The sequence below is a fragment of the Canis lupus genome, chromosome 32, assembly GCF_048164855.1.
Source record: "Canis lupus baileyi chromosome 32, mCanLup2.hap1, whole genome shotgun sequence".
NCBI classification, from domain to species: domain Eukaryota; kingdom Metazoa; phylum Chordata; class Mammalia; order Carnivora; family Canidae; genus Canis; species Canis lupus.
The window spans coordinates 31112109-31183891 of record NC_132869.1 but is presented as its reverse complement, the minus strand read 5'-3'; the positions used below and the strand labels follow the sequence as shown (position 1 = coordinate 31183891).

The window sequence follows — 71783 nt, the reverse complement described above, 5'->3', positions numbered from 1 at the left end:
TAGTTTTTGATTCAAAGGTAAAACTCCAGCAAGTATTTTCTAAATGGAACAAATTCATGATCTTCCCTCAGTCAGAGCTAGTCTATAAACCTTGCGTTTTACAAGTCACCATGGAAGAAATCACCGTCAACCCAAGATTCCCAGAGCCAACTGATTTCTTTATCATCAACAAGCTCTAGGGATGCCTAGGTGGCTCAATGGTTGAGCATCTGCCTTCGGCTCAGGGTGTGATCCCAGAGTCCTGGGATCAAGGCCCACATCAGGCTCCCTGCATGGAGCCTGCTTCTCCCTCTGCCCGTGACTCTGCCTCCCTCTCTCTGTGTCTCTCATGAATAAATAAATAAAAATATTAAAAAAAAAACAAGCTCTAGGAATTATAGATAGCATTTTTTTAAAAGATTCCACTTATTTATTCATGAGACATACAAACACACACACACACAGAGGCAGAGGGAAAAGCAGGCTCCATGCAGGAAGCCCGAGGTGGGACTTGATCCCGGGACTCCAGGATCATGCATGCCCTGGGCGGAAGGCAGGCGCTAAACCATTGAGCCACCCAGGGATTCCCCTATAGATGGCATTTACTGAGCAAATGCAGTATACTAAGCACTTTACAATCATTACCTCATTATATATTCATATAACCTTATGAAATATACATATTCTTTTCTCTTTTTTTAAGATTTTATTTATTTATTCATGAGAGACAGAGAGAGAGAGAGAGAGAGAGAAGCAGAGACATAGGCAGAGGGAAAAGCAGGCTCCATGCAGGAAACCTGACGCGGGACTCGATCCCGGATCTCCAGGATGGGGCCCTGGGCTGAAGGCAACGCTAAACCGCTGAGCCACATGGGCTGCCCTTCTTCTTCTTCTTCTTCTTCTTCTTCTTCTTCTTCTTCTTCTTTTTTTTAAGACTTTATTTATTTACTCATGAGAGACACAGAGAGGGAGGCAGAGACATTGGCAGAGAGAGAAAAGCAGGTTCCATGCAGGGAGCCCAATGTGGGAATCGATCCAGGGACTCCGGGATCACACCCTGGGCCAAAGGCAGGTGCTCAACCCCTGAGCCACCCAGGCGTCCCCACATACATATTATTATCATTTTACAGTTGGGGAAAACAGCTTAAAAAGGTTAAGTGGCTCTTAGACTTAAAAAGTTTCTGCACCCCAGGTAACAGGGTTTGCATTTCTTACCACTTTGAATCTAGCAGACATTCTACAAATAGTTGAATAAGTTTTTAAATGTGGATAGAGTACCATTCTTCTTAATACTCTGAGCCTGCTGACCCATTAGCCTTTTAATCAGCTTTTAGCTAATGGGAAGACAGAATGATTTTCATTTATTTTGCTTGAACATATTTTCCAAGGAGAAGAGCTTGCTAGAACATCTCATTAACGCTGTAATGACTTAGACTTATTTTTCCAGTTTTAGAAGCAAGTTAACTTGGGCTTAGTCAGAATTCTGCGGTCCTTCAGTCTACACCAAGTTGAGGCAGAGGGAAGACCAAAGGCATGCATCAAGAAGGGCCTACAGGGACGCCTGGGTGGCTCAGTGGTTGAGTGTCTGCCTTTGGCCCAGGGCGTGATCCTGGGGTCCCCGGATCTAGTCCCACATCGGGCTCCCTGCATGGAGCCTGCTTCTCCCTCTGTCTATGTCTCTGCCTCTCTCTCTCTCTCTCTCTCTCTCTCTCTTTCTCTCTCTTAGGAATAAATAAATGAAATCTTTAAAAACAAAACAGAAACAAACCCCAGTTGGTTTTCTTTAAAGAAGGACCTATAAAGTTCTGACAGGAAAAGCAGGGTTCTGGATAAACCAGAGGCAAAATAGTTCTCAAAGAAAGACCATCATGCCGGTTACATTGAGTATGGCACACAGTGGACATACTCCCACGCCTACTATGCTACTTAGGCAAGTGGGGAATGAGAGCACATGTGGATTTTAAGAAGCCTATGGACTTTTAGGGAAGAGAACACATAGACACATGGACATAAGGAACATGAAATTGCAGTACAAGAGCATGAAAAGAAAAAAAACCACCTGAGATAGCAGTGATTATTGACAAAGGATTAATGTAGGCGATAAGTGCTGCAAAAAAGGGAGAAATAACATTTGCATACATTTTTGCTGACCCCAGCATCTTAGTAAAATGTCTTTTCTATGACCTATGGAGAGACACTGAAATTAGAGAGAGCACCTGGCTTCTCAGTAGCTCACTTTCCTCCCTGGAGACTCAGGCTATCAGAGGGTTTGCAGGAAGCAACAGCTGGAGAGACCAGGAGACCTGCCACCTGGATCATCAAGGCAGACAGCTCAGTGCTAGGAGGTCTCACCTGGCTACCCAGTCTGGATGAACTGAAAATGAATGATTTTCTTCCCCTCTGTATTTTTCCCTCTTCCTACCTTTCAGCAGGAGTAGCCTGAGTTCTCCTGGGCTTTGCTTTTGAAAATTTTGAGCCATTCAAAGGAACTGAAAGTAGTAGTTCTCAGCCGTGGCTCCTCATGGAATCCCCTGGGGAGTTTTAGAAAATACTGAGGCCTGTGTGTGCCTGGGTGGGTGCCTGGGTGACTCAGTCAGTTAAGCATCCAACACTTGATTTCAGCTCAGGTCATGATCTCAGGGTCTTGAGTTCAAGCCCCCCATTGGGTTCCATGGAACCTGCTTAATTAAGATTTTCTTTCTCTCTCTCCCTCTGTCCCTCCCCCCATAAGCAAATACTGCCACCTGGGTACTACCCCTAAATGCTCTAAAATTGACCTAGAACGCTCCTCTGGTGATCCTAACATGCAACCTAGTTTGAGTATCATTGACTTAAAGGTTTCTTTGACATAGCAAGAAAGAGTAAGATTTGCTGAAATGGACAAAACATCTTGGAAAAGGAAGGGAAGGGGGGTACTTCCAATCTAGCAAAATATCCTTGATTTGTTACCTGGAGGGGTGGGAATCTGGGTTCTGGCTTCCTTTTGGTCCCACGGGAAGGTAGGAAGACACCAGAGAGAATGCCACGATGGTAAACCTAGGGCAATGTTTCTTATACTGGGATGTGAATGCAAATTGCCAGGGGATCTTGTTAAAATGCAGATTCTGACTCAGGAGGTCTGGGGTTAGGGCTTGAGTCTGCATTTCCAAAAAATTCCTAGGTGGTCGCAATGCTGCCCATGTGGCAAAGATCTTCATGGCTAGGACTCTAGGCTGTGTCCCTTCAGATTCCCATTTCCATCTCAAGTCACAACATGTTAAATGTGAAGGGCTCTACTGTCAGGGACAATGGACATCCTGGTGGTGACCCGATTGGATTGATGGTTGAAGGCCAGATGGACCCCATCTACAAATCTACAAAGCCTTGCAGGCTAAAGAGGCACACATCCTGGCAGGAGATCCCCACGTTAGGGTGCCAGCAGATCATAAATGGCCCACTCAAAAGAGATGGCTGATGATAACTTCATGTAGGTGTTATTTTCCAGGCAGAGACAGGGTTAAAAGAAATCAACAAAAGATAATGAGATATCACCCCTCAGGCAGAAGAACCAAAAGGGGAGGAAGTAGTGACTGGTATCCCGTTAGAGCTGTAGGAAAGGGACACCTGAAACAACTGCTGGCTTTAAAGAAATACAGCCACATGGAAGAAAATGGCCCATCAAGGATAGATGCAGAGGAGTAAATACCCCAATATTTCTCTTCACCCAGTTTGTGATTTCCAACTGATCCATCCCATTGGCCCAACTCAACTAGAAACCAGAGGGCAAGAAAACTCAGCAGATGGAGCCCATCAAAGCCAGCCTCCTAGACACAGAGAAGGGCGAAGGACAGTGAACAGATCAGGTCAGGGACACATGGAGAAAGCCCAGCACCATCTCCAAGGGTGAGGTGCAATGTCCTGCCAGGCCAGCCTGCTTAGTCTGTTCAGGCTGCTATAGTAAAATAGGATAGACTGGGTGGTTATTTTTTTTAAGATTTTATTTATTTATTCATGAGAGACACAGAGAGAGAGAGAGAGACAGAGACACAGGCAAAGGGAAAAGCAGGCTCCATGCAGGGAGCCCGACGTGCGTCTCCAGGATCACGCCCTGAGCCAAAGGCAGACGCTCAACCACTGAGCCACCCAGGCGTCCCAGACTGGGTGGTTTAAATGCACACCTTTACTTCTTACAATTCTGGAGGCTGGCAAGTACAAGATCAATGGTGTGGGCCCGTCTGGAGCCCACTTCGTAGCTCATAGGTGACAGTCTTCTCATGGTGTCCTACATGGTAGAAGGAGTGAGGGTGCTCTCTGGGGCCTCTTTTATAAAAAAATTAATTCTATTCATGAGGGCTCCATCCTGATGACCTAACCATCTCTCAAAGGCCTCACCTCTCAATATCATCACACTGGGGGTTAGGATTCAACAAATGGATTTCAGGGGGACACAAGCATTCAGCCTATAGTACCAGCCCAATAGGGGCTTAGCTTCAGTCAGAAATTAGGGTGGCATGAAAAAGAAAGAACATGGCAACAGAGTTTGCACTGGAGACTCTCACCCCTTATAGATGGGAGCTTACCTGAGAGTGTCAGACATCCTCATGAATGACAGAGGGATTTCCACCCCCCACAGTGAAGCTTTTGGGTCAGTGGTTGTGACTCTGTTGGAGAACTGGCAGAGAAGCAGAGAAGAGGCGGGCTTTCAGCAGTTGCTGGTGGTTTCAGGAATGTTGAGAATAAGCCACACATGCTTTGATTCCTGACAACAGGTGGACCACAGAGGAAGAGAAAAAAAATGCAGCCTCAGTAGAGTTTGCTGATGACACAGATTTCTCTGTTTCTCAGAAAAAAATACTCAGAAAGGCAGGAGTGTGAAAAGTTATCTTTAGGGGCCCACCTCACACCCTGAATTTCTTAAAACAAAGCACAATTAAATTTCCAACCACCTTTCTGGGAAAAGAAGGGCACAAGCCAGAAAGGCATGTCAACCTAGGGGCAAATAGGGATCTGACCTATTTAGAACGGGTCTTGGCTAGCCTGGAATTTAGCACCAGTTAAGTTCCTGGCTTAGCTGAACACCTGTGAGTTTTCCCAGTGTCTGAAGTTGACAAAGGGGGAAGGGAGTGGAGATGGCTGCACACTTTGGAGGTGAAGGAGACTGGTGCTGAACTGGAGATAACAAAGTACTTTCTCAGATGTGGCCAGATGGAAGTTGGGGAGTTCTCAACACTACACAGAACTCCGACTGGCACTTGATGATTCTTTGGGAAGCTGGGTGGGAGCTCCTTCTGCAAGATCGCTGAGAGCAGGCTGCCAAGGCAAAGTGCCTCTGGGTCCTTTATCTGCCAGCAGTGCAAGGACCCAAAGACATTTTGGGAGACACTGAGCTTTGGAGGAGGTGGTGGAGTTACAGAGTCCAGGTCTTCCTGACCTTGAGTATTATTTCCCCTGCCATTACAGTGTCTCCAAAATTGAGGGTTTTGACATCGTCCTGGGCATTAGTAAGAAACTGAAGCAATAACTAGGAGCAATCGTTAGAAAGTGTTCTGAGACTTACTACACATCAAGTGCCAAAATAAATTCCAGGTAAATTAAAAAGTTAAAGAATAAATATCCTAAGAGGAATGCCTGGGTGGCTCAGCTTTTGGGCTTCTGCCTTTGGCCCAGGGTGTGATCCTGGGGTCCTGGGATCGAGTCCCATATCGGGCTCCCTGCGGGGAGCCTGCTCCTCCCTCTGCCTCTCTCTCTCTGTGTCTCTGATGAATAAATAAATAAAATACCTTTAAAAAAAAAGAATAAATATCATAACAAAAGAATGAGAAGAAAGTTAAGCTGATCCTAAGGTGGCAAAGGCCTTTCAAAACATAGGAGTAAAAAAACCTCAGGTTTGAAATATATGTATACAAAATTTTAAAATTGTTTAGTTTTTAAATCACCAAAAAAAATTAATAGGATACAGTTAATAGGAAATCAGTTGGAAAAAATATTTGCAGTGTATGATTACTGGTTAATGTCCTTAATATAAAAGAATACATTAGAGAGGAAGCCTGACTGGCTTTTTCAATAAAGCATGTGACTCCTGATCTCAGGGTCGTGAGTTCAAGCCCCACATTCAGCATGGAGCCTTCTTTAAAAAAAAGATACATAAGGAAGAAATGGATGATCATCTCAACAGAAATATGCTAGTTGCCAATAAGCATATGAAAAATATTAATTAAAATAACAGTGAAATATGGTAATATACTATACAGTTCTTCAGAATTGACTGGCATAGGCAAAAACATAATATCCAGTATTGTCAAGGGTACAAAGAAAGGGTCATTCTCAGACATTTACAATTGAAATGTAAAATGGTTTGACTTTTCTGGAGGGCAATTTGGCAGTTTATATTATAAGCCCTAAAATATGCATAACTTTGGTCTCAGGAATTTCTCCTCTAGGAAGTTATCCTTTTTTTTTAAAGATTATTTATTTATTTGAGAGAGAGTGCACAGGAGGGGGGGGGGGAGCAGGGGAAGTGTGGCAGAGGGAGAGGTAGAAGCAGGAAGCCTGATGGGCTTGATCCCAGCACTCTGGGATCATGACCTGAGCCAAAGGCAGATGCTTAAAAGACTGAGACATCCAGGCGCCCCCTCTAGGAGTTTATCTTAAGGAAATAATGAAGGATGTGCACAAAGACTTATCCACAAAAATATCTACTATAGTGTTATTTTTAAAATGACAAATCCTGGGGAGAGGGTATTAAATGGTTAGATTTGACAGAGTTGGGAGTGACTAAATGGGTCTTCATCACTGTATTCATTTCCTACTGTACCAAATTACCATAAAGGTAGTGGCTTGAAACATCATAAATTTCTTATCTCACAGTTCTATAGCTCAAAGACAGACCCGGGTCTCAATGGGTTACAACTGAGGGGCTGGCAAGACCGTGTTCCTCCAGGAGACTCCAGGTCAGAGTCCATTTCTAGCTTCTAGAGGCTGCGCACACACCTTGGCTCTGGTCCCCTTCTTCCATCTCCACATCCAGCAACATAGCCTCTTTCAGACCTTTCTTTGGTCACTGCATCTCTCTCTTTTTCTGTCCTCCTCTTCCACTTTTAAGGACACTTTGATCACTTTGGGCCTACCCAGTTAATACTCTTAGCTAATTAGCAACCTTAATTCCAATTGCCATGTAACTACAGGTCCTGGGGATTAGGGCACTTAAGTCTTGGGGGGATGTCATTATACTGCCTACACTACTGTGTTAGTCCATGTGCTTCTCTTTATTAAATATTTTGTAGGGTAGCCCAGGTGGCTCAGCGGTTTAGCACCGCCTTTGGCCCTTTGGCCCAGGGCATGATCCTGGAGACCCGAGAATTGAGTCCCCCACGGGCTCCCTGCGTGGAGCCTGCTTCTCCCTCTGCCTGTCTCTGCCTCTCTGTGTGTGTGTGTCTCTCATGAACAAATAAATTAAATCTTTAAAAAAAAACTTTTTGTAATCTTTAAAATATTAAATATTTAAAAACCCAAAACAAATGTCCACTTTAGTGTACGGGATGAAAGGAGGGTACGTCTTCATAGGATGAATGCTATGTGCACATTAAAAGTCTTAATGTAGGGAAATACGTCTTAACGTGGACCGATGTTCATTATACGGTCAGTGAGGGGAAATAAGTCTACAAAAGAATATGCACCAGATGGCACCAATTATGTGAAACCCAAGCCCCCAACAAACCTCTATGCCAGGAAGTGAAAAAAAAAAAGTTTGGAAGGTCATAGGTCAAATTGTCAATATTTCTCTCTGGATAGTAATTTTAGCTTTCTTCAGTTTTCCTGCAGTTCTCCAAATATGCGACATAAAAGGTGATCGGGCATGTCATCTAGGACATTTTTCTGGACAAGCGTTTCCCTGGTTTCCTAGTTTTGGGTTTTTTTTGTTTGCTTTTGTTTTGTTTTGTTTTTTTTTGTTGTTGTTGTTGTTTCCTAGCTTTCGATCACACTCGCGCACACTCGTCCCTCAAATTCATTTTCACCAAAAAATACGTCCAGTCCGGCTCTCGGCGATGCTGGTTCCCCGGCCCGGGCCGTCTGCGCTGGGGAAGAATCCCGAGGCGGGAAGGACCGGGCGGTGGGCTACGCCTCGGCAGCCAATCGGTGCTGCTGCTGCTTCTTTTTTAAAAGATTTTTAAATTTATTTATCCATGAGAGACACAGAGAGACACAGAGGGGCAGGGGCGCGGGCAGAGGGAGACGCGGGCCGGCGCAGGAGCCCGGCCGGGCCTCGATCCCGGGTCTCGGGGGTCACGCCCCGGGCGAAGCCGCCGCTGAGCCTCCGCGCCCCCGGGCTGCCCCGATCGGTGCTGCTGAAAAACTTTTTCGGGGCGAAGCAAACGCAAGGCACGGCGCTCCCCCCAGGAACTTAGCCGGGACCTCGGAAGCTGGATCACAAATACGCGAAACTTGCCCAATTCCGCTGACCCGGGCTAACAGCGGTGATCAGTGCTACCGTGTCCACGCGCGCGGGCGGCGGCAGGGCTGGGGCCCGGGGACCCGGGGACTTCCAGGCGGCTTCCCGGCCGGGCCACACAGGGCAGGAGCCCCCGGCCCGCGCGCAGCGGCCCCGCAAGCTCGCGCCCGCCCGGCCTCCGCCCCCCGCCCCCCGCCCCGCGGGAGCCGCCGAGGACGCCGCCGAGGCCGAGCGCACCACCGAGACGAGCGCCTAGAGCGGCCGCCCGCCCGCCGCTCCGCCCGGCCGCCTCTATCCCGGAAGTTGATGCGGCTCGCCCGCTCGCGTGCGGCTGGCTGGGGTGTCGCCGTCGGGATCGGGACTGGCTGCGATTGCGAAAGGGTCGACATGCCTGTGAGTTGTTTACTTGCTGGCTTCCCGTTCGTTTCGGGCTTGTCTGTCGTGGGGGCCCGGGGCGCCGGCTAGCCCGACCCCGTCGGCGGGCCCCTCCGCGCGTGGCGGACTTGTCGGGACTTGCCCGGGCCCTGTGGGCGTGGGGCGGGGCCGGGGCCGGGGCCTGCGCTCGGGGCCGGAGTCCGCGGCCGGGAGGGCGCAGCTCCTGGGGCCCCCGGGTGGGCGGACCCCCGCCGTCCCGGGTTTGGGAGGGCTCGGGCGAGACTCGTCTTTGGGGTCCTGTCGCCCTTCTTGGGCTGCCTGGCTCGAGCCCCCCTCCCGGGGAGCCATTTCCGCTGGTCTCTTTTTAAAAACTGTCTTGCAGTTGCCCGGGCGTGTTTACTCTCTCGGGGGCCGTGACGCCGCGGCCGCTCCCGGCTCCTGTCGGGTCGGGCGCTGGACGCCCCGGGCACGGCGCCAGGGCTCAGCCGGGCCTCGCCGCCCTCGGCCCTCCGCCCTCCGCCCTCCGCCCCGCCTCCGCGGCTTGTGCCCGGAGCGGCTGCGGGGCCGGGCACGGCCTTCCCCAGCCCCACGGAGACTCGCGCTCAGTTGAGTGAAGAAGAGCGGGATCCCCGGTACCCTGATCGCGGGCTTCCCGATCGCCCAGAGTTCCTTTACCCGCCGGGGCTCGGAGAACACAGGCATTATAAAAAGTATTGATTAAAGTTACTTCGCGACCTAATAAATAACATCTGACGTGTTGCCTCTGCTGAGTAGGATTTGTTCTTCCTTGTTTGGTGTGTATATGTCACATGTGGTTAAATGTGGATTCCTTCTAGCAATAATAATAATAATAATAATAATAATAATAATGCTTTGTTATTCAGCTGGCTAGAGATTTGCTACATCCGTCCTTGGAAGAGGAAAAGAAAAAGCATAAAAAGAAACGGCTAGTTCAAAGCCCAAATTCCTATTTTATGGATGTAAAATGTCCAGGTAAAAATGTCTAATCTTAATTCCTTTCCCAAGGAAAATTTCTTTTTCTTTTCTTTTCTATTTTTTTTTTTAAGATTTTATTTATTTATTTATGAGAGAGACAAAGAGAGAGGCAGAGACATAGGCAGAGACAGAGAAGCAGGCTCTGTGCAGGGAGCCCGATGTCGGACTCGATCCTGGGTCTCCAGGATCACACCCTGGGCCGAAGGCAGGCGCCAAACCGCTGAGCCACCCGGGCGTCCCAAGGAATATTTCTTTTGTTTTTCTTTTTTCTTTCTTTCTTTTTTTTTTTTTTTTTTTTTTTAAGATTTTCATTTGTTAGAGACAGAGAGAGAGGCAGAGACACAGGCAGAGGGACTCATCCCGGTCTCCAGGATCACGCCCTGGGCTGAAGGCGGTGCTAAACCGCTGAGCCACCTGGGCTGCCCCCAAGGAAAATTTCTAAAGCGATCGCTAGTGTGGTGTGTACATTTAGATAACGGTAGGACCTTTTGTTGAGTAGAAGTAGAATCACAGAATTGGAAACGTCAAAAGGGACATTTTCCTAATAAACTATTCAAACCATTGGAGAAACACTCGGGGGAGGGGTGGTGAAGATGACACTCCAAAGGGGATACCCCATTTGACTTACTCTTGAAGTGGTCAGGCGGTTCAGATGATGAGGTTTCTTTCTCATGATGCAGTGAGAAGCATGTCGATTCTTTAGTGTTCAGCAGTGCTGCCGGGTGTTTGGTGGCCGTTAGTCATAACTAGCTGGCTGCTGAGCACTTGAAATGTGGCCAAAGTGGAAAATACTCTTTATGTGGAAAATATACACTGGAATTTTAAGATACAGCGCACAGACATTAAAAACCATACCAATTACCTGTTGAAATGGTAATAATATTTTGGAAATGCTAAGTTCAAGAAAATACATTATTTATTCCACCTGTTGGCTTTTGTAAACTTTTTTAATGTGACTCCTAGAAAAGTTTAAGTTAAATGTGTGACTTACTGTTGCACAGCACCTAAGTTCTTAATCTTTTACAAGGTCTTTACTAGAAATATGGTGAAAAATATTCTTTGTTTTCTTCCACTTTTCACTTTTAATGGTGCCCTTTTTCTAGGTTGCTACAAGATCACCACGGTTTTCAGCCATGCCCAGACGGTGGTTCTTTGTGTAGGCTGTTCAACCGTGTTGTGCCAGCCGACGGGAGGAAAGGCCAGACTCACAGAGGGTATGTCTTTTGGCCTTTTCTCACCCAGTCATGAGGTTTTATGGTTATAAATGTCTAACTTTACTAAAAACTAGTTTAAAAGAAATCTTAAATTATTACCAAAATATTTTTTATCCTCATTGCTTACTCTTTCAGTAACGAGTGCCCTGCTCAAATAGAGAAGTTTATACTTTTGGCTTTGCCAGGAACTCATTTAAGTAATTATTGTTTTTCTTAGTGTGGAACACCTAATTCTGTTGTAGTCAGTCATATAGTTTGCTTAACTTGGAATATTAAACTTAGGTCAGGATGGAGCAAAAGAATATATACAATAGGACATAATGGATTTTTAAAACCATGGAATTTAAAAAATTATCTTCTAAATGTTTTGTTTCACATGTATTTGACACATTTGACTGAAGATAGTTTTTATCATTACTAGCTAAGCAACAGATAACCAAGGTATAAATTAAAATGCCAGATGTTTGATTTCTCTGAGCACCTACTTAATGGTTACGTAAAAATCTCATTTTATTATAATTATTTTTTTAAAGATTTTAAGTAATTTCTACACCCAACATGAGCTCAGACTTAAAACCCTCGAGATCAAGAATTGCAGGCTCTACCAACTGAGCCAGCCAGGTGCCCCTAAAAATCCCATTTCAATTCCTCTTTCACTTTTGTCCAGTAAGAAAAAAAATAGTAATTACATATATTGTTTTCCATAGTAGTACTTACAGATTTATAATCATAATGATATTTGAAATTTGGTTGTGATATTTTGGGGAGTTGTGAATTCCATATTCTCCCCAGAAGAGTTATAAGTAGATTGGCAATGAATCCAAGATCTATTTTGTGTGACCTGGTGAGATCTAAGTATGAAGTTGGCATATAATATTTAAGTACAGTATTGCTCTCAAAAGTATACTTGTAAGATTTTTTAAACCTTTATATCATGTCATGATCTTGGAGTTTTGTGCCAACGGATGATTAATAGGGTATTAGAGTTTTCCTGGCAGACTTGAAGAGAATTCTAATCAAAATTAGTTTCTTAGGAAAGTAATTCAGAATAATTCCTAAAAATTAAGATTGCATTTTCTGACAGCTTGCATTAAAGTTGTAACTATTGAAATTAGGCTCATAGTCTTATATAGACCAATATAGCATTTGGGAAACAAGAATAACAGTTATAGTCACATCAGAATAAATTCAAGTATACAAGATTTATTATAGTAAATTTCTGGCATAAAAGAATAAATAACCTATATTGTGAATATTAATCTAATATCCCTAAAACTTAGTATTTTTACTTAAAAAGTACTTTTTGTCATTAAAACTATAGCAGAGGGTAGAGTACATGTGTGTTTAACATGTTCCTGTGGTTCCTTTGCAGGCTGTTCATTTAGAAGAAAGCAACACTAATGATCTGCACAACCTCTCGAATTTGTGTTACATCGCAGAAAGCCTTATCAGTTCAGTAATTCCAGTTAATCTACCAAGATAATGTAATTATGTTTAATTTTGTAAGGTTTACAACAGTGATCTCCTATTTTGGTGTCAGTTTTTCAATAAAGTTTTGATTATGGGCAAATCCCCCTTTTCCTTTTTTTTTTTAAGTGTGTGAATATGCTATATGTGTATATATGCTGTGTGTGAATTTGGTATAAACATTTTTAAAAAGTGTATTCTGATTAGTTCGTCTCATTTCAAGAGTAGAAACTGTAAATATTTGATTATCAGTCCTTTTCCAATTTGCGATGAGTGGGCTAAATAATTAAAACATGGAAAGAAGTCCATTATGTGTTAATTCTAAATGTAGTCTTGCCATTGTAACTATGGAAACACATGTGTAGAAGTACATATTTAATGCAATAACAATCAGTATAATTACACAGTAATTACAATTAATGCCTTGGATTTATGTGGCCCTAATGTACTGCATAATTTAGCAGAGTAACTGCAGCTGGGGTCTGAGTTATAGGAAGCACCTTTTGAGATAGGAATTTTTAGAGGAGGCATCAGGAGTAGCGTGATTTACCCCAGGATGTCCTGATGAGAATGATAGATGACATGGAATTCTCTGGTCCAGACATGAGCACTCCTGAATACAGACGTGTGTTGAGTGGCTCTGGTGTCTCATTTTTGTAATTTATGAAGTGACCCTGGGGAGCTAGGAGGTGGAATGTATCTCCTTCTAGGCATATTGGACTGGGAAGGTAACTGCTTGTATTTAACTTGTTACCTTTAAAGCAGACACTTAAGTATTTCCTATCGAGGTGTTTCTATATTCACCCCCAATCTCGGAAGCTGATCCTATGAGAGGAATGTTGCACAAGAACTGAAGAACTGGAAAGTTTGGAGTGTAATATATAGAGAAATAACCCAAAGTTTCCCAAACTTTCTTGGTTTATGGTGGCTGGAGTCTTTTTTCAGAGTCCTTTTGCTAGGAGAAATACCTAACAGTTAACATTGATTAAGTAGTTAGGTTCTAATACATGTAAATGAAAAAAGGGACACCGGGGTGGCTTGGCTTGGTCAATTAAGCGTCCAACTCGATTTCAGTTCAGGGCATAATCTTAGGTGGTGAAATCAAGCCCCATGTTGGAGGTTGGAGACGGTACAGAGCCTGCTTAAGATTCTCTCACCCGCCCCTTCTGCTCCTCCCCAACCCCATCCTTCTCTCTAAAAAAAAAAAAAAAATTTATTGCATTCTTAGATGACCACAGAGTTACTAATGGAATGGGTGTCGCTTTTGGGCACTGCAGTTTCTCAACATTGGGATCAGATTGGACACTGCCATCCTCATTTCTTCCACATTCATTTTTGCATAGTACTTGCTCTTTATCACAGCAATGGCCCAAAACCCAACTTCACAAAGATATGACATCATCAAGAGGAATCTGCCATATAATATAACTGAACTAACTGGAACTAGAAGTAGGCATGGTATCCAAAAGATAACCAAGTATCAATGTTTTTCCTATAGTGCCCCAACTCCCCTCAGCTTGCCCTCCCCAAGGAGAGCCAGTGGGGATTGACAGGCTGTTGATATTGATGGAAGGGAGCAAAACCTATAATAACTACCGTAGAGGGCAGATCCCTGAAAATTTCCTTGGAAATAGTACCGAAAGATTTACCCAGGGCAGCCCTGGTGGCAAAGCGGTTTAGCGCCGCCTGCAGCCCAGGGCGTGATCCTGGAGACCCTGGATCGAGTCCCACGTCGGGCTCTCTGCGTGGAGCCTGCTTCTCCCTCCGCCTGTGTCTCTGCCTCTCTCTCTCTGTGTCTCTATGAATAAATAAATAAAATCTTTAAAAAAAGAAAAAAAGATTTACCTGGAACATCATATCTGAAAATTAAGTTATGGAGATACCTGGCCCTGGGAGATGAATGGTGTGTTGAGGTTTACTTCATTATTAATCTAAATGGTATTACTGGGCTTGAAAAATAATAGTACACTAGGACTTTTACAAACTTTAAAATCTGCCATGTCTTTGCTATTTACTGAATGTTTTTCTTAAATACTATTATTTATATTGGCTTCATTTTTTTAATGTAAACATTTCTTATCTGTTTTCGCTTTTTGGCTACTATGAATAATGCTACTATGAATATGTGTGTACAAGTTTTTGTATAGACATTTTAAATTCTCTTGGGTAATATACCTAGGAGTAGAATTGCTAGGTCATGGTAATTCTATGTCTAGCTTTTTGAGGAAATGCCTATTTTCCAAAAAGACTGCACCATCTTATATTCCGAATAGTAATATGCAAGGGTTATAATTTCTCCACATCTTCACCAACATATGTTTTTATCAGGCTTTTTGATCATAGCCATTTTAGTATGTATGAAAAGCTATCTCACTTTGGTTTTGATTTGCATTTCCCTGATCATTAATTATGTTGACCATCTTTTATGTGCTTACCGGCTATTCATATCTTCTTTGGAGAAATGTCTATTCAGATCCTTTGACCGTTTTAAATTGGGTTGGGGTTTATTGTTGAGTTGTAAGAATTCTTACATATTCTAGACATAACACACGATTTTCTTCCATTCTGAGGGTTGTCTTCATCTTTGTCCTTAGAAAAACAAACATCTTTAATTTTAATGAAGTCTAATTTATCTATTTTTTTGTAGTTGTTTCTTGTGCTTTTGGTGTCATATTTAAGAAGTCATTATGTAATTCAAGGCTATGGAGATTCATGCCTATTTTCTTCTAAGAACTTACAGTTTTAGTTCTTACATTTAGGTTTGATCCATCTTGAATTAAATTAATTTTTGCATATGGTGTGAGGCAGGAGTTCAACTTTATCCTCTAATTTTTTTTAATGGTTGCATACCATCCTATTATCCTGTTGATGAGCACTTTTTCTATTTTTTTCCACTATACTCAACTGCCATAAATATATTTAAATATGTCCTTAATTGCTTTTATTGCTGTGGGTTAGATTTCCAGGATTAAGATTGCTGGTTGGAAAGATAAAATGTATTTTTTAATTTTAATGGGTAATACCAATTGCTTTCCACCAGCAATATAAGAACACATTCTCCTCCTTCTACATCTCTTCCATTAGAAATATGGCTAAAAATAATTGGAATATAATTTCCTCTTGCTGCTGTAACAGATTAGCATGAATTTAGTGGCTTAAAACAGCATAAACTTAAAGGATCATCTATCTCTCCAAAAACAAAACAAAAAATACACACAAAAACCAAAGAAACAAGGAAAACATAAATTTACTGTCTTACCGTTTTGGAGGTCAGAAGTCCAAAATGGCTAAAATCAAGGTCTCAGTGGGGCCATGTTCCTTCTGGGCACTTTAAGGGGAGATCTATTTCCTAGTCTTTTCCAGCTTCTAGAGGCTGCCTGTATTTCTTGGTCTGTGACCTCACATCCTCCTACCTCTACTTATGTCATTATATCTCCTGTCTCACTTTCTACCTTTCTTTAAAAAAAAAAATTACTTATTTTAGAGAGAGAGAGTGCTTGTGAGCAGAAGGAGGGACAGAGGGAGAGGAAGAGAAATCCTAAAGCAAACACCCCACTGAACACAGAACCTGATCTGGGGCTCAATCCCAGGACCCTGAGATCATCTTCTGAGCTGAAATCAAGAGTTGGATGCTCAACCAACTGAGCCACCCAGGCATCCCTACCTTCCTCATAAAGATACTCGTGGAGATACCTGGGTGGCTCAGCAGTTTAGTGCCTGATTAAGTCCCACATCGGGCTCCCTGCATGGAGCGGAGCCTGCTTCTCCCTCTGCCTGTGTCTCTGCCTCTCTCTCTCTCTCTCACTGCCTCTCATGAATAAATAAATAAAATATTTTAAAAAATAAAATTAAAAATACTATTGGGACGCCTGGGTGGCTCAGCGGTTGAGCGCCTGCCTTTGGCCGGCATGATCCTGGAGACCTGGGATCCAGTCCCAGGTCAGGCTCCCTGCGTGGAGCCTGCTTCTCTCTCTGCCTATGTCTCTGCCTCTCTCTGTGTCTCTCATGAATAAATAAATAAAATCTTAAAAAAAAATACCACTAACAAAGTGCTTAACGTGTGTTAGGCATTGTGCTAAGCACTTTGTATATTATCTCATTTTATCTTCAAAACACCCCATTAAGTAGAAATTATTCTTCCTTTACCTGAGGTCACACAACCATTAGCCATTGGAAATCCTTTCAAGCCTTTATATATCTGGCTCTGAAGCCTATTCTAACCATTATCTTGCCTTCTCATTAAAAAGGCAAAGTTAGTGCCTTAGTGCGTAAATATGTATATATATTTACATTTATTACATTTACATTTACAAATATATATATATTTGGACTTTAGTATAAATATGGCTGCACATAAAGAGAAATATACTTTTTACTAATATACAAATTAATATAAAGACAAGACAGATGGCACAGTAGAGTCATGTTTTTACAAACTACCTTCTAAATACAGAGCCTGATATATAAAATGGGAAATGGGAATATGAAAAAAACATTCAAGACATTCATGGACTGGAGAACACTAACACAAAACACTGAGCAGGGCTGAAGCTAATGTCTGGTGGATTCTGAGTCCAAAAGGCAGTGTGACAGCTTAAATTTCTGTTCCTGTAGAATAATCAAACCTAAAACTCCTTCCATAAGAAAAAAAATTTAGGGATCTGTGGGTGGCTCAAGGGTTTAGCGCCTGCCTTCCGCCCAGGGCACAATCCTGGAGTCCTGGGATTGAGTCCCACGTTGGGCTCCCTGCATGGAGCCTGCTTCTCCCTCTGCCTGTATCTCTGCCTCTCTCTCTCTGGGTCTCTCATGAATAAATAAAATCTTTGGGAAAAAAAGAAAGAAAACAATTTAAAGGTAGGCTTTTAACTAAATCTGACAGGACTATTCTCCCTATTTTTTCCTTTTTTTAAAAAAAATATTTTTAAAATTTATTTATGAGACACACACACACACACACACACACACACACACAGAGGCAGAGACACAAGCAGAGGGAGAAGCAGGCTCCCTGAGTGGGACTCGATCCCAGGACCCCAGGATCATGACTTGATCCAAAGACAGATACTCAACCACTGAGCCACCTAGGCATCCCTGTCCTGGATTTTTTAGGTGAGCCCAATGTAATCACAAGTGTTTTGTTTTGTTTTGTTTTTGTTTTTTAAGATTTTATTTATTTATGAGACACACACAGGCTGCCCCCCAATAGTATTTTTTAAATAAAAAAGGATTCTATTAAAAATCAAGTACTTTCAGGTTCTATTTTTCTCTCTCAAATTACTTACCCATCTCATTACCACATTAGAGCATAATTAATTTTTTTTTAAAAAAAGATTTTACTTTTAAGTAATCCCTACATCCAGCATGGGGCTCAAACAACCCTGAGTTGCATGCTCTACCAACTGAGCCAGCCAGGCACCTGTGAGCATAGTTATATTAACTACTGCTGCAAAGCAAGCCACCCCAAAATTTAATGATGTAAATTAATGGTGATTTATTTTTTCTCATGATTCTTTGGGTTGGTCTCACCTGGGCTCTCATGCAGCTGCATTCAGCTAGTGGCTCTACTGGACTGAAAGGTCCAAATGGCTTTAGTTGCATGTCTGGCAGCAGGTGCTGATTGTTGGTTCTCCTTTGGGTGGCCTCCTATGCTCCAGTAAACTAATCTGGCTTCTTCACATTCTATAGGTTAAAGCAAGTCACAAGGCCAGCCTAGATTCAAGAAAGTGGAGAAATGGGTATCCCTGGGTGGCTCAGCGGTTTAGTGCCTGTCTTCGGCCCAGGGTGTGATTCTGGAGTCCCAGGATCGGGCCCCGCATTGGGCTCCCTGTACGGAGCCTGCTTCTCCCTCTGTCTGTGTCTCTGCTTCTCTCTCTGTGTCTCATGAATAAATAAATAAAATCTTAAAAAAAAAAAAGTGGAGGAATAGACTCCACCTTTGGCTGGGAAGAAAGGTGAAATCACATTATAAGGGAGCATGCACAATGGAATGAGAGGAGTTTATGGCCATTAGAAAATGGCCATGCTTTGGGAGAACTTTGGGGTTATTCATTCCCTAATCCATGAACATGTCCACAATAAATTCTTAAAGAAATGCTTTATTCATTTCCCCTATTTTGGATGAGTGCAGAGTGTAAGTAGGAAATGTACATTAGCAAAAACCCCAAAGGCTACTGAGCATATGAAAATATGTCTAACTTCACCTATAATAGGTAAATGCAAGTATAAACAATCAGATACTGTTTCCCATTCACTGCATAGCCCAAAATTAAAAGTTACTGTTGGCAAACAACAGAATTAAGTTCAACCATAAAAAATTGTTCCTACTAAAACATTTTTGACTCACAAAAACAATTTCATACAGTTCAACCAAGAAAAGGACATTCCTTACAGCATTCCCTATTTAAAAAAAAAAAAAAAATCCAGCAATAAGAAAACAGTATGTGAGATAGTTATACAATGTAGTATTTTAGAGCAGTTAAAATACACTGACCAGATCACAAAACAATGTTACATTTAAAAATGGTGTAGAAAAGTAGAAAACGTGTATACTATGATGCTATTTGTATAAATGTAAATAATACAAATTAATACTATTATTAGATATGGATACATGCATGGCTACGAGTTAAGCAAGGAATTGGAAGGATTTTTTTTTAAGATTTTATTTATTCATGAGGGACAGAGAGAGAGAGAGAGAGGCTCCATGCAGGGAGCCCGGTGTGGGACTCAATCCCGGAATCCCGGGATCACGCCCTGGACTGAAGGCAGATGCTCAACCGCTGAGCCACCCAGGGATCCCAGTATTGGGAGGATTTACACCAGCTCCTGATAGCTGTTGCCCAGAGGGCAAACGGGCTGGAACTTTGGGTGGCTGTTAAAGGGGTCTTCAGCTTTATCTCATGTTTTATATGTTATTTTTTTAATGAAGAAAATGTAACTAAATGTTAACATTTTAGGGTGTTGGGACTATATTGAATATCTGCCAGGTGAATCTTTTGCTTCCTGGTATCGTCAATTTCATAAAATAAAAGAGCAGTTTAATACGGGAAGATAAAGCAAATCATTTGTAGCTAATGATTGCCTTGACAACTGTAAACTGCAGGGGGAAAAAAAACCCAACCAACCCAAACACAGGAAACTTGCGCCAAGTGTTTTTCCCCAATATTAAGGATTAGCCACACCAAGAGACACCACTTTGGGAGATGTGAAAATCTATCAATACAGTTTCCAACAATATCAAGTGAGAAAGGAAGTTATCATGGCAAAAATATCTGAAACAGGAATTCTTAACCTAGGGTCTCCAAACCCCTGACATTTGCATATCACCTTGTTTTCTCAGAAAGTTCTCAGCTCTTCTCAGAGCTTCAAGAAACCTTAAAAAAGGATTGAAAACAACAGAAGCAAGTGCTTTGTTCATCATATACATTCGCTAAATTCACAAGGCTCTTCATGCTTTGTGGATCCTCTGGCATCTCTAGTTCGGTCACAGTGCCCTTCTCCCTGCCACTCACATCCTTTCCTCCCAATTTAAATGCCCCCTTTCTGGAGCCTCCAAGCCATCCACTCTATGGTCTGCTCAAAAGTTCAAAGCCCACCTTAGTATCACATCATCAAATTAGAAACAGATGTCTTTCTTATCAGAAACATTTTTTAGATGATCATAACTTTATTTGCTTTTAGTCAGGATATATTTTAAAATTCAAATATTAATCTAATGAAGGAATGGCCTTTTTAGATTTATAAAAAACACAGATGGAAAACTATAACAAATATGAATGTGAAACAGAGAGATCAGAAGCCAGAAATAAGGAGATGAAACAGATCTGTTTAAGGGAGCTGCTTTCTCTATACTTCATTCAACTCAGAATTATTTATCTATTTACCATAATAGATCAAAGTTGAAAGGGAAGAAATAGGCTGAGGGCACAGAAGTATAGAAAACCCCTCCTTTAGCAGAGTGTAGGGAAACTTTTATTTCTTTTTGAATTTTCCTGAATTCAGTGTAATCTCCACTACACTCAACTATGATTGTTACAACAATATTTCCTAAGAGGTCAACACTTTAATGAGCCATCTGTAGAGCTAGTCTCCCACACTGAACCAGGGTAGGTCTGCATGATCAACTAGAATTTGGTGTAGGTGATGGTATATGACCTTCAAGGCTAGATTACAGAAGACATTGTGACATTTACCTTGTTCTTTCTGTAATTACTCAATTTGGGGGAAGTTATAGTCAAGCAGACCTATGGAGAGGTCCATGTGGTGAGAAACAGATCTGTTGCCTTAGGCCAGCAAGTAATAGAGGCTTCTTTGCCTAGAACCCATGGGTGAACCATATTAAAATAAGATCCTCTAGCCCTAGGCAAGGCTTCAGATAAGTGAAGCTCTTGCTGACATCTTGTCTGCAATCATAGGAGAGACCTTGAGCTACAACATTCAGCGAAGCTGCTTCCAGACTTATGAAACACAGAAATTGTGAGATGGGATAATTTGTTACACAAGAGATTACTAATGCACAGTATACTAAATGAAAGAAGCCAGACAAAAAAGGCCACATGTTATCGGATTTTATTGATATGAAACGTCCATAACAGGGAAAAGACAGAAAGTAGGTTGGTAGTTTCCAGGGTCTCAAAGGAGAAAAAAACAGAGAGCAAATGCCATGGGTATAAGATTTTTTTGGTGAAGATGTTCTGGAATTGGATGGATGTACACCTTGTGAATATACTAAAAAACCATTGAATTATATACTTTAAGGTGTATGAGTTGTGAATTATATCTGAAATCTGTATTTTTTGACATTATAGATTTGTTACTTTGTTGTAGTGTGAGGCTGTAACAAAAAACTAAAACATGGGAGTGGACTTGGAACAGAGCAGTGATTGGAAGTTGGAATGAAGTCTTTTGAAGATAGCATTAGTGGAAGCCCCAGGAGCCACAAAGAAACTGTTTAGAAGTATCATGGTCTTTGGGAAGGCTGCAGGTGTAGACTTCAAGGAGAGTAAGGAAAATCTTACTGGAGATTGAAGGAAAGAATTCTAATTTTGTAGTGGTGGAAAGCTTAGCAACACTGTTCCCTGCAAGGACAGGGAAAGTAGAACATGTGCCCAATGAACTGGGTGATCCAACTGAGATGTACAGTATTGAATGTTTCCTGGCCTCTTCCTGCTGCACAAGAGAAAGAAGCTCAAGAAAGGACTACTAGACAAAAATAATCAATAATGGATGGTTTGGAAAATTCCCAGACTCTCAAGATGGCAAATGAAGCTAAAATTAAGACATGGCTTCAAGGTAAAGATGAAATTTAGGGCACTTCCAGGAAAACATGGTCTAAAATGAAGCTGAAGGGATGCCTGGGTGGCTCAGTCGGTTAAGCGTTCTGACTCTTGGTTTCAGCTCGAGTTGTGATCTCAGGGTCATGAGATTGGCCCCACTTCAAGCTTCAGGCTCAGTGAGGAGTTTGCTGGTTTCTCTCTCCCTCTCCTTCTGCCCCTCCCCATGCTCACACACACTCTCTAAAAACAATACATCTTTTTTTATTTTAAAAATATTTTTATTTATTTATTCATGAGAGACACAGGCAGAGAGAAGCAGGCTCCAAGCAGGGAGCCTGATGTGGGACTCGATCCTGGGACTCTGGGAAAACGCCCTGAGCCAAAGGCAAGCGCTCAACCGCTGAGCCACCCAGGTGTTCCTCAATACATCTTTTTTTTTTTTTTTTTTAAATAAAATGTGGCTGAGGGTCTATGAAATCCTTTGATTGCTGGAAGAACCAAGATGGTGCCTCAGGAAGCTGTATCAACAACAGGATTTATTAGAAACAAGCGTTTTCTCTAATCGTCTCAGCAGAATCCTGAGTTACAGAAGAGCTTTCTTTGAAGAGTTTTGGGGGTATGCTTTTTGTTTACCTAACATGAACCCCAACGGGATTTGTAGGAGACTCACAAAGTTTAAACAAATTATATTGGAAGAAATACTACTCAGACTGAAAGGAGAGATAAGCGTACAAAAGAGGCCTTTGAACCTCCAAATTTATACAAGCAGAAAGCAGGCTGAGAAAAACCACTCTACCTCTCATGAAAAAATAGTAAGTCAGAGGGGAGATCCAAGGGCCTGGAGAACATAGCCCAAGAGCCAAGAGTTATCCCCAGGCCTTGAGTAATCAAGGAGCTGCCAACTGGTGTCTGGTTGGATTTCAGAATTGCTCATGCATGTCTTCCATTTCCCCACTTGCTAAGGAGGAGGCTTGAGAGCAATAATTGTACATACATTGTGCCACTGTATATCCCACGTGTAGGGAGCAAATAACTTGTCTTTAGTTCATATGTTTTCAGGTAAAGAGGAATTATATTTAAGGAACTACCCCATCCCGCAAGGAACCTCAGCCATACCTAGACCTGATTTACATGATAGATACTGGGTTTTGAGCTGATACTGTAATGGAATGAAATTTCTGGAAAACTTGGGAGGAGGTAGAAAGGATATTTATCACTGGGGACCAGAGGTCAGACTGTAGTAAAGGACTGCCAGTGATCTCCACCTCCTGATATTTATACTGTGTGTGTGTGTAATCCCCGCAAAATTAATTGTTAGCAGGGTTGGTCTGTGTGATCTAGAGAATATTATTAGCAAATGTGATGGTATGTGATCTCTGAGGCTAGGTTATAAAGGACATTGGCTTCTGCCTGGCTCGTGGCTCACCCTCCTGCCCTCCCTCTCTCTGTCCCTTGAATCACTTGCTCTGGGGAAAGCCAATCGACATGACACTAAGATACCCAAAGAGTCCTAGAGAGAGGACCACATGGTGGGGAAACAGACCCACAAGCTAGAGGACTGATACTTGCCACGTCAAGTGAGTAAGCCATTTTAGAAGTATTTTCTCCAGCCCCAGAGAAGCCTTTAGATGATTACAACATCTTGTCTGCAACCTCATTAGAGACTGGCATCAGATTCACTCAGCCAAGCCACTGAATTCCTGAGCCTCAAAAACCATGAGATAATTTTTTGTTCTTTTAAGCTGCAATAGACAACTAATATAAAATTTCTCATAAACTTGTTTTTGCTGTCATATCAAAATAACTATTTAAAGGTTCCTGTTGAATGAGATTTTCTTTATATGACACATTGAAAATGTATATTTTTATCAGAATATTTTATTTCAAGAATTAACACTTTTTTCAAAAAGTAAAAATAATATAGTTACTTCCCTGAGTATAAAGAACTAATCCTACAATAAAAGACAATTACAAAATTAAGCAATTAGAGGTACATAATTCTCTGCATTCAATTATACTCTATTACAAATCTATTTTTAAAAATCTCATGTGTTTGGGGACTTCAATGTTTCAAACAACAAGAACAGAACAGCTCATTTTGCACCTGTGATGTTAAGATATGTTGGATCTGTCTTTATCAAATTCCAGAGCAATTTTTAAAGCAGTGCTATTGAGGCCAACAGATTGCATGTTGCATATGATAGAAACCACTATTCCTCTTGGGGGAACCTTGTTATTTATAACTTCCACATCCAGTTCTTCAGGAAGGACCAGCAGAACGCTGCTAGCACCCACTGCACCTCCAGTATGTGAGGCATAATGCCGCTGCTTTCTACAAGAACCATATGTTTGCTTCTTTTCCACAACGCCCCATGCCATTGCATATTTACCCTCTTTATCCCAAGACATCTCTGTGTTAGGGACTGGTGTCCAGATCATAACCATTGTTTCTGGTTTGAGATATCCGGGTAAAAGATTTTCATGTGAGTTCTTAAAGAGCCCGACTTGGTAACCATACAGCATTGCATTCCCAAATTTCAGAAGGTCACCCACTGTAGACAGAAATCCACCACCAGCCCATTTATAGGAGTTATCCACGTATGGTGTGTTGACAAGACGTCTCTTTTTATTGTAAACATAAAATCTAAAATGAAATAAGAATGGTCAGTAAAAATTTAATAGTCTATGGACTTTACATATGAGAATGAATAGGAAAATATGTACATGAGACAGATTTTTTCAATGTAGTGATTATACATTCTGAGAAGCTATTAATATTCCATACGATTCAGATTCTAATAAAACACAGATAATTGAGTAATTAAAGCATAGAAAGTGTTTTTTTTCCTACTGGCATGGCTTGCCCATTTTGAGTGTATCAAACTTTTAATACCTGTAAAAATGAACTGGTATATTATTACACACAATATGTTTGCCTGGTGCATATACAGAAACACTTGTTTGGTAGATACTGGGCTAGTCCTTGGCTAGTCCTTGGGCTCAGTGAATCATGCGCCACATGTGAATTTTATGACTAAGCATACACACTGAGATGTTTAAGATTACTATTTGTAAGGAGACTGTATCTTCTGGTTGGAAATGCCGTAGGAATACTATGTGTCATGATATGACACGGGACTTTCTTGGTGTAGTGAGAGAAGCTGGAGTTTGCAAACCTGCTGGAATCCCAACTCACCCTTACTAGCTAGTAGAACAGGCTTCTTTTATTTGATTAACATTTACACAGTTCTTACTACATGCCAGGCATTTTCTAAGAACTATATCAATGTGAACAAATTTATTCTTGTAACTAGCTTCAGAGGTAGGTGCCACTATGATTCCTATCTTACAGATAGAAAACTGAGGCAGAGAGAGTAGAAATAACTTGTCCCAGATTATACAGCTTGTAAGTGGCGGGGCTGGATTCAAACCCAGGCTGTCTGTTGCCTCTATGCTTCAGCATCCTAATTTGTGTAGTGGTGACATAAATATCTACTTTGCAGAGTTAGGAATATGTGCATCAATCACTTTACATATTTCTGGTAGCTACCTAGTAAATGCTGTGATTTACTCATGCATTCACAATTATTGATGGAGCCCTTCCTATGTGTGAGGCACTGCTTGAATGTTGGAATGAAGCATTCAAGAGAAATGCTTGAAAGAGAAATTTCGAAAGAGACAAAGTGCCTGACCTAGTGAGGTTTTTAGTCTAATATCAGGTAAATGAAATTAAATCACAAAATAATTAAATGAAATGAAATGTGGCTCATGAGGATCTTTTCTTTCAAGATTCATAGTAAGATGTGCTCGTAGGCTTCCAGTGTACTGTCCCATCTGTAACAATCTTCTTCATCCCTCCTTGGCTGTTCATAAGCACTGTCACACTGAGTCTCACCATCACTTTCAATCACCAGATGGGTAAGGTCTCAACCTCTGAAGTTTCTTCCTAGGACTATGATTTCCAATCCTGCCAACTCTTCAACTGAACCTGCTCTCTGTCCTCACTGTGACCTCCATCTGTTGCCCTTGACTCTGCCCAATTTCCCAGATCTTTTAGTCCCTGATTTCACTCAACTTTCCCTTCTAGCCTGAACTACTTCAGCTGTGATCTCACTAGCATCTCTAGGTTCCTCGCTCTTCTGACCTGACACTACATTAGTCTGCCAATCCTGAATAAATCTAGGTACCCCTTCCTTTGGTTCCTTATCTGCCAAGAAAAGCTGCAGATAGTCACATCACAAAGCTGACTGGTATCAATTCATACTCTTGCTACGGGTCTGCACTGCTGTTACCAAATCTCATTCTTTTCCTGGTTATTCTCTGGTATATTCTTCACAGTAGTTATTCCCAATCTCTTCCTGTCCTCTACACCACCTCTGGCCAGCGGGTAGACAACTATATCCTTTGTTTTACAGAGAAGATTCTGGTGTGCTTCAGATGGCTTCAAACTCCCATCTTTTTTTTTTTTTTTTTCAAACTCCCATCTTTATCTTAAAATGTATTTACATTACCATGCATTCTTTTTTCCTTTCCTCCAGTCACTTAGGAAAATTTCCTATTGTTTCTCTAATTCTACTACCTGCATCTCTGCCTTTTTGCCTCTACATCTTTGTTATACCAGTTACACTTCCTAGATCATTTTATCTCCTTGAAGTCCATTTTCCAAGCAGAAGCCTGAGATTGTCTTACTTAGCCTTCTTAAATCTATTTGACAGCCATGTGCAGAAGAATGAAACTAGACCACTCTCTTGCACCAGACACAAAGATAAACTCAAAATGGTTGAAAGATCTAAATGTGAGACAAGAATCCATCAAAATCCTAGAGAAGAACACAGGCAACACCCTTTTTGAACTTGGCCACAGCAACTTCTTGCAAGATACATCCATGAAGGCAATAGAAACAAAAGCAAAAATGAATTATTGGGACTTCATCAAGATAAAAAGCTTCTGCACAGCCAAAGAAACTGCCAATAAAACTAAAAGACAACCTACAGAATGGGAGAAGATATTTGCAAATGACCTATCAGATAAAGGTCTAGTATCCAAGATCTATAAAGAACTTATTAAACTCAACAGCAAAGAAACAAACAATCCAATCATGAAATGGGCAAAAGACATGAACAGAAACTTCACAGAGGAAGACACAGACATGGCCAACAAGCACACGAGAAAATGTTCCGCATCACTGGCCATCAGGGAAATACAAATCAAAACCACAATGAGATACCACCTCACACCAGTGAGAATGGGGAAAATTAACAATACAGGAAACAACAAATGTTGAAGAGGATGTGGAGAAAGGGGAACCTTCTTGCACTGTTGGTGGGAATGTGAACTGGTGCAGCCACTCTGAAAAACTGTGTGGAGGTTCCTCAAAGAGTTAAAAATAGATCTGCCCTACGACCCTGCAATTGCATTACTGGTTATTTACCCCAAAGATACAGATACAGTGAAATGCCGGGACACCTGCACCCTGATGTTTATAGCAGCAATGTCCACAACAGCCAAACTGTGGAAGGAGCCTCGGTGTCCATCGAAAGATGAATGGATAAAGAAGATGTGGTCTATGTATACAATGGAATATTCCTCAGCCATCAGAAAGGACGAATACCCACCATTTGCTTCGACATGGATGGAACTGGAGGGTATGATGCTGAGTGAAGTAAGTCAATTGGTGAAGAACAAACATATGGTCTCATTCATTCGGGGAATATAAAAAATAGTGAAAGGGAATAAAGGGAAAGGAGAGAAAATGAGTGAAAATATCAGTGAGGGTGACAAAACATGAGAGGCTCCTAACTCTGGGAAATGAACAAGGGGTGGTGGAAGGAGTGGTGGGTGGGGGGATGGGGTGACTGGGTGACGGGCACTGAGGGAGGCACTTGATGGGATGAGCACTGGGTGTTATGCTATATGTTGGCAAATTGAACTCCAATAAAAAATCTACTTGAAACCTTCCAATGGTTACTGTAATGAGGACAAAACCCAAATTTCTTACGATGGCCTACAACACAATGGTCCTCAACAGAGGCAGTATCAACTCCTTAAGGGAAATTTTTGGAGGGATTTTTTTAGCTGTCACAATTACTAAAGGGCTCTTACTGACATTTAGTGGACAAGGTCCTAAATGTCCTAGGATGTGTGGAAAGTCCCACATAGTAGTGTATCCTTTTTTTTTTTTATCATGTAAGACCTTCAACTCTCCTACCAGATAATCATGTAAGTAAAATAGCTGTTTATAATGAGCTGAGACCAGAACCCTCTCCATTTTATATATAAACACAAAGGACTTTTTGAACATTTTATGCTGTAACAACATTTTCTTGAAAGTAATCAGTGTGAAAATTGACGAAAGACTGTACTTTATTTTGCTCACAACTTTAGCCAGAGGAGGACACCAAAGGCATGAGCAGAAGAAGCACCAATACAATATACCCATGTGGGTCTGCACTTGTTGTTGTTACATTTATGATGTTTTTATGTCTTAAGTTGCATCTGACTTTATGTCTTCTAATGTTGTGAATAAACTTGAACATACTGAAATATCTGTAATTTTTACAAATTCCTTTTATTTTTATTTAAGAGTAGTGAGTGTAAGTTATATGATCTATAACTTTTGTTTCAGGAAATTAAAGGAGGTATAGAATATTTATTAAACTAAGGGGCAGGGGGTCTAACAGCATTGAGACTCACTGTCCAATGTGATTCAGCCCCTACTTACTTCTCTGATCTTGTCACATCTTGCCTTGCTTCTTTTCATCTCAGGCTTATTTCTGTATTTGCAACAAGGCAATTTAGCTTTCCTTATCAGTCATGTCCAAAAGCACTGTATTTTAAATAGATTCCCTACATTCTCTCCTTGTTACTCTAAATCCCATTGCTTTATTTTCTTCATATCACTATCTAAAATTCTTAATCTACATGTTTGTCTGTCTCTTCCCATAGAATATAAGTTTCTTAAGGGCAGGAACCTTACCTATCTTAGAGCTCCTTAATGATTCCCCTACCCAGAACAGTGCTTGCCATTCACTAAGTGCTCATTAATGTATTTAGGGGTGCCTGAGTGGCTCAGTTGGTTAAGAGTCTGACTTTGGCTCACATCATGACTTCAGGGTCCTGGGATCGAGCCCCGCGGTGGGCTCCACACTCAGCAGGGAGTCTGCTTCTCCCTCTCCTTCTGTCCCTTCCTGGGCTCATGATGTTTCTTTCTCAAATGAATAAATAAAATCTTTTAAAAAAATTTTTAAAAGTTCAATACGTGAAAGCATCATTTATTGGCCAAATATTTAATGGAGACACTTTGCATGGCACTGGAGAGACTAGTTAAATCATACACTGTGGCTGCTTTCAAGGCACAAATAGTCTTGTCAGACAGTTCTAAATTGCAAAGCACTACATGAAACACCCGGGGATTTTGTTAAAATGCAGATTCTGCTTCAGTAGGTCTGGGAAGGGAGCACAATATTTTGCAGTTCTAACAAGCTCTCAGGTGGTGTCAATACTGCTGGACCCTGGACCACATTTTAATGAACAGGTTGTAGAGTGACTATCAAGATGGATGAGAGGAATCCTGAGCACTATTGAGAACAAGCCTTGTTGAAACGGCTGGTTAGGGATGCCTGGGTGGCTGAGCAACTGCCTTCAGCTCAGGTCATGATCCAGGGATCAAGTTCTGCACTGGGCTCCCCACAGGGAGCCTGCTTCTCCCTCTGCTTATGTCTCTGCTTTTCTCTCTGTGTCTCTCATGAATAAGTAAATAAAATCTTAAAAAAAAAGAGAGAGAGAGAGAGAGAGAAAGAAGGAAGGAAGGAAGGAAGGAAGGAAGGAAGGAAGGAAGGAAGGAAGGAAGGAAAGAAAGAAAGAAAGAAAGAAAGAAAGAAAGAAAGAAAGAAAGAAAGAAAGAAAGAAAGAAAGAAAGAAAGAAAGAAAGAAAGAAAGAAAGAAACGGCTGATTACAGAGGCCAAGCTGGGGAGCAAAGTGGTTCTGTTTGGCTGAAACAGAGGGCTTGAGGGGATAAGTGGCAGAAGGCGATGCTGGAGGAGTAGACAGGGGACAGGTCACAAAGGACTTTCTCCTTATCTTAGCTAGCAAAATGCTCTATATTTTCTGTATCCTAAAGAAAAAAAAATTTTTTTAAATCTGTTATAGCTTCCAGCTGTCAATCCTTTCTCTCTCCTCATTTACTGCCAAACTACACAGAACACCCCACCTCTTCTGTTTCCATGCACTCACCTCCTCTAGTCATTCAATTCCTTAAAATCTGGCTTCTGGTCATCCATCACTAAACAGCTCCCTCGTGGGTTTTCAAGGCTCTCCTAATTCCCTACTTTGTTTGTATCCTATTTGCCTCCTGTAGCATTGTTTAACCAGCACTTCTTTGATACTCAACCTTGGGCCAGTCTGCTGCTTGAGTTCTCTCTTCTAGATCTCAATCCTATGATTCCCTATATCATTCCAATCACTGCAGCCCCACTTTCCCAGATCTTCTCTTCTACACAGAAAACTACAGGCCTGCATTAGTACCACAATCCCTGTTCCAAATTACAATCAGATTTTCTACCAGTCTTAATAATTCTCAAATCTGGTTTTGGAGGAGGGCAGGAAGGTTGTTAATCAGAATCATCTATGGGCCTCCTCTCTCTCAAAACTGTATCCTTCCCTCAAAATTCATAATTTTGAAGGGACTGTGGGCACATATTATTGAAAAATTACTTTATTCCTTCAAGAATCATATATGTCTCCCCAAAATCCAAGTCATAATACCTGGTGAAGCAAGGGTGACCAAAGGTATGTGCTTCAAAGATTTAAAAAAAAAAAAAAAAAAAAGCCCACAGAGAATCTTAATATATTCTCTTGAGAACCAATGAGATGATATGTGTGTGGTCTTCTCATTTCTCAAAATAAATTTGTCTTTTTTTTTTTTTTTTTTTTTTTTTTAAGTAGGCTCCCTGCCCAGCAAGGAGCCCAACACAGGGCTTGAACTCATGACCCCAAGAACAAGTCCTGAACTGACAGTGAGTTGGATGCCCAACTGACTAAACCACCTAGGTGCCCCTCAAAGTGAACATGCCTAAAACTAATCTCTTCCAAGTGTTCTTCTCATATTTCTCCTCTTCATTAAAACCTTGGTTGACTCTCTTGCCCTCAATTCTCACATGCATCAAGATGCTAAATACTATTACACAACCTCTGCTTTGTGACTTACCTTTTTCTCTTCCTTCATTCCTATGGCCTTTCCCACATTTTAGGTCCTCATTACTTTCTGCCTGAACTCACTCTCTCTCTCTCTCTCTTTTTTTCTTTTGGGAGGAGATCAGGGGATGGGCAGAGGGAGAGAGAATCTTAAGGAGGCTATATGCCCAGTGAGGAGCCCTATGATGGGTTCAATCTCACAACCCTGAGATCATGACCTTAACAGAAATCAAGAGTCAGAAGCTTAATTGACTGAGCCATCCAGGTGCCGCATTCTGATTACAATTCTAATTCTAGCCAATCAAATCTAAAAGAAACCCCATAATAAAATATATATTTCTTACAGTGAACTTCAAGTTTGTAAACTAGCAGAGAACTACCAGCATATTTTGGCTGATAATCAGCTTTGTGTAACTTTCTTTTAACAGTACAGCATTCCAAACTGCTTATATCAAGACTGGAAATTAGGACTCCTCAGTCATTCCTCCTTTAAAATATAAAAATGTGGAGAATTCTAGACTTCAATCTAGAACTCTTAACTTTAAATAAATTCTAAGCTTTATTCTCTTGACTCCTTTTCACAGAGGACAAGTTAATGGCTTTTTATGAAAATAATTTTGTTCATCTAAAAGAGAAGTTTATTATTTCAAATTCTTTTTTTTAAGATTTTATTTATTTATTCATGACAGAGAGAGAGAGAGAGAGAGAGAGAGATTGAGAGAGGCAGAGACACAGGCAGAGGGAGAAATAGGCTCCATGCAGGGAACCCAATGTGGGACTTGATCCTGGGTCTCCAGGATCTCACCCCAGGCTGAAGGTGGTGCTAAACTGCTGAGCCACCGGGGCTGCGCTCCTATTTCAAATTCTGAAGGAATTTCTGCTCTAAAAAGAATGCAATATAGACACGAGTTCTTGAGTAAGTTACTGAGACATCTCTGTAACTGAATAACTGATGGAATGATGCCACATGACAAAGAGCCTCTTCTTGTTTAAAAATGTTTAGATTCTGCACAAGAGCACTATATAACTACAGAAATCTACATCTACAAACCTAGAAATTCAAAATACTTTTATTTTTACAATGCTTCTTAAATGCCTTTAGAAATAATTATGTACTGGCTTGTGTTTATTGTTTTGTTTTGTTTTGTTTTTTTGTGATAGTCATACAGAGAGAGAGAGAGGCCGAGACATAGGCAGAGGGAGAAGCGGGCTCCATGCACCGGGAGCCCGACGTGGGAATAATCAATAAGATACTTAAGATCAAGTATTAAGATCAAGTATCTTAAGATACTTAATTTTAGAAAATACTTTAGCAAATAAAGATAATAAATAAGAATCAAAGAGATAATGATAGAAAGTAAAAACCATATCCATACTGTCAAAATAAGGCAAACACTTCAGAAAATATCCATTATATTTGCTTTTGGTCCTATCCAATTATAAAAGAGATTTTTGTTGCAAGTATTGTGCCAAACACAGGACATATGAAGAGTGTAAAAATAATCTAATGCATTGACTAGGAGGTTGCCCTATCAACAAAATGAGTGTCTTTCAGTCCACTCCCCAATGGGTATTTACTTAAAAGATTAGTTTATTTGCCCATATAGAATATACTTGTTACAAATACATCTGTGTATAATAAGTCAATGTTCCTAGCCTTCCATTTAAGAAAATCCCAGTTTTACTCAGAACAATCTACCCAGCTAAAAACTAATTTCTCTGCATCTCTCACAGCTAAGTGTGGCCTGTTGCTAAAATTTTGGCTGAAGAAATCTTAGTAGTATTTTGAGGCAGGATTCTAGGGAAATAAATACCTTAAAAAGATGACAGACACTGGGACGCATTATTTTAAACACACACACATACACACGAGCAAAAAGATGGCAAGTATTTACTCTAGGGTTACCAATAACTCTAAAAAGCCTAGGTTAAGGTAATATAAATATATTTAATATATGATTATGGTCAAAGATTCAGTAGACTAAATAACAAAGCTGCAAACTTTTGCTGGAAATTTTATCTCCTGCAAACATATGAACATAAATGAATAGAAACATATGCACTTATTAAGTTTTACCTTAAGTTTTTTCTTTTTAAATACATATCTTTGAAAAAAAAATTAAAAAAAATAAATACATATCTTTGAAGTTTCCTTTTACACCCTGAACTCCCTTAAAAACTGGTGTATTTAAGCTCTTTTAAAATAGCTATTACCAAAAAAAGAACCAGAGTTGAGCTTTAGAGGCCCCAGGAGATACTGCATCAAGTAAAATAAGAATGAAGCAAACGGACAAACCATTTTCAAAGGTAACAATATTTCCTCCTTTTTTTAGTGCCCCTTTTCAGCAGCCCATTTAATATAACTAAAATGAATTCACTACCTCTTTAGCACCATTGGGTACTTTCAAATCTAACAAACTCAGAGCTTATAAGAACCTTTAATAGAAGAAATGGAAACCCACAGCCTTTTTTTTCCTTAAAAGAATGGAAGATAAAATGAAATTAACTCATCATCATATGCCATATTTTGATTTTTGTGCAAGCTATAAATTACTCATTAAGAAAACAGCAAACTGCCTTGTAGTCTGTACATTCATAGAATCTTAATTTTCAGTATAGAAAAGCAGTTCATTGATTATACCTAATGTTCTTCTCTACTTTATATATAAGTGTAGGCATTCATTATCAAATGCCTAGATCTGAAATAAAATAAAGTCATGCATCTATGCCACATTTATTAGTGAATCTTTTAGATTCAATCGGCAACCTCTGGTATTTGTCAATTTTTCTTATGCTTTCCAGTAGAATGTAGTGTTGGACCTAAAAATAATAAACATTAATTGAAGTGGTTAAGAACTACAAGCCATTTTAAAATTAAAATTCATTGCTTGCTGCTAACCTAATTTCTTTTAGGTTCAAAAAACCTCTTTCAGGCTGATTTGCAATGCACACTTAATCCTTTTAAATAAACTGGTAATTTAAAAATGGTAATTTAACTAAATATAACAAAAAACTGAACAAAACTAATACAACACTAAGAAGATAAAGCTAAAATAGCCCCACTATTTCATCTATTTCAAGCACCATTAAGCTATTTGCAAAGCATGTACTAAGAAAAACATGCAAAGTAAAAGTAACAGTTGATTTGTTAAATGTTATCTTTCTAACAAACCAAATAATAACGAGTAAAATGGAAAAGGAAATGTAGCCATAGGACTCATAATAGTGTTTAGTCTCAAAATTCTCTCCCAATGCCCCTTTTACAAATCACTAGTAAAAATTATGATAAAATTTTAGTTTGATATATTTCAATGAAATGACTCAAACTTTTACAAGGGGAAAACATAGGTACCACCTCAACAAAATAATTAATCACCATCACCAATAATGGAACAAACCAACTTCATGTGACTTCTGAGATAAGACACCTAAATGCAATGTGTGTTTGCATCTACAGGACTAGATCCTGTACCAGAACAAAACTTGTTTTCCTTTTTCTTTGGCTATAAAGGACATTATTGGAAGAACTGGAAAAATTTGAGTAAGTCTGTAGATTTGATATAAGTTTGGTGCTGAGATTAGTTTCCTGAATGTCCTTATTTTTAGAAAATATACATTTAATTATTTATGGGTAAATCTGCAACTGATTTCCAAACAGTTTAGAAAAAAAAATAACAGAGCAAATGTGGTAAAACGATAATATTTGAGGAATCTGGGTGAAGGACATATGGAAATTCTTTGTACTTGGCCTTATAACTTATCTTCAAATATTAAATCACTTTAAAATAAAAAAAAGCAGTTAAAAATAATAAAAGATAAAGTATTAGCTACAACATAAAAAAAGGGATGATGGAAGAGCAAACTATAGATGCCCTTGACAGGTGCAATTTTGGTTTAATTATGCATAGATTTAAATTATTACTGTGTTTTGTCCAGGATCCTGGAGTACTTTGCTAATACTGTCAATTTCCTTTACTTTATAGATGGAAAAACAGACATATATAGAGCTCTCAAAATATGGCAAGTGTGATTTTGGAATGGAGACAAGTAAAGTTTGACTTTTAATTAACAACACAGTGTTAGAATGGGATATAGCTAGACACACCAGAAAGTATCATTTACCTTGCTCTATTGTAAATCACTGGCTCATTTTCTTCCTGCACAGTTGTCAGCATATCCAAGTCATGGAATATTTTCTGCATATAGTCCAAATATTTATATCCTGAAGCTCTTTCTACTATGGCTGCCAATAGGGTATAGCCAAAAGTTGAATACAAAAACTGACTACCTTGAGACATCATTGCAAGGTGAGGGTGGGGGGAGGAGAAAAGAAAACGCTTCATTATTATTTCAAAGCATGTAAAATATTTCCCACTGAAAATTGACATACCTTTAAAACCAGAGTATTTTACTTCAGCATTTAGAAACAGATCATGGATGACATATTAATAAATTTAGTCAACTTTGCAATGGCCCTGCTTATTCCATGATTTAATGATCAGAATATGAATCTACTCCTTTCCATGATAATGAAATAAGCAAATAAATCCTACCTCAAAACTAAAATAAAATCCTTCAAACTGGTACCAAAAAAGGAAGGGAAAGAAAAGCAAATTTGATTTCTTGAGTTAATGGTCTTATTCTTAATATATCTAATACTCATTGTTTAAGTCATAAATTAGTTGTCCACATTCCTATTTTACTAAAGTATATGTAGGTATAAATACTCTATTTCAAATATATATATATATATGTATATATATATATATATAAAAATACAAACATATATTCAAATATAGATATTATGTCAAATACACACTTTTTTATCATTTGGGATTCCAGAAATACAGAGTGTATGATATGTACTAACAACTGGAACTTTACTTTTTAAGACAAAATCCACAAATGTATTTCTTTGCCCTTATTAATTACACTTATATCTATTCATGGTAAAAAACAAATTTTAAAATGAAAATGTAATACAATTACATAAACCTATAGCAAATTGAAAGATATTAAGTGGTTTTGGTAGTCATCCTGCCAAAAAATACATTTAAAACATATTTTTATTCTATTTTTTAAAAGATTTTATTTATTTATTCATGAGAGACACACAGAGAGAGAGAGGCAGAGACATAGGCAGAGGGAGAAGCAGGCTCCATGCAGGGAGCCCAATGTGGGACTTAATCCTGGGACTCCAGGATCACGCCCTGAGCCGAAGGCAGATGCTTAACCACTGAGCCACCCAGGCATCCCTAAAACGTATTTTTATAGATCAGCTTTTTGGGAAATAAAATTAAATAGTTGAAAACCAATTTCTTTAAGAAATGAAGGCACACCAATGTCCACAATAGCCAAACTGTGGAAGGAGCCTCGGTGTCCATCGAAAGATGAATGGACAAAGAAGATATGGTTTATGTATACAATGGAATATTACTCAGCCATTAGAAATGACAAATACCCACCATTTGCTTCGAGTGGATGGAACTGGAGGGTATGATGCTGAGTGAAATAAGTCAATCGGAGAAGGACAGACATTATATGGTCTCATTCATTTGGGGAATATAAATAATAGTGAAAGGGAATAGAAGGGAAGGGAGAAGAAATGGGTAGGAAATATCAGAAAGGGACACAGAACATGAAGACTCCTAACTCTGGGAAACGAACTAGGGGTGGTGGAAGGGGAGGAGGGCGGGGGGTGGGGCTGAATGGGTGACGGGCACTGAGGGGGACACTTGACGGGATGAGCACTGGGTGTTATTCTGTATGTTGGCAAATTGAACACCAATAAAAAATAAATTTATTATAAAAAAAAAGAAGTGAAGGCACAAAATAGGTTGAGCAATTTAAATACTAAATTAAACACTAAGTAGATACTGACATATTAGCAATATTTTATCATGCTTTCTTTGGTCCAGACTGTATTTGAAGAACAATTATTACTACAACATTTCTCCATAATTTTCAACGAATATCTTTATCCTGAAAATCCACGAAATGAATGATGAGGCTAAATATGAACAACTGGCTACCTGGATGCTAGGCTTTCTTAAGAACTAAAGACAAGGGGTGCCTGGGTGGCTCAGTGGGTGAGCATCTGCCTTTGGCTCAGGTCGAGATCTGGGGCCCTGGGATAGAGTCCTGCATCAGGCTCCCCATAGGGAGCCTACTTCTCCCTCTATGTCTCTGCTTCTCTCTCTGTGTCTCTCTTAAATAAATAAAATCTTAAAAAAAAATAACTACAGACAAGAAGGTGCATATTAGACTGACAATGAAACCCACAACACAAGCATCAACCACATCCAATGCACTCTGGATGGATCATTTCAGATTTTCTGAAAATTAATACTTCAGTAATGATGATTTTGTTAAGAGAAGGAATTAACACTCACCAGGTTTAAAGAACAAAGGATCATTTTTAAATAATCTTAGTGATTCAATTGAATTCTCAAACTTTTCTTTCAAATATAATTCGCCTTGTTCAAAATCATTCTTTTTCTTTCCAGGTTTTAAGTTCCGGCCTTTGGCATCACTATCTTGCTCTATCTTAGCTTTGGCAAAGTCACTCTTTTCATTACTTTTGCCTCCTTTTTCTCTGAACTCTTTTTCTTGGTCAGATTCCACTGTCCCTTTCATCATTTTCAAGGCTTTGTAAGCTTTCTCTTCTTTCACTTTTTTCATGTCCTTTTCATAATGACGAATTCCACTTAAATGGGAAATCAATAATCTTGTTGTGACAGAAACCTAATTGTGAAAACATGGAAATTCAATTACAATATTAAACTGTATAATAAGAAGTTGGTAGCCTGGGAATAATGCCTCAGGAATACTTTCCATTAAACTGCTGCTGGAAAAACATGTCATGTACACACCTTCAGCTTTAAGTTTCAGAGAAATACCCCATCAGTTATCACCTGGATAATAAAAAAAACCCCTTTAATCCATTAACAATAATTAAAAACAAATTGAAGAATCTTCTGAAACCTTTTAAACCATTTAACATGCTGTCAGTAAAATGAACTGTGAGTTTCATTACCTTTTCACCTTCATATTCTTTTTCTGGGAATTCAGGAACATAATGTTGTACTGGAACATCAAGATCCAGCTTCCCGGCTTCCCACAGTTTGGCAAGAGCAACCATGGTGAGGCTTTTGCTGATACTGGCAATTCTCATAACCGTCTCTGGCTTGCATAGTACACGGTTCTCAACATCTGCATAACCTAAACCTTTAGAAAAAAGAGAAGCAAAAAGTCACTAATAACAGGCTTCATGGTCAAAGGAGTCTTCAAAAACTGAAATAACACTACCTTAGAATGTCCCATCTATTTATCTAAAAGAAAAGATATGCTGCTTTTATAAGTTAATTAAGAGTGGATGAGAGTCTTAGTAACAGGGGCAACAGTAAGCCTCACAACTTAATCTTATAACGAAACCGAAATTGCACTCTGTACAACAGCAATTTTCTATGCATACTAATTTTTCTGACTTTATCTAGACAGATTAGTTAGTCCACATTTTACATAAGTTATTCTATGTTCTTTAAGGGAAACATCACTGTTCTTCAGATTATGTTTATTTTTGATTCTTGAGTTTCCACTGGACTCCTTAAAATAACCACCCAATAAAAGCTAATGTGAAAAGGTATCCTGCAAACCCACTCTAGGTAACAGTTTAACTCAGCTGCAAACCAGAAAAAGAAAAGCACTACTAATTTAAAGTATTGTTGAGAGAATTTTTTTAAAAGTCTGGTTTCATCTTCTGGAGTTTCTGAAAGGATGAAAATCTAAGTGACAAGATCTTAGATCTAAAAAGAACGAAAGGCATACAGTGATTGTTTTTAAACTATAAATATAGATTATGCTGAAAAATATTTGCATTAAAAACAAAGCCCTCACCCATAAAGCTGACATTTATATAGTTTTTGATTAGAGTATTTTTCATAAATTGGGCTATACTTGGGGGAAGAATTATTTTTCTTAAATTCAAAACCTTATTGCTCCTATCATTTTCTCTTAAAAGTACTAATTCTTTTAAGTGATGTCTGAATGTTTTCCCAAAAGTAGAGTTCCTAAAAATCTAGGATGACCAGTTGGACCAATTTGTGTGCAATGGGTAAGTAAATCAAATTATAAAATATGCTTTGATGAAATTATCATAAAGTAATTAGAACTCTTTCCCAAAGCTTCTAGCTTTTTGTTTGGGGGGGAAAAAAAAGGCTGACACCTCTGCCCACTAAAATAAATAAATAAATAAATAAATAAATAAATAAATAAATAAATAAACAAACAAACAAACAAACAAACAAAGTAGATTGTAAACTCATTAAGGTCAAGGAATCATGAATACCGCTAGTTCTTGGTAGTGTATTTTACAGACTAAGGGACTCAATCACTTATTAATTAAAATAGAAAACAAACTTCTGACGTTTTATCTAGTAGTAAGAATTATCTACAAACATGCAGTTAACAGACTGTTCTATACACAACTTTAAGAAGAATAAATTCAGTCCTTAGAAAAAAGTCACCTATAAAACTCCAAGGGTCACATTTAAATCTTGCTGTTTACAGGAGCGTCTGGCAGCTCAGTGGTTGAGCGTCCGCCTTCTGCTCAGGGCTTGATCCCGGGGGTCGGGGGTCGGGGATCGAGTCCCGCAGGGGGCTTCCTGCAGGGAGCCTGCTTCTCCCCTCTGCTTTATGTCTCTGTCTCTCTCTCTGTGTGTCTCTCATGAATAAATAAAATAAATCTAAAGAAAAAAAAAAACCACTTGCGATTTACAGAGAGTCTGATTCTTTATTCCCTTAGACAGATTTTTCTCTACAATAGGTATGGCTTCACGAAAAGCCATGAACGTTTCATGAGATTCACTCCCAGCAGTAAAAACCTCATAATTTCATTCATCAACTGGTACAAAACAGCCAGTAAGTGTATTTTCTGAGCCTACCTTCTGACCAGACTTCTTTTCCATCTACAGAGACTCCAACCACTATGCCTGGGGCGCCCACCTCATCCTAAGAGCCAAGGGGAAAGGACACAGTTGGAAATCAGGACCACAGGCTTCGCACAGCAGACCGCGCGGAGCTCTGGGGCCTTCCCGAGGCCCCGCCCCCTCCGCCCGGGCCCCGCCCCTCCACCCGGGCCCCGCCCCCTCCGCCCGGGCCCCGCCCCCCTCGGCTCCGCCAGGCCCGGCCCCAGCGGTGAGGGGCGTGCCTGGTCTGCACTGAGCGAGGAGTGGAGGTTCCCGAGGCGGGCGGTGTGACCTCCGCCCCGACTTGGGCAACCCGCAGGAGCTTTTGGCCGTGGCCGGGCGGTCGGGGAACGGGAAGTCCTGCTCCGGGCATCCCACCGCCTGGGATGGGGTCCGCCTGGGTCCGGGGCAGGACCACCGCGGGGAGGGGGTCGCGGGCGGTGGGGCGCCGGGGTCCCAGCCGCCCACGCCCCCGTCTCCGCACCTTGATCCGGTGCAGCAGGTCGCGGCTGCTGTCGATGGCTCTGGCGAAGCGCCGGGAGAGGGGCGGCGTCGGGGTCTGTGCAGCCCCCGGAGCGACGGGCTGCTCCGGCGGCGGCTCGGCCTGGGGCGACGCCTCGGGGTCGGGGGCCGCCGGGGGCTGCGCGGGGGCCGCGCCCCTCAACCCACCCGCCAGCTTCACCCCGAGCGCCAGCCCCAGCCCCAGCCCGAGGCCCCCGGCCCAGCCCGGGCCGAGCGGCGGCAGCCCGGCGCGCTGGTGGGCCCCGCGCCGCCCGCGGCCCCAGGCCCAGCCCCCGAGGGTCGCGGCCCGGGCCGTGACAGCTGACAGCAGCCGGTACATGGCGTCCGCCGCGAGCCGGCAGCCTCGGAGCTCGCGCAGGTCCGGCCCGCGGCGGGGGCGCGGGGGGGGCGGGGCGCGGGGCGCGGGGGGCGGGGCCGCGCAGCCCTGAGCAGTCGACGCCGGATGCCGGAGCGTCGATCGCATCGAGCCCTTGGGCCTTCCCTCCCTCCGGGCGCTGGGTCGTTCACCTTCCCGCACGCTGCTCTCCTCCCTGCCCTCTGCCTGTCCTCCGATCCAGGCTCACCTCCTCCGAGAAGCCTTCCCAGCTGCCATCCCAGTGGCCGCACCTTTTTGACCCTCCTTTATAACACTGAACACTTGGTTTCCTCCAGCTTCCCTGATTCCTTACCAGGCTGCGCCCTCTTCTTTGGAGAGCCCTGACTTTTCATACTTTTGTATCCTCAGCTCCTGGAACAGAGCTGGCACCCAGCAGCCGCGAGCAGGCATCTCTTGTCCTAGAACTCTCTTTTTCTCTCTTGCCATCTCTTTCAGCTCCTTCCATTGCTCTAAGGCCCTTTTAAAATCTCTAACGTCTGTTAAAAATTTTTATTAAAAAAATAAAAATAAAATAAAATCTCTAACTTCTGGAGGTCCATTGCCCCACCACATCAGACATTAGGTTATATGCGGACTTACATTAAAAACAGTATTTCTTGTTGCTGTAGACGTTTAGAAATTTTTTTGCACTTGAAAATTTTTAACCCAAAAGTAATATAATTTATAATTAGCTATGATTTCTGACTTCTGTAGATTATCAGAGGTTCTTGTGAAATAAGAAGCCTAACGTCAAATTGCTACAAAATGTAAAGGGTGTACAATCCCAACAGAACAATTAATGGCAATGTTAATTTTGAAGACACTTAAATGTTTATCCATTCCAATCTTACAATTATTTATTTATATATACATGTATATTGTAAAAAATACATGTAATTTATATATATATAAATTATATATATAATTATAAAATAAATAAATAAATATATTATATATATAAATTACATATATTGTAATTTATATATATAGTATATATACATATATAATTTTTATGTATATTGTAGAAACTTTTCACATATATATGTATATGTGAATATTTTTGACAATATACATATATAATATACATAATACATACATAATATACATAATTTTTATGTATATTGTAAAAACTTCACATATGTATGTATGTATATGTGAATATTTTTGACAATATACATATATAATATAAAATTATATGTATATATACTATATATATAAATTACAATATACAAAATATTTTTTACAATATACATGTATACATATACATAAATATGTGAATATTTTTTAAAGCTTCTAGTCCTTAAGTACAGGAGTAATATACCCAATGCATATAATGACTCTGTGTTTCCTTGCAGGTGGGATATATACATAGAGAGTTCACATATTTGAATCGACAAGCTATTGTCAGGAGAAGAAGCTTTAAACAACTTGAGTTAATAATTGTTTAATTATTTAAAAGTCAATAATGGTAACAATACCTAGTCGGGAGATACTGGGGCTAAATAATTATAAGGTGTTGGGGCTGCTAACAAAGCTACCAACTGCAAGACATCAGGGTATCCTAACACTCAGCAGTTTGGCACTGAAATAGAGGTTTCTGGAGCGCCACCTGCAGTTACAGTGGACAGGTGCATTCTTTCAAGATGGTATTGTTCCCATCCTAGGAGCCCCATTACTCCAAGCACATGATGGCAAGAGAAAAATGTAAAAGACATAGCTAGTGGTGATTACAATGAGTGCTCACTTTATCACTCTTTTTTAAAATTTTTTTTGATTTTTTAAGATTTTATTTATTTATTCATGAGAGACACAGAGAGAGAGGCAGAGACACAGGCAGAGGGAGAAGCAGGCCCCATGCAGAGAGCCTGACGTGGGACTCAATCCTGGGTCTCCAGGATCAGGCCCTGGGCCAACGAAGGCGGCGCTAAACCGCTGAGCCACCCGGGCTGCCCCTCATTTTATCATTCTTTTAAAAATTATATACTCTTATGTACCTCTCCTTGGATCAAAAATGGAACAGAAGCACAGAGCCACGCAGAGAGCAAAAGCCAAGTTTCTGGTGGACTTCCACCAGAAGCAGGTAAAGAGATTACATATGGCTTCTGTGAAGGTAACAGAGAATAAATGTTCTTCAAGTACCTAGGAAGCCCAGTACCCAGGAGGAAACCAAACCAAGCAGCTAGCAGGTGTATTGACTGGCTCTTTACCACCCCATGGGGCAGGAGCCCAGAACTCCACTGTTTTAGCTTGCTCTGGCCTGGGAGCCACAGAAACCAGATAGAAGAAAAGTAAACAAGTACACAGGGAGGGGAGTGGGGGGAAAGAAAGAAAGAAAAAGGAAGAAGAAAATTTATTTTCCACTAAAATAAACCTGCAAACCAAATTCCCAAAAACATTTGAAGGAAAATATTTCTAAGAAATTCTGGCAACAAAATCAATAATCAAAAGGTGAAATCACCTCAAACAAATGAAAGCCATAGAACAGTCTATAGGGAGGATCCCTGGGTGGCTCAGTGGTTTAGTGCCTGCCTTTAGCCCACTGGAGTCCCAGGATCAAGTCCCACATCAAGCCTGCTTTTCCCAATGCCTGTATCTCTCTCTGTCTCTCATGAATAAATAAATAAAATCTTAAAAAAAAAAAGAACAGTCTATAGGAAGAGAGAAAAAAGTCTATTCCCTGACTGAAAAACAACAGGCCTTCCCCAAATACAATGTGTTAACAGGAAACAAAATACGTTTTTTTTTTTCAAAGAATCCTCAGAGAAATAAATGCTTGTATTCACAAAATAAACCAGGAATTATGAAAAAAGTAGTAATAAATGAAATAACATAAAGATGTTGTTTATCACAAATTGTGGAAATAAAAAATCATGAGAGATGTAAAGAGTATCTTTTCTGAAATTGCAAGTATAAAATTGGTGGATTATCTCTATCTGAGGTCAGCTTTCATTTTCCCTTAATACTTTTGCAGGCTAACCTTCTCCAGCTGCTCTAATCATTCTTCATATCTCATATCTTTATATCTTAAGGTTTCCAGACCCCAGATTGGCTCTAAGAATCAGACAGACACAGTGCTTGAGGGTCCACCAGTAAACTGAGCCCATCACCTCCTGTCCTCTGGACAGTTAGCATTTTGACCAGTTGAATCACAACATTGGTCCATAATAAATACATGGTCAGCAAACAAGTCTTTTTTTTTTTTTTTTACATAATATAGTCAAACCCAGCTTCTCTTCCATATTATGTATTTGTAAGATTGATTAAACTTTCTTTTATCTGTTTTGGATTAGTATTTCCACTGGTGTTATTATTATTATTTGAGAGAAAGAGAGGGTAATATTTTAGAGCAAGAGTATGGGTGCACAGGGGAGGAGCAGAGAGAGAGGGAGAGAGAGAATCCCTAAGCAGGCTCCATGCACCCAACACAGAGCCTGACATGGGGCTCAATCTCACGACCCTGAGATCATGACCCAAGTAGATCTCAAAAGAGTTGGACACTTAACTGACTGAGCCACCCAGGTGCCCCTCCATTTTAACCTAAATTCTGTCATAGTCTATATTATAAACCTTTTGACTCTCATATCATCTGCAAACAACATAGGCAAGCCTTCTATCTTGTTCAAATATTGAATATGACTGGACCTCATGTAGAACCTATAGTACACCAATGGAAACTTTTCTCCAGGGGATCAGAGATCCAGTAGCCAATACTCTTTTTTTTTTTTTAGATTTTATTTATTTATTCATGAAGGACACACACACACACACACACACAGAGAGAGAGAGAGGCAGAGACACAGGCAGAGGGAGAAGCAGGCTCCATGCAGGAAGCCCAATGCAGGACTCTATCTTGGGACCCCAGGATGACACCCTGAGCCAAAGGCAGATGCTCACTCCGCTGAGCCACCTACACGTCCCCCAGTAGCCAATACTTTTTGATATGTTTGTCCAAACAGGAGCCCATCATTGCCATCTGTGACACACTAGTATGTGATGTCTTGAAAGTACTTCTGTTTCCTCTCCTATTTTCATCTTCAGAATGTCTCCCATTGCATTTTTAATCTCAGGTTCATCAAAGGCTTTCGCAGAACCCTAGTCTTAAATCTTCCCACACATATTTATAGGTATCTGCTCTTTGTCAGACAAAGTTGGTGCTGAGGTTACAATGCTTACTCAAAAGAGACACATGCCCAGCCCTCTTAGAGATTATAGGCTGGAGAATCAAATAAACACACAGGTAAATGTAAAATTCCAACTGTAATAAGTGCTGTGAAGGAGAGATGCATAGTGTGTTGAGAGGTTATAATGGTGAGATTTGATCTAGTCTGGAAGATTCGGGAAGGTTTTTCTATTGAGGTAAAATTAGATCTAAGATCTTCAGGATAAATGAGAATTAACTTGGTTGGAGTACAGACAGGAAGAGGAAGTGTTCTGTGCAGAGAAGCCAGCAAGAACAAAGACCCTGCAGTAGGAGGGAGGAGGTTTCATTCAAAGAATTAAAAGAGGCCATGGTGGCTGCCATGGAGAACAGAGGGGAGTGGAGTGAGTGATGAGGCTTAGAACTGACATTCAAGACCTTATCTCCCTGTCCTATTTCTTTGGAAGAAAGGATATTCTATAGCTGCTTCTTGCCACAAGTCCTGTTCTACAATATCTCAGTCCAGTATAAACTATTAATATCTAGTATCATGAAATACTATTTATGTTCTTGGATAATCTCAAAATTGCTTCATCACACATACTCTGTGCTTTGGTGTGGAGATACCAGAGGTCATAAATATGATTGCTCATCAGCTTCCTGCCCCACCTTCCAACCACAAGGATTGCAGAGCACTTCCTCTTTCATGTTGCAACTTTCTTTGTTGTATTTGCTACATACTATCCAGTTTTAATGTCTTGTTTGGGTGGTTTATTCTTTTATCCCTTAAAATTTAATTGAGGGTACACTGATGTTGTATGGAAGCTTCAGAGTGTCTATTTCCCATTAAAGAAATGCTTATAACTTATTGTCCAGCAATATCATTTTTAGGTTGTAGACTCTAGAGCTGTGATTTTCAAAATATGGTGCTTGGACCACTATCATTAGCATGACCTGAGTACTTGTTAGATATGCTCATGTTCAGGTTTCACCCAGATCTACTAAATCAGACACTCTAAGAGGGGTGCCCAACAATCTGTGATTTTTTTGTAGAGAGAGAGCATGTGAGAGAGCACGTGAGAAAAAAAAAAACGAGTGCTCAGCAGGGAGTCTGCTCAAAACCCTCTCTCTCCCTCTCTTTGCCCCACCCCACTGCTTGCTCACATGCACATGCACATTCTCTCTCTCTCGCTCTCTCTCAAATAAATCAATAAATCTCTTTTAAAAAGGACTATGAGAAATCCTTGTGGTGATGGAACTTTGCTTTATCTTGACTATATCAGTTGTCTGTATCCTGGTTGTGATATCATGCTATAGTTTTATAAGATGTTACCATGGGGGAACTGGGAAATGGGTACACAAGATCCATCTTATTTCTCAGAACAATGTGTGATTCTACAATTATCTCAAAATTTAAAAGAGCTTATTTAAAAATAAAAGACGGGGCAGCCCCGGTGGCTTAGCGGTTTAGCGCTGCCTTCAGCCCAGGGTGTGTGATCCTGGAGACCCGGGATCGAGTCCCATGTCAGGCTCCCAGCATGGAGCCTGCTTCTTTCTCTCTCTCTCTCTCAAATAAATAAATAAATAAATAATCTTTAAAAATAAAAATAAAAGATGTAGCATGAAGAGGATGAATATTCTGAAACTGAAATTCAATCACTTAAAAGCTTTAAAGCTCCCTTTACCAGTAGGAGAAAGTCTAGACTCCCGTGATTCATCATGTGCTAGAATAACCTATTGAGAAAAACGTTAGTCCCCCCTCCTTTTCAGAACTGGATTCACCACAAAGGAATGAACCACATTTCCTTTCTTGCCAAGAGGGTAGCCAGACCTCTGAGTCCTGAAGGACTTACTCAGAGGTAAGGGCTTTCCTTACCCACCTAGGGGGTTGTTAACAACTGCAACTGGTTGTTTGACAGGTCTCAAATCTAAAGATTTGGTCTTTCCCAGTTATCTACTCTGCTGGGCTGCATCCCTTTTGAACGGGTAGAAAGGAACCTTAGCGCCATCTCTGGTCCAAAACCTTTTCAGGCATATCTAGTTATGAGAGTACCGGAATGTCAAGGGAATATTCAGTGGCTTTAGGTACTATTTCCTTTGCCACATGAGGTTCAATATCCTCTCTCCAGGAGCTGGGCAGGCTGCCTCTTGCTTGGAGGCCCTGGCAGGGGTTGAATGGGGGCTTCTGCTTGCTTGCTTTCATCTCTCTTTCCCTTCCTTCCAGTCCTTTACTCTCACACTCACGCCACCAGGAGCAATTGTGGACTGAGAGCCCAGAGGAGAATAGTGGTTGGTGCAAGCTCCGAGTGTGTCCCTGGGTCTGGGCCATGCAGCCAGCAGAGTCTTGGAGAGGCATGGTTACCTGTGCACCTAAAGCAGCAGTCTCCAAAACCCACAGCTTTGCAAAGCTCAGGGAAGGCCTCCCAGGACTAAGCTGGATGGTGATAGGGTTAAGTGGCCAGAGAGGATTCCCACCAGCAACTGGCCTCTACAGGCCTGGGGACTCCCACAGAGCACCGCAGCAGCAACAACCATTGACGGGGGCTAGCAGCAAGACCCCACAACTTTCTGGGGCTCCTGTTTAGTACTAAGGAGGTAAAAGGAGTCCCTGCCCTACAAAGAAGGTCAATATAGTGCTTTTTACCCTCAGCCCCATGGACATGCCATTTTAAATAAAAGATTTTATTAATTTATTTACTTGAGAGAGACAGCACCAGAGTCAGGGCCAGGGTTGGGGAGGGGCAGAGGGAGAGGGAAAAGCAGACTCCCTGCTCAGCAGGGAGTCGGACTTGGGACTTGATCCCAGGACCCCAGGATCATGACCTGAGCCAAAGGCAGCTGCTTAACTGGCTGAGCCACCCAGGTGCCCCAGACACTGACACTTTTATTGAATAAATAAATGAGCGGAAGAATTCATTTTTGTTGCATTCTTCAGCACTGAATCCAGGCGTAGTGGATATTTGTCATTCCTTTGGGGCCCTCAAAACACTTTTTCTCTGAGAGAATTTCTTGTCTTACGAATGCTATTCCTCCCTAAGGAATAACAATAGCAAACGCTTACATGGTGCTGTTCTGTGCCAGGCACAGGCCTAAACCCTTTACACATCATTTCACTGAAACATCACGCCAACTCTCGAGGCGGCTGGTGTTCTTATCCTTTCCGTCTTATACATGAGGAACTAGAGGTACAGGGAAGTGAAGTAATTTCCCTCAAGCCTCAAAGCCAGGGGGTGTTGGTGTCAGGAATTTATTTTCCTAGTTTCCCTTCCCTTCGTGGCAGGTGTGTGAAGTAGGCTTTGCCACTCATGGGTGCCCGTTTTTGGAAGCTGGTAACGGCTTTGAGGGCGCTTCCTGGGCAGCAGGGACAGGGATTCGGGTCCGGTGTCCAGCGGCTAGCGGGGCGGGGTTCCAGGCTGCACAGCCGCTCCCAATTTCCCAGCTTCGGGGAGTGCCCTAATGTTAACAACTCTATGTGTGTGTCTCCCGCACATCTGCTGTCAGGAATAATTGAAAATAGTGCCCCTTCCCTCTCAAATGGGACAAGAAAATATCCGGTCATCCCACCCAGTATGTTTCAGCAAATTCCTTTTCTGTTTGAACTGGCTATAGTAGGGCCCCCGGGTGGCTCAGCGGTCGAGCAGCTGTCTGCCTTTGGCTCAGGTCGTGACCCCGGAGTCCTGGGATCGAGTCCCACATCGGGCTGTTTGCGTGGAGCCTGCTCCTGCTTCTCCCTCTGCCTGTGTTTCTGCCTCTTTCTCCCTGTTTGTCATGAATAAATAAAATCTTTAAAAAAAAAAAAATGAGGGATCCCTGGGTGGCGCAGCGGTTTGGCGCCTGCCTTTGGCCCAGGGCGCGATCCTGGAGACCCGGGATCGAATCCCACGTCCGGCTCCCGGTGCATGGAGCCTGCTTCTCCCTCTGCCTGTGTCTCTGCCTCTCTCTCTCTCTCTCTGTGACTATGACTATCATAAATAAATAAAAATTAAAAAAAAATTAAAAAAAAATGAACTGGCTATAGTGGTCTTTGTAATTTGCAGCTAACAATATGCCTCCTCCTCTCCTACCTCCTTCATCGCTCACTTCTCACCAGGGCTCTTGTCTCAGTTCTCTGAAAACAGGCTGCTGGATGCCTCCAGGCCTTTGCATAGAGTTTTCTTTCTTCCTGGAATGTTCTCATCTCCAGTGTTCACAGGGCAAGCCCCGCCCTGGAGGGTGTCAGGCGCTCCCTTCCTGCCTCCATCTTGCCCTACATTCCTCTCTTGTGGCACTTAGCCCTGGAGTGCAAGTTGACCTAACTTTTTGGATTTGTTTTTTACCTATCATTTTGGATTTGCCAGTGATCTGTGGGTTCCTTCAGAGTACAAACTGTTTCATCTGGGTTTAGCTCTATTGCCTGGCACATGGTAAGCTTTCAACAAGAATGTGTTGAAAACTTTCTATGATTGAGTGTAAAATTGTACTTTTTATAGAAAAATAACTGCAGCCTGCCAGTAAAGTTTCGTTTTCTGAAGGTTTTCATTGGCCAGTCTTCCTTTTCAGCTTGAGAGAGTCCTATTGGAGCACTGGAAAATGGAATTCATATTGGGAGAAGACCTTAATACCACCAGGCTAACTCATCCCTGTGGGGAGAAGAGCTCACCGTTATTAGACCTCATTATGTGCTGGCTACTTTATACACATTTGTTCATTTAATAGTGGGTATTATCTCCCAGACAAGTAAGAAAACCGAGGTCAAGTGGCTAAGTTGCTTACAGAAATAAAATTAAATGAAGAACTGGAATTGGAATTAGGGTTTGCTCTGGGTTCCACCCATTTCCTTGCTTTGCTCCCTGGGGATCAAAGTGATGCAGGCAAGGAAGCAGACATTTGACATGAAGAGATACAGAGGAGGAAGGGCCACACCTCCTACATCCTCCATTCTCTGTCTAGTATTTTTGTATACTGTCTTTTCAGCCTGGGTTTGTTTTTTTGTTTTTTTTGTTTCTTTTGTTTTTTTTTTTGGCTCTGTCTTCAAATGAAGACAAAATAGGGGCACCTGGGTGGCTCAGTGGTTGAGCGTCTGCCTTTGCTCAGGTTGGGATCCTGGGATCCTGGGTTGGAGTCCCACATCAGGTTCCCTGTGGGGATCCTGCTTCTCCCTCAGCCTCTGTCTCTGCTTCTCCCTGTGTCTCTCATCAATCAATCAATAAAGTCTTTAAAAACAAATGGAGACAAAATAGCCTGTGGTATTCCTGTAGGATTGCAAAGCTGAAAGGCCTATTAGCCTTGACCTAGTGTGTGGTGATTTTCATGGATGGGGCATTTGGAAAGGTATTGAGCCTTTTTTTGTTTTTTTCTTATCCTAATTGGAGGAGGGGGAAAGGGGTCCCTGCCATTCAGTGGAAAGGGGCCCAATCTGTAGGAGAATTGTGCTGGCCAAGATTTCCTCCCTGACCAAACTCTGGATGGCGTCCTCTGAGCCCTCTTGACAAGGCCTCAATCTTGGTTGTAAAAGACCTCAAACGCCACCAACAGTTTTAAAGGTGACTGTCTGACAAAACTCAAGACTGCCAGAAGCATGTAGGGTTTGTTTCAGTCAACACCGGAAGACAGGCCATCTGTCTTCCAGCTTCTATGGGTGGCAGGGACCTACCTTCAGGGAATAGCACTTAACCCCAGACGGCTTTCACACAAACAACTTCACCCAGGTTTTTAAATTATTATTATTATTATTATTATTATTACTACTTAAAGATTTTATTTATTGATTGATGAGAGACAGAGAGGCAGAGACATGGGCAGAGGAAAAAGCAGGTTCCCTGTGAGGAGCCTGATACGGACTCGATCCCAGAACCCCGGGATCACGCCCTGAGCCGAAGGCAGATGCTCAACTACTGAGCCACCCAGGTATCCGTCACCCAGGTTTTAGTAATCTTCCATTCTCTGATTCTGTTCATTCTTCATTCTGCCCCGACCCTGCTCCCTCGTTGTTCCTTTAAAATACTCCCATTACCTCTGCAAAAATCAGAATGGCCCTCAGCTGCACACCCTCTTCCCAGCCCTGCCCTGCCCTGCCCTGCCCTGCCCCTCATTGGTAGTTTCTGAGAAAAATGTTTTCACCACTTTAACCAATGCCCTGCTGTATTGATCTTTGATGGCACCCAGGGGATTGTTCAACCCCAAATGCTACCCTTCCAAAACAAGGATCCTTGTTTTCAAAGCGAGGTCTTATAGTGTGTTCACTTTGTGATGATTCATTGAGATGTACGTTCCTAATTTGCGTGTGTTTCTGTTTGTATGTTGTATTTTGATATAAAAGTTTGCATATAAAAAAATAAGAGCCTGAAAAAAAATAACAGTGAAGGATAAGTTAAGAAATAACCATTGAAGTGATGTTATGTGGAGAAAGTAAGGCATTCTGATTTTCAGTGACAAAAACACAAATGTGTATAAAGACATGAGAACAGGGCACCTGGGTGGCTCAGTGGTTGAGCATTTGCCTTTGGCTCAGGTTGTGATTCCGGGGTCCTGGGATTGAGTCCCGCATCGGGCTCCCCATGGGGAGCCTGCTTCTCCCTCTGCCTGTGTCCCTGCCTCCCTCTGTGTCTCATCAATCAATAAATAAAATCTTAAAAAAAAAAAAGACATTAGAACATGCGGGAAGAGGAATTTGTATGATCATAAGGGTTTTCAGAAGTATATTTAACTGTGTACTTACAAAACACTTTATTGAGATATAACTGAAATATAATAAACTATATATATTTAACATATACACTTTGATAAGTTTTGACACATATATACACTTGTGAAACCACCACCACAATCAAGATAATATACATATCCATCATCCTCTTTATAATCCCTTCTTCCTTTCCTACTTATTCCCCTATCCATTCCCCAAACAATTATTGATCTGTTTTCTGTCACTATAGATTAGTTTGCATTTGTTAGAATTAGATATATGAAATAATAAGTATGTATATGCTCTTTTTTGGGACTTACCTTTTTTTTACTCAGCATAATTATTTTGAAATTAATACATGCTAATTCATGCATTAATAGTTTATTCCCTTTTACTGATATGTGGCATTGCCTTGTATGGATACACCACAATTTGTTTATGTACTTATTGCTTGATGGGCCTTTGAGTCGTTTCCAGTTTTTGATTACTACCAGTAAAGCTACTGTGAACCTTCATGTACACAGTTTTGTGTGAACACAGGCTTTCACTTCTCTTGGGCATATTCCTAAGAGTAGGATTGCTACATTATGATGACTCTATGTTTAATCTTTTGAAAGTCTGCCAGATTGTTTCTCAAAGCAGTTGCAACATTTCACTGTCCCACTAGCAGTGGATCAGAGTCCCAATTTCTCCATATCCCTGTCAACATCATCTTTTTGATAATAGTCATGCTTGCAGGTAGGAAGTGGTATCTGATGTGGCTTGCTTTGGATTTCTCTCATGGCTAATGATATTGAGGTTATTGGTCATTTGTACATCTTCTTTGGAGAAATGTCTGTTCAGATCCTTTGCCCATTTATATAACATTCTTGAAATGACAAAATTAGGGAAATAGAGATTGGTGGTTACAAGAGGTTAGGGTTGGGGCAGGAGAAGGAGAGATGGGAGGTGAGTATGTTTATAAAAAAGCAACTTGAAGGATAGTGATGGTGATGATGGAACTGTTCTTTATCTTGACTGTGGTGGATACATGAACCTACACATGGGATTAAAGTATATACAGCTAAATACACACATACATACATGCACAAATGAGTAGAAGTAAAACTAGGGAACTTGATTTGGATTGGGTGGGTTGCAGTTATATCAATATTCTGGTTGTGAGATTATACTATGGTTTTGCAAGATGTTATCACTGGGGGAACTGCATAAAGGGTACATGGGATTTCTCTGTGTTATTTATCAGTGCATGTGAATCTACAATTATTTCAGAAAAAAAAGTTTAGCTTAAAACATGTAATTAACAAGAACCCTTATGGGATGCAGGTGGCTCAGCAGTTGAGCATCTGCCTTCGGCTCAGGGTGTGATACTGGAGTCCCAGGATTGAGTCCCACATTGGACTCCCTGCCTGGAGCCTGCTTCTCCTTCTGCCTATGTCTCTGCCTCTCTCCCTCTGTCTCTCATGAATAAATAAATAAAATCTTTTTAAAAAATAAATAAAATAAATAAAAAGAAACTTTATGGTCAATTCTTCAACAAAACATAATAATTCTTTTTTAAAAAATTTTTATTTACTTATGATAGTCACAGAGAGAGAGAGAGAGAGAGGCAGAGACATAGGCAGAGGGAGAAGCAGGCTCCATGCACCGGGAGCCCGACGTGGGATTCGATCCCGAGTCTCCAGGATCGTGCCCTGGGCCAAAGGCAGGCGCCAAACCTCTGCGCCACCCAGGGATCCCAAAACATAATAATTCTTAATGTGTACACACCTGACAACAGAAGGCCGAATGATGTGAGGCAAAAACTGATGGAATTGCAAGGAGAAGTAGGTGAATCCATTGTCATAGTTAGACATTTCAACTCTCCTCCATCAGAAATGGACAGATCCTGCAGGCAGAAAATTGGTAAGGACACAGTTGAACTCAATAACACCATCAGTAAATTGGATGTCATGGACAACTATAGTCCATTTCATCCAATAAAAGCAGAATATATATTCTTCTCAAGATTAGATGGAACATTCACGAAGGTAGACCACATTCTGGACCATAAAACACAAAACATCCCTTAACGAATTTAAAAGAATAGAAATTACACAGCTGCTCATGGACTCCAATGGAATTAAAATAGAAATTAGTACCAGATCAAAAATTTTTTTTAATTAAAAAAAATTTTTAAAAAGAAATTAATAACAGAGGATTGCTAGGAAAATCCCAAAATACATAGAGCTAAACAACACACTTTCTAAAAAACAAGATTTTGTTTGTTTGAGAGAGAGAAAGAGCAAGAGCAAGCAGAGGAGTTGGGCAGGGGGGCAGAAGGAAAGGAAGAAGCAGACTTGATCAGGAAGCCCAATGTGAGGCTCCATCCCAGGACCCCCAGACCATTACCTGAACAAAAGGCAGACACTTCACTAACTGAGCCACTGAGGTGCTCTGACACTTCTTTTTTTTTTCTTTAAATAATTACAGAATTATCTTACAGAATTTATATATCATCTAATCCTTCCAAAAGTAGGACTATATTTTACATGGTCTAGAATCAGCCTGTATTCAGATTCTGAATTCATTTGCTCAGAAAATATATATTAGTCCCTATTATAGCCAGGTCCTGTGATAGATGCAGGGGATACTAAGATAAATAAGACATTGGCTTACCTTCAAAGTACTTATATTTTATGGGGTGTAAAAAAAAAAGGAAATGAAAGAGAAGAATCCAAAATGTAAGAGACACTAGAGAGACAGACATATTGAAGATTCATCCTGGAGACAACCACTTCTAAAACTACATGTTACACCATCTTTCCAGGCTAAACAACACACTTATAAAAAACACACAGAACAAAGAAGAAACCCCAGGGACATTAAGTTAAAAATTATTGAACTAGGGGTGCCTGGGTAGCTCAGTCAGTTAAACATCCAACTCTTGATTTTGGCTGAGGTCATGATCTCAGGGTTGTGAGATTGAGCTCCACATCTGGCTCCATGCTGGGCATGGAGTCTGCTTGGGGATTCTCTCTCTCTCTCTCTCTTTCTCTCTTTCTCTCTCACCCCTTGCCCTCTTCTCCCTCTAAAAAGTTTGTTGAACTAAATGAAAATGAAAACATAACTTATTAAAATTTGTGGGACACAACAAAAGCAAAGCTTAAAGGGAAATTTACACCACTGTAATATATATAAAATTTTATATATATTAAATTATATATATAATTATATAATTATATATATAATAAGAAAAAAGATCTAAAATCAATCATTTAGATCCATCAAGAAAGGATATAAAACGTTTACAGATTGGAAAGGAGGAAATAAAACTCCTATCTTAGGAAATTAATTTTTTTAAAGATTTTATTTATTTATTCATGAGAGACACACACACAGAAAGAGAGAGAGAGAGAGAGGCAGAGACATAGGCAGAGGGAGAAGCAGGCTCCATGCAGAGAGCCTGAGGTGGGACTTGATCCTGGGTCTCCAGGATCACACTCTGGGCTGAAGGCAGCGCTAAACCACTGAGCCACCTGGGCTGCTCTATCTTAGGAAATTATAAAAGGAAGAGCAAATTAAATACAAAGTAAGCAGAAGAAAAGAAATAAAAATTAGAGCAGAAATAAATAAAATTGAAAATAGAAAATCAATAGGGAAAATCAATGTAACTGCTGAGCCTCTGTCTAGGATAACTAAAGAAAAGAGGAATGAAGAGAAGGAAAGAGAAGAAAATAGTAGAGAGAAAGAGAGAGAGAAGATATAAATTACTAATATCAGAAATGAAAAGAGAACATAACCATAAATCCCCCAGACATTAGAAGAATAATGAAGGAGTACTATGAACAACCCTATGCCTACAAATTTGAAAACCCAGATGCAATGGACCAACTGCTTGAAAGACACAATCTACCAAAATGCACACAAGAAGAAATAGACAATCTGCGTAGGCTTATACATATTAAATAAACTTAATCAATAATTAATAACCTCCCCAAACAGAAAACACCAGGCTCAGATGGGATCACTGGTGAATATGAATAAACATTTAAGAAGAAATTAAACCAATTATCATAATCTCTTTTACAGATTAGAAGCAGAGGGAATACTGCCTTACTCAGTCTAGAAGGCCAGAATGACCCTAATAACAAAACCAGACAAAGATATTACAAGAAAAGAAATTATAGACCAATACCTCTCATGAACAAAAATGCAAAACTCTAACAAAATATTAGCAAATTGAATCCAACAATGTATAACAAGAATTATACATCATGGCCAAGTGGGATTTATCCAGGTATGCAAGGATGGTTCAACATTCAAATATCAATTAATGTAAGTCATCATATTGACAGGTTAAAGAAGAAAAATCACATGATCATAACAGTAGATGCAGAAAATGCATTTGACAAAATCAATACCCATTCATGATTTTAAAAACCTCTCAGTTAAGTAGGAATAGAGAATTTTGTCAACTTGATAAAGAATATCTACAAAAACCTTTTCATTTAACAACATACTCAATGGTGAGAAATTTTCCCACTCAAACCAGGAACAAGGCAAAGATGTCCCCTCTCAGCACTGCTTTTCCACATTTTACTGGAAGACCTAATGGAATAAGACAAGAAAAGATACAAAAGGTTTACAGATTGGAAAGGAAGAAATAAAACTTTGTTGATGAAATGATCATCTATGTAGAAAATCTATAAGAATTTACAAAAGCTCCTGAAACTAAAAAGCCATTATAGCAAGGTTTCAGGATACATGGTTAATATAGAAAAGCTAATTGCTTCCCTAATATACTAACACTGAACAAGTGGAATTTGAAATGAAAACAATACTATTTACATTAGCACCTGCTAAATGAAATACTTAAGTATAATCTAACAAAATATGTACAAGATCTATATGAGGAAAACTACAAAACTCTGATGAATGAAATCAAAGAACTACCTAAGTGGAGAGATCTCCATGTTCATGGATAGGAGAAGTCAATATTGTCAAGATGTCAGTTCTTTACAACTTGATCTACAGATTCATTGCAATCCCAATTAAGATCCCAGAAAGTGGGGCAGCCTGGGTGGCTCAGCTGTTTAGCGCTGCCTTCAGCCCAGGGCGTGATCCTAGAGTCCTGGGATTGGGTCCCGCATCGGGCTCCCTGCATGTAGCCTGCTTCTCCCTCTGCCTGTGTCTCTGCCTCTCTCTTGCTCTCTCTGTGTCTCTCATGAATAAATAAAATCTTTAAATAAATAAATAAATAAATAAATAAATAAATAAATAAATAAAATCCCAGAAAGTTATTTTGTGGATACCAATACACCGATTCTAAAGTTTATATAGATAGGCAAGAGATCCATAATAGCCAACATAACATTGAAAGAGAAGAACAAAGATGGAGTATTGATGTTATTCAACTCCCAGATTTCCTTTAAAGCCTCAGTAATTAAGTACTGGCAAAATAATAGGCAAATAGATTAGTGGAACAGAGTAGAGTCCAGAAACAGACCCACAAAATTATAGTCAACTGCTCTTTAAAAAAAAAAAAAAAGATTTATTTATTTATTTATTTGAGAGAGCGAGAGAGAGCAAGAGAGTATGTGTGTGGGGGGAGGGGCAGAGGGAGCGGGAGACCCCTGCTCAGTGGGGAGCTTGCAGCTCTCGATCCCAGGACTCTGAGATCTTGACATGAGCTGAAATCAAGAGTCAGATGATTAACGGACTGAGCCAACCAGGTGCCCTTATAGTCAACCGGTCTTTGACAAAGGAGCAAATGCAGTATAATGGAGAAAAGTTAGCCTTTCAACAAATAGTGCTGGAGCAACTGGACATTCATATGCCAAAGAGAGTGAGAGAGATAGACTTTATGCTTTTCACAAAAATTAACATGGTCACAGACCTAAATTAAAAATGCAAAACTATATAACTCCTGAAGGATAATATAAGGAAAATCCAGGTGACCTTAGATTTAGCCATAACTTTATAAACCACACCAAAGACATGCATGATTCATGAAAAAAATTGGTAAGCTTAGCATCATTGAAATAAAAAATTTCTGCTCTGCAAAAGATACTGTCAAGAGAATAAGACAAGCTACAAACTAGGAGAAATCCTTGCAGAAGACATTATCTGATTTAAAAAAAAACCCAACTGGGTGGCTCAGTTAGTTAAGTGTGTCCCACTCTTGATTTTGGCCCAGGTCATGATCTCAGGGTCGTGAGGTTGAGCCCCATGTTGGGCTCTGTTGGGCATGTAGTCTGCTTAAGATTCTTTCTCCCTCTCCCTCAGCCTCTTCATCACCCCCCCCATCCCCTGCCATGCTTGCATATATTCTCTCTCTCTAACAAAATGAAAAAGTGTTACCCAAATATATAAAAAAAACCTCAACAATAAAAATACAAACAACTGAATTAAAAATGTGCCAGAGACCTTAGCAGACACCTCACCAAAGAAAATACAGAGATGGGGAACCCTGGGTGGCCAGCGGTTTAGCGCTTGCCTTTGGCCCAGGGCGCGATCCTGGAGTCCCGGGATCGAATCCCACGTCAGGCTCCCGGTGCATGGAGCCTGTTCTCCCTCTGCCTATGTCTCTGCCTCTCTCTCTCTCTCTGTGTGTGTGACTATCATAAATAAATAAAAATTAAAAAATTAAAAAAAAATACAGAGATGGCAAACAAACATATGAAAGAGTGCTCTACATCATATGTCTGGTCAGAAAAATTCAAGTTAAAACAACAATGAGATACCACACACCTATTAGAATGGTCAAAATTCATAAAACTGCATCAACAAATGTTGACAAGGATAGGGAGCAATAGGAACCCTCATTCACTGTCTGGTATGCAGAATGATATAGCCACTTTGGAAAGACAGTTTAGCAATTTCTTACAAAGCTAAACATATTTTTCCATACAAACCAGAATCTCTCTCCTTGGTAAGAGAGCTAAAGGAGTCGAAAACTTATGTCTACACAATAACTTGCACATGGATATTTATAGAAGCTTTATTCATAATTGTCAAAACTAAGAAGCAATTGAGAGACGTCCTTCAGTAGATGAAAGGATAGACTGTGGCACATCCAGACAATGGAATATTGTTTAACAGTAAAAGACATAAATGAGCTATTAGGCCATGAAAAGACATGGAGGAAATTTACCTGCTTGTTACTAGGTAAAATAAGCCACTTTGAAAAGGCTACATATAATATGATTCCAGCTATACCATATTTGGGGAAAGGCAAAACTACACAGAGTTAAAAAAATCAATGGTTGCTAGGGATCATTGGGGAGAGAGGGATACATAGGTGGAAAGCAGGATTTTTAGGGCTGTGAAACTACTCTGTATGATACCATAAGGGTCATTAAAATTTGGTCAAACCCATAGCATGTACAAAACCAAGAGTGAGGGACTCCTGGGTGGCTCAGAGATTGAGCATCTGCCTTTGGCTCAGGGAATAATCCCAGGCTCCTGGGATTGAGTCCCACAGTGGGCTCCCTGCGTGGAGCCTGCTTCTCCCTCTGCCTGTGTCTCTCTCTGCCTCTCTCTCTCTCTCTGTGTCTCTCATGAATACATAAATTTTTTTTAAATCTAAAAAAAAAGAAAAAAACAAGAGTGAACACTAATGTAAAGTGTGGACTTTAGGTGATAATGATATGTCAATGTAGGTTTGACTGTTTATTCTCCTCTAATACCACTTTTAGTGGAAAAAAAAAAAGAGAGATGTCTACTACTAAAGTCACCAGTTCTTTTCCTGCTGCATCTTTCAGTTTACACTTAGATGGTTTATCTTCTTCCCACCTCTCTTTCCCTCCACATGTAAACTTAGTTGTTTGGTCACTGCCTCAGTGATGAAAGACAAAATAGGAATTCAATTCCTATGCCTCTCTTGGATTGAGACTGATGGAAAGTTAACAAACAGCCCTATCTTGAAATGTCATAATGATCTTTTCAAGGAAAGGAATCAAGTCACACATGAAGGCTTTCTCACTGGAGTAGTAAGAATTTTAAACTCTTGGGACCTGGAAGCAAACCATGCAAGCCCTGTTCTGTGCCCCATCTCTACAGATGAGCAGGGGGTCGGGAACTCTGCTCCATTCTGTTACTGCGACTGTGTCTCCAGAATTAGCCGTGGAGACCTGATGGGCATCCCCACTTGGCTGATGGGCAGGTTGTGCAGCAGAAGGAATCCACACCAGAGGGTCTTTCAGGCAGGTGATTTCTCCTGCGGCCTTACTAACCACTAGCCTCAGACAGATGAACTCTGGGGAAAGTAGATTTTCTTTTTAGGTCCAAAAAGCAAACGATGAGGTAATAGAATGCTGCAGGCATCTATTTTAGCTTCACAGCTCTGAACAATTTCCAGTTGCAGATGTTAAAATATCCAGAATCCATGGAGAACAGAAGAGATGACATTATTCATCCTGCCCATGCAGCTCTGGGAGCCTCCTGCAAATCCCAGCATTTGATGACTCATGTGAGGAGCAACCCTGTGCATGCTCCCAGCTCGCACATAATTCACTTCGCTTATAAAACCTTTTTACAGAGAGTCATTACGGGGCCAGACTTCTATTCTGGGGATAGAAAAAGATGAGCAAGTTCCGGGGAACCCTCAGGAGCTCACAGCAGAGAAGGCAGGTGGAGAGACCCTGCGTTTAGTCGAGCAGGCTCTGTCCCACACACGGGTGTCCAGGGAGGGGTGAGTGGGTTGAAATCCAGCCTACGCTCTTATTGTCAAGCCGCGTGTCTGTGTCTGGAGGAAAGGCTGCCTTTTTCTAATATGCTCAAAAGAGCAAATGTGTATTCCCAGTAGCCCTGGACCGAGTTACAGACCTAGAACTCATTCATACAGTAACACAAGTGCTATAATAGAGACAGGTATCCATGACCATGAGAAAGGAGGAGAGAGCAGGGCAGGAATTAAGGAGAGTGGCAGAGAGGGAGGGACATTTCAGGAGGGCCTTGGAAGAGAACAGGAAGAATAGGAATTAACCCTGTAGAATTGGTGGAAAAAAAAAAAAAAGGCAAACAGGCAGGGGAAGCAGAATGAGCAAAGATGCAGAGGCCTGACAACATAAGGCCTGTTTCTGGAACAGAGAGTGGTTCAGACTGGCTGATGGAGGTGAGGCCAGAAGGTGGGTAGGTCTTCTAAGCCACATTGAGGTTGCCTGGCTTCAGCTGGTAGGCTGATGGTCCTCAAACTTTGGCGTGACCCGAAGCACACGGAAGGCTTGTTACAAGTGTAGTTTCCTTGGCCCAAGCCCCAGAGATGAGTTGTGATTCAGGAGGTTCTGGGTAGGGGTGGGGGTTTTAAGAATGAACGCTTAAAATGATTTTCCCCTTGGATTTTGATCCAGTAGTCAGAGGAGAAACAGCACTGAGCTACAAAGGGTGTTCAGAGGAGTTAGGGGAGCAGAGTGTCTGCTGGGCTTGCCAGAGCAAAGAACACCAGCTGCAAAGTGGGGAGTTGGGGGCAGCTGGTGAAATCCACTTTGCCAGTACAGGCACTTAGAAAGTGGTCTCACCAATAAAAAATTAAAAAAAAAAAAAAAAAAAAAAAGAAAGTGGTCTCAGAGCCCCTCCGTTAATCGATCCACCCTCAAGTGCCAAGGTCAGATAACAGCTTTAAAATACTAAGAAAGCAGAGGCAAACACTTCAGGCCCAGCTCTACCACCTGTGGATTGGGTCATTTCAGGCTAATCATTTCCCGAGTCTCTATCTGTACACAACAGGAACTCTGAGGCCCCTCTTGGCTGTGTGGTATGGAGCTTTGATACCTCCTACTGAGAAGTTCACTGTATAAAAGGGTGCTGGATAAGGGTTTTTTTTTTTTTTTAAGATTTTATTTATTCATGAGAGACACCGAGAGAGAGGCAGAAACATAGGCAGAGGGAGAAGCAGGCGCCCCAAAGGGCACCCGATGTGGGACTTGATCATGACCTGAGCCGAAGGCAAACACTCAACCACTGAGGCACCCAGATGCCCCTAGGGTGCTGGATCAGTTAAAAACAAAACAAAACGAAACAAAAAACCTCTAATAGTGGAAGTTAGGCTCAGAGTTGTTTTGAGAAAGGGAAGTTCTTTGTTTCTGCAACCTTCTGGAGCCTCTTTGTGTGTTTCATAGCACCTAACACAGTGCTCTGCATCTGGTAGGCCCTTAGTACAGACTGCAATGGTGAACAGCTTTGAGGGTCGTTGGATCTTCAGGGCAGGACACATCTGAAACTCCTCCTCTGTGCTTTATCAAGCCTACATTATCGGCAGGCATTTTATGTAGTGCTCCCCTGTTACCCAGACTTTTATTAATTAGGGTTCTCGATTACCTGGATGTTTTATTTTATTTTATTTTATTTATTTATTTATTTTTTTATTTATGATAGTCACAGAGAGAGAGAGAGAGAGAGAGGCAAAGACACAGGCAGAGAGAAGCAGGTTCCATGCACCGGGAGCCCGATGTGGGATTCGATCCCGGGTCTCCAGGATCGCGCCCTGGGCCAAAGGCAGGCGCCAAACCGCTGCGCCACCCAGGGATCCCTACCTGGATGTTTTAAAACAGCCTCAGGTAATGGTACCATAAACCTGAGCTGGCTGTAACCTATATGTGATTGGGTAGGGGAAACAATTAAAGATTTTAAAGGTAATAAAAACTTTCTCTTAGACTTACAGAGCCTTTAATATATTCAGAGTGTGTCTTTTAAACTTGCCAAGTGAAGGGCGCCTGGGGGGCTCAGTGGTTGAGCATCTGTCTTCAGCTCAGGTCCTGGTTCTGGGGTCCTGGGATCGAGTCCTGCATCAGGCTCCCCATAGGGAGCCTGTTTCTCCCTCTGCCTCTCTCTCACGAATAAATGAATAAAACCTTTAAAAAAGATAAACTTGCCAAATGAAGGTAGTTATGTGAAATATTTGAAAGTATAATAAAAGCAGGCTTTGGTTTGGGAAGTGATGTTCCTTCCTGTCCCATATCAAAAGACAGATATAAAGTTCCTTCATTTATCAGTTTGCAGATTGGAAGGGTCTGTGTCTAGGATGTAGTGTGTCCTGAACAAGGCAATAGGCATGTTATACTTACTACTGGTCAGCAGAAGGGCAAGACCAGTGTGGGAGCTGTCAGAGGAAGGCATGCATTTGGAAGACGCTCCCTAGTTGAGGTAGAAGCTGCTGGTGTCTTGCCCATATTCCCACACCACCCCCTTCCAGTTGTCAGCACCTGCAGGTCTGTGTCTGAGGATTCTCTGGTGCCACAGCCAATCCTGCACATGAGTGCAGCAGGCTGGAGGGGTCAGAGAATCATTGCCATGCCACCCTCACCCCTTCGAAAAGACAGACTGATGGGATCAGATGTAAGCCTTAATTCCCTTGCCCCTTGAACAGAATAACTATCTTCTAGAGTTCCCTGGGTGAGGGGTGGAGTTAAGCTCCAGATGGGCACAGTGGTAGCCTGCATGATCACAAATCATGCCTCTTCCTGTCTCCCTTCTCTGGACCATCTCTCAGACAAACCACCTGTATTGGAATCCTTGTCTCAGGTGCTAGTTCTGGGGAAACCCCGATTGAGACATCAGGCCACTGGAAATGTGATCACCGAGGACACTGATGTGTAGCCCTGGTGTTAACAAGAGACAGGGCCACCATGTGGCTTACACAGCTGTAGAGGAAGTAGCTGAAGAGTCCTGCATAAAAAGAGGTGAGCACAGGGGAAGTTCATGGAGAGCAGGGTGGTGGAGGGCAAGAAGGTGAGAGAAAGCAACCTTGGTTCGATGTCTGCTCTGGTTCCCACCCTGGGGTTGGTGTTAGACATACATTATCTCTATCAATCTACAACAACACTATACACTAAGAAGACATCATCTCCATTCTGCAGGTTTAGGAAATGATGATTGAAGGAAACAACTTGTTTACAATCACATGGCCATCAAGTGGCATAGGGAAGGGATTTCAACTCAGGCTCAACTTTGGCTTTCTCTCTGGTGCCAAAGTCTATGCTCTGTCTCCCAGAGCTCCCCTAGTAGCCCACATATAATGAATAACTATCAGTCACCAGTGTGGTCTTGACAAAGCAGAGCCAGTAGTTCCTCCAGCTAGGCTGGGCGTCCCAGTGGAAGGACCTTAGGGAAGCCTAAGTCAGTTGTCTGTGTTTCCCACTCAGTGTCCACCTCCCTGAAATTCATTCAGAAATGTTCTAGGAGAACCTGTTTGTGTGCCAGGCACTGGGGAAAGTTGTAGGTATACAGTAGTGAGCAGACTTGCCCCAGCTCTCATGGAACCTAGAGACCAGAAGGGAAGATGGATCTTTATCAAATAATCATACTCATAAATGTGTAATTAAACATGAGGGTAATTGCTCTTAAGGAAAAAAAAAAAAAAACATGGTTAATGAAAACCTGAAGAGACTTGTCCTAGATTGGGGGTCCTCAAGGGAAACTTCTCCAGGAAATGCCATCTGAACTGTCATCATCAGGTGGGTGGAAGGGAGAGGTGGAGGAAGCTGTGAGGTTAATGTGGCTCCAGGCCAGGAGAGATGGACAGGATAAAGGGTCAAGATGAAGCAGCAGCGGCAGGCAGGGGCCAAGGGCAGGGTTTTGAGTTTCAGCCTGAGAGTGAAGGGTTCAAGTAAGAGCATGGAGAACAGATTTTAGGCAAAAAGAGGGCAGAGTTGGTGCAGAGAGAGCAGTTAGGAGGCTCTCAAGGTAACAAAGGCGAGGCATGAATGGGACTTGTCCACCGTGGTGGCCATGGAGCAGAAAAGTGATTGGTTCTTTGTGGAAATTTGGAGGGAAAACCCATGAGGGCATGGTGACAGTTTGAATATGAGGGCGAAGAGTGGAAGATTTCAAAGATGAAACCAGGCTTAACATGGCTTACACAAACTCCTACTAGCTGAACTGGTGTTTACTTCAATTGCAGTGAAACACCGTTGAAAGGACAATATGCCCGCTCTGTGTATTTTATGACAGGCCTGATGAGAACAACTGCCTTGCATGTGAGAGGGCCGCACATCCCTGTCAAGCTCAGACAGGACCACAGTGGTGGTTTCCGGAAGAAGTTTACATACCCCAGTCAAAGCCCTTGGGTGGCCAACATAGTTGCCACTTTTTCCTGTTAGAACCCCTCTAAGAATCTCTGTCCTAAGAGGAGGGGCTGGCTCTAAAACAGAACCCCCAGTCAGAGCCTGCTGACCTCAGAGCAAGAGGCTTACCATAAATCAGAGCATTCTGGGAATCCAACCCCAAGAATGCTGGCCCCCTTCCCCACTTGTGACTGTTTTTGAACTCTAGGATTTGGCAGTCATTCAAACCAAATAACTCTGGGTGCAAAAGGCAATGGGGTCCAGAACAATCTCTGCCTCATCGTTTCAGAGAAGATGTCTCTAAATCCTTGTCCTCTTCCCTTTTCAGTTAGAGCGTATTCTCTGGTATAATGAGAATGGGCGTAAACATCTTTTCTTAATATGCTTTCCTCTGACAAGGCATTTGATTTTGCTTCATTGGGAGAGAATTTCTAAGATTTCAAACTTGAGTGTCAGGTCCCAAGTATCCTGGTGGTACACTTGGATGTCCCAGTTAAATTCACTTGTTAAGGTAAGCAGGTACTTTTGGAAAAAATATCCTGTCGGGTTCCGCTCTCCAAAAGTCAGAGACCTGGCCTCCCAGCTCAGCAGAGAGGCAGTGGGGATAGGAGTATGTCCCCTGGGGTGAACAATGACAGATCCCAAACAGGGAATGTGGCCCATGGGCTCTGAACTGGGCCATTACTTTTGTTCAATTACACATCAGGAAAAGGGAAAAAATGAGGAAAGCAAATTAATACTTAATAACCATTGCATCCAATATACAACTCTGGCTCTAATATTTCATGGTTGAGATCTATGCACACCTGAGTCCTCCCACCAAACCCCCTACGTCATCATTAACACCTATGATTCTCAACTTGCACTTTGAATCATGTGGAGTAGCGTTGAGGGTGGGGATGAGGGTATAAAAAAAACAAAAAACAAAAAACTAATGCCTTTGGTAATGACTCCATTCATTCCCACACAATATGTAAGTCACCCCACTCTATTTGTTGCCTCCATCTTTCCTGATGGCCTATAAGGCAAGCTGTAGCCACTTCTGCCTTCCAGCACACTCTTTGCCTCCAAAAGGCACACACTGTGTTTCCTATTTGAGCCCAGTTCCTATACCCTATCTTTGCACTGAAGCCTTGTACTGTTTAATAACATGAACACTCCCTCATCTCTCTGGGTCTTTCCTTTCTGGTCTCCTCTAATTCTTGCTTCTAAGGTCCAGATCTTGGCTCTGAACTCCTTGCTCAGTGCCTACCTCTGCCACTGGGGATTGTGGGGCAGATGCTTAGGTCCACATGAGCAATCTGTGAAGTAGGAACTAATATATTCCCTAGTTTACAGCTGGAGAAATTAATATCCAGAAAGTTTAAGGGATCCATATAATACCACTCAGCTCTGAACCTCATTGCTTTCAAGTCTATAATCCAAATTATTATTCTAGTTTCAGCTGCGAAACAGAAAAAAGGTATTACCCACTTGGATTGTGATTATTTGGATGGTGAGGATTAGAAAGATAGAAATGTAAAATCAGGGAGACAAGCATAAATAAGGCTTGGATTATTGGGAGCCAACTGAATAAACTGTGGGCACGAAACTTTACCTCAAGTATTTTGTATTAGTCAGCTCTGGCTTCCATAACAGGAATATCTGGAACAATAGAAATTTGTTTTTTTCACAGTTCTGGAGTTGGAAGTGTGAGGTCAGTGTGCCAGCAAGGTCGGGATCCAGTGATGACCCACTTTGTGGCTTGATCACATGGCGGACCTCTTGCATCTCTTCTTCTAAGGATACCAGTCCCATGGTATCAGATCTTAACCCTTGTGACCTCAGTTAACTGTAATTACCTCTTTACAGACTCTATCTCCTAGTACAGTCATATTGGGGATTTGAGCCTCAATTTATAAATTTTGGGGGACATAATCTAGTCCATAGCATGTTCCTATAAGAATCACTAAATCTTGGAAATGACACAAAGTCATTCTTTTCTTGCACATTGCTTCTCAGTAACTCACTGCTCTGCTCAGCCTTCTTTCCTGAAGTAGGGTGGAGGGAGGGGCACCTTTTGTCTAGATTCTACCCTCAGGCTCCAGGAAAGGTTATCCAAACAGACGTTAATTGTTTCTTTCAAAGGTTTTCCTGCTCTCTGGTTACTTAGTCACACAAATGTATTAGGGATTCCCAGAGGAAGCCCCCCAGATTCTAAGAAGCTGGCTTCTACCCTGGATTCAGTGATTTGCCCCATAGTTCACTAAGCCAATCTTTCAATTTTTAAGGAAGGGAAAAATTAAACCGCAGGGCAGCTTTTCTAATCCCCAGAGCCATTTTATACTTTAGGTAAAGAGGATGTTGGAGAACAATCCTAAGTGCAGGCCTGAAAGACTCATCCCCATGATGGTAGGGGCCTCAAAAGCATCCTCCATGGGATGAGGGCAAGCTTCTCTCTGAAAGGTCATAACTTCCCATTTTTGTCCTAAGAGGCTTTTTCTTATTAAGTTGTTGGAAGCTGTTAGAATCCGGGCTCACTGAGAAAATCTTAAGGGGCCCTTGCTATGATACTCACAAGAAGCTTAAGTGCATGCTGTCAGGGCCCGCCTGTGAAAGAAAAGTTAGAACATGCTAGTATGTCAGGGACTTTAATCACACTTCGGAAAATCACAGTTGGGAAATTTCTAGAACAGGCTAGGCAGTCTCTCAGATATCTCTGTTCTATCTGAAAGCAGTGAGGAGGTAAGAATCCATAGGAAAGAAGCCCCAACATCCCTCTACTTCAGAGGACCCACTTTGCATCCAGCTGGTAGACCAATCCCATCTTCATGGTTTACTGTCTTGTTGCCAAGTTCCCATGTGTCAGTCTCCTTTTTCCTGAGCATAAGCCTAAGAAGGAGAGCTGCCTTAAATATATGTTGAATGTTCCTCCTTAATTTTGAACCCTAGGTGCCTCACTTCCCTCACCCCAGTCCTGCCCTGCCTCACAGGGCTTTGTGGATATGAAATTATAGAATGTCTGAAAAGTGCCTGGCACAAGGTGTATGTTCCCTAAATGCTGGTTTTCTTTCTTATCCTCCTTAAAAAAAAAAAAAAAAAAATCATTGTAGGGGGGACCATACCCTTAGTTATCATCTGAAATCTGACTAATGATAACCAATGTTTATTTAGTTCTTAGTGCCAGCCATTATGCTAATAATGATCATTTATTGAGTTCTTTCTAGGTGTCAAGTACTTTGTACGCATTATTCTAAATAGTCCATCCAATACTCTTATAAATAGAGATTATAATCACCTCCAATTAATAGATGAGGAATCTGAAGTGAGAGATTGGATAATTTGTTTAAGGTCTTATTGCTAGGGTAGAACTAGTTGTTTGGTTCCAGGGTCAGTCCTGAGAACAAAATTAGGGAATAAGACAGTTCTTGAAAAGGGAGAGAGAGAGAATCAAAGAGTGAAATGCTTTCTAAAAATCCTCTCTTAGAAAAAATAAATAAATAAAAAGAAAAAATAATAAAACCCTCTCTTAGAAATAAAAAATGGCTGCATGCTTTCATTTCTAAGTGAATCCTTGTATGAGTCTTGTTAGATAGGTACACACACTCTTATTTTACAGAGGATCTCGGAGAAGTAAAATTTCTTGTCTAGCAGCACCTAAAATTTCTCAGCAGGTGGCCACATGTCCAGGTGGATTTTCCACTGATAATAATGGCATTGTCAGGGTCTCTGGGTTCACTAATATTGTACCAGTCTCAGCCACAAGTCAAGTGTTAATTTTCTGCTCATACTTGTCTTTCTTGGGTCAGGAGTTTTTCATGGTGTGGAGGCCAAGAAAAATTAAGGCCTTTCCACCTCAAGTTTAGCATTAGCACAAGTACAGCCATCTTAGGCCCCTGGGAATAAGACCTGAACTTTACAGGAAAAACTGCAGAATGTCCTAGGCAGGGAATCCCATATCGGAAAGACAATAAAGCTCAGAATGTCCTCGGCAGAGAATCCCATATCAGATCCTAAGAAGCTCCCCCACCCTTTCCCGCATATTGGAATGGAAAAAATTCCTCCACCCCTTCTGAAGATCCCCTAGACCAGCCCATAAAAAACCCAGCTGTAACCCACTTCGGGGTCCAAGCCCCTGCTCTGCTGTGTGGAGTATACTTGGACCCAAGCTCGAGCTTGTAACCCTCGTGTGTTTGCATCGGTATCGGCTCTGTGGTGGTTTCTCGATTTCGCAATTGGGCACAACACATGGTGCTGCAGATGCAGGTATGTATTGTCTGGGTTTTGTGGCTCTGTATGTATTCAATGTTTTTTATTTATAACTGTGTAACAGTTAAAAGCATAAGGAGTTTATACATAATTCTGGGCTAGCATATATTTAAATAGCATTCAAATAAAATTAATTTTGGTAAGCCTAGAAGTCTAAAAGATATTTCCTTTTAAATGAATATAACCATGAACCCAAAATAATTCAAACTGGCAACATCAATTTAAAGAAGTTTTGCTAAGGGTGGCTGGGTGGCTCATCTGACTCTTGGTTTCAGCTCAGGTCGTGATCTCAGGGTCATGAGATCGAGCCCTGTGTCAATACCTGCATGGAATCCCTCATCAGGCTCTGGACTCAGTGCCTAGTTTGCTTGAGATTCTCTCTCCCTCTCCCTCTGCTCCACCCCCTCTCTTTTTCTCTCCCTCCTTTTATTAAAAGAAAAGGAAACTATCATTTGTTGAATTTTTGTGTAATATCAAAGAAGAATGTCCACAACTATCTGAAAGTCTATTAAAATACTCTTCTCTTTCCAACAACATCTATGCATGAGGTCATATTTTGTTCATATATGTCAACCAAAGCAATATATAAAAATGGATTGAATACATAAGTGAATTTGAGAATCCAGCTGTCTTCTGCTTAGCTACACATTACATGGATTTGCAAAAATGTAAAATACTACTACTTTTCTCACTAAAGTTTTATTTTGCAAAATATATTTTCATCAAAAATGCTAGATATGTTAATATATAATGAGTATATTATTGGCACTTAAAAATAAAATAGTAAACAAATCTCAATATTAATTTCTAATACTGATAGATACAACTCATAAGCAAAAGCTCTTTCAGATTCTCAATAATTTTTAAAAGTGTAAATCGATCCTGAAACCCAAAAGATCATCCTTGGGCAGGCTTTCATCCCTGTATAAAAGGGACATGCTGCCCACCTTTTTTTGGGTACCTTCTCTTGACAGGGTTCTTCCATATTTGGTATATCTCTACGTCTCTACAACTTTAGATACCCAACAGTTTTCTGTTTGAATGACTCGGAAAGTTTTCTTCGTACAATGTTATGTGATGTCTTTGACCTCTACTTGTTTAGATATCACACATATGTCTATTCTTTTTCCCTCTAGTTGTGACAATTCACATAGCATTATTTGGCCCCAGTACTATCTAACACGGTGCCTGCTGTAGACACTGAAATCATGTTATGGTATTCAGTGGTTGTCCAGATGACCCAGAATCTGCAAACATTAATATAACTTTAAATAGGCATCAAATGATAGGATAAAATATCAAAGTCCTCATGGAGCATTCACAGATACCTGCAGGTGAGTCTGCAGCTCCTAGTGTGAGAAGCCCGAGCTAGGTGGCTCAAGCACAATGGCTGGAGCCATGCGTTGAATGAACCTCAGAGATACTGGAAATGCCACTGTTCTCAGCACCAATTACATAATTACTTAGTAGTTTCTTAAGAGCTGTGCCTAAATATGATCTTAAGAATTATTCTTATTTCTATGCTTTGGAACTCAGTTTGAAATGTTTTCCTCTCAACTTCCTTTCTTTTTATTTAAAAAAGAATTTATTTATTCATGAGAGACACACACAGAGAGGGAGAGGGACATAGACAGAGGGAAAAGTAGGCTCCATGTAGGAAGCCTGATGCGGGACACGATCTGGGGACCCTGGGATCACACCCTGAGCCTAAGGCAGATGCTCAACCACTGAGCCTCCAGGCATCCCTCCTCTCAACTTCCTTGATCACCAATGGACCAGAGATCTACATCCAGGTCTGCCCTTAATTCTTCCTCCTAAAGTTCCCGTCGGATGTGTCTAAGCCTTGTTTCTCTCTCACAGATGCCTCCTTGTGCGTACAGAGGTCCTGAGTCATCTTCCTTCAATTGTTCCACACTCTGGCTTCCCTACCTTGCTATCAAGCTCTCCAACAGGCCATTATACATGTTTCCCAGGTACACTAAACACAAAACATTCCTTTCTTCCCTTAAAAAAGTCAATCAATATTTCTTCCATACTCCCTGTACGACAGAGTTGAATGTAGACTGTCACAGGGAGTCTGGTCAGGTCCTCTTATGTCAAACATTTCTCAAAATATTTGGTTCCAGCTCCTTCACTTACCAGCTGTCTGTGTGAACTGGGCAAATCACTTAACTTTCTGAGCCTTGGTGTCCCTGTCTATAAAGTGGTCATACATAATACCCTGTGTACTATCTGTTGTGTGGAGTTGTTGTGAAACTCAAAGTTGATCATCTGAAGGATGTGAAAGTATTTTGAAAATTGTTAAGTGCTAGTCAAAGGCAAGTTGGTACTAAGACAGAAACTGACATATTTAATAGCCACTTTATGATTCCTCCCATTCAGGGTGGACGAGAGTGTCATCTCAGCACAATTGATGGATTGAAGATTTAGGAACATAAGATTCTTAGAGGACTTTTTCCCCTGCATAGTATCTGCTTCTTTTATTTGCAGTATATCATGTTTGAATGTTGTGGTGGTTGATGAAATTTTTTGGCAAAGTATTACTGATGGAAATGAGAAACCATTTGCTTTTCCAAATAGATCATAACTGCCTCCTTGTTCTAAAAAGAGGTGCTCTGTAGAGTAACTAGGTTCAGTTTAGAAATAGAATATCTGTATCTCGAAAGGCCAAGTTTCTTTTTATAATGTTACCATACTTAAGACAACTTAGAAATAAAGAAATAAGAATAACCCAGAATCCTACTGAGTACAACTTTTTGTGTACTTGCCCATTACTGCCCAGTTATCATCCATAAACACAGATAGCTTAAGAATGGTGTAATTATAACATACACACTATTTGGTATACTACCTTTTTTACCATTGTAGCAAACATTTCTCCACATTTCTACATAGTTTCCATGTTTATCATTGAAATGGC

The 71783-nt window shown here is 41.1% G+C and overlaps 2 protein-coding genes and 2 long non-coding RNA genes across 6 annotated transcripts; 1 reads left to right on the top strand and 3 right to left on the bottom strand.

The window, feature by feature from the left end:
* Positions 1-3941: 3941 nt before the first annotated feature.
* On the bottom strand, positions 3942-8582 carry LOC140623057 (uncharacterized). The gene is made up of 3 exons (XR_012022739.1): positions 8405-8582; positions 4539-4717; positions 3942-4240 (listed from the first exon to the last, which is right to left on the bottom strand). It is a non-coding gene; the product is annotated as an uncharacterized lncRNA (long non-coding RNA).
* Positions 8583-8642: 60 nt separating this feature from the next.
* On the top strand, positions 8643-12562 carry RPS27L (ribosomal protein S27 like). Its single transcript, XM_072808978.1, has 4 exons — positions 8643-8800; positions 9667-9775; positions 10882-10992; positions 12365-12562. The coding sequence occupies exons 1-4, from the start codon at positions 8714-8716 to the stop codon at positions 12391-12393; spliced, it is 336 nt and encodes a 111-aa protein (XP_072665079.1). The 5' UTR covers positions 8643-8713; the 3' UTR covers positions 12394-12562.
* LOC140623058 (uncharacterized) lies at positions 10877-17302 on the bottom strand. Its single transcript, XR_012022740.1, has 3 exons — positions 15719-17302; positions 14895-15048; positions 10877-14257 (listed from the first exon to the last, which is right to left on the bottom strand). It is a non-coding gene; the product is annotated as an uncharacterized lncRNA (long non-coding RNA).
* Positions 17303-23594: 6292 nt separating this feature from the next.
* Positions 23595-40749, bottom strand: LACTB (lactamase beta). Of its 3 annotated transcripts, none has more exons than XR_012022736.1 (6): positions 40378-40749; positions 39870-39936; positions 37964-38154; positions 37320-37671; positions 35050-35211; positions 23595-24378 (listed from the first exon to the last, which is right to left on the bottom strand). XR_012022736.1 is itself a non-coding variant. In XM_072808977.1 (6 exons), exons 1-6 carry the CDS (start codon positions 40732-40734, stop codon positions 23847-23849), a joined length of 1665 nt encoding a protein of 554 aa, XP_072665078.1. In that variant the 5' UTR covers positions 40735-40749; the 3' UTR covers positions 23595-23846. The 3 variants fall into 3 exon arrangements, 1 of the variants encoding a protein (XP_072665078.1); XM_072808977.1 differs by having other exon boundaries at positions 35050-35215; XR_012022737.1 differs by lacking the exon at positions 23595-24378 and adding an exon at positions 33649-33747.
* Positions 40750-71783: the final 31034 nt, after the last annotated feature.

Coding starts and splice junctions, on each gene's coding strand:
- LACTB (XM_072808977.1), bottom strand. CDS start 40,734: ATGTACCGGCTGCTGTCAGCTGTCACGGCCCGGGCCGCGACCCTCGGG. Junction 38,155..39,869: donor AAAAGAAGTCTGGTCAGAAG/GTAGGCTCAGAA, acceptor TTTTTTCTAAAG/GTTTAGGTTATGCAGATGTT. Junction 37,672..37,963: donor AAGAATATGAAGGTGAAAAG/GTAATGAAACTC, acceptor TTTCACAATTAG/GTTTCTGTCACAACAAGATT.
- RPS27L (XM_072808978.1), top strand. CDS start 8,714: ATGCGGCTCGCCCGCTCGCGTGCGGCTGGCTGGGGTGTCGCCGTCGGG. Junction 9,776..10,881: donor TATGGATGTAAAATGTCCAG/GTAAAAATGTCT, acceptor CCCTTTTTCTAG/GTTGCTACAAGATCACCACG. Junction 10,993..12,364: donor AAAGGCCAGACTCACAGAGG/GTATGTCTTTTG, acceptor GTTCCTTTGCAG/GCTGTTCATTTAGAAGAAAG.